Source organism: Entelurus aequoreus, linkage group LG27, assembly GCF_033978785.1.
Source record: "Entelurus aequoreus isolate RoL-2023_Sb linkage group LG27, RoL_Eaeq_v1.1, whole genome shotgun sequence".
NCBI classification, from domain to species: domain Eukaryota; kingdom Metazoa; phylum Chordata; class Actinopteri; order Syngnathiformes; family Syngnathidae; genus Entelurus; species Entelurus aequoreus.
The window spans coordinates 11,242,300-11,304,799 of NC_084757.1; the positions used below are offsets into that span (position 1 = coordinate 11,242,300).

Here is a 62,500-nt window from a genome sequence, read left to right on the forward strand (position 1 = left end):
ATCACATACTTTTCACACAAAAATATTATATATATATACATACATACATATATATACACACATATATGTGTGTGTTGATCAATGGCCGATCTATTGATATATCTCTTATCAAATTGCTATAAAAAAATTCCAAAACCTGGAAACACTAACCACTCAACTAACCATGAACAGACAACCTCCAACTCCACCACTCCTCTTGACAAAATTGGTGCAGTTCAGCTAAATTTGTTGGTTTTCTGACATGGACTTGTTTCTTCAGCATTGTCCACACGATTAAGTCAGGACTTTGGGAAGGCCATTCTAAAACCTTCATTCTAGCCTGATTTAGCCATTCCTTTTTGACGTGTGTTTGGGGTCATTGTCCTGTTGGAACACCCAACTGCGCCCAAGACCCAGCCTCCGGGCTGATGATTTTAGGTTGTCCTGAAGAATTTGGAGGTAATCCTCCTTTTTCATTGTCCCATTTACTCTCTGTAAAGCACCAGTTCCATTGGCAGCAAAACGGGCCCAGAGCATAATACTACCACCACCATGCTTGACGGTAGGCATGGTGTTCCTGGGATTAAAGGCTTCACTTTTTCTCCACCAAACATATTGCTGGGTATTGTGGCCAAACAGCTCCATTTTTGTTTCATCTGACCACAGTACTTTCCCCCAGAAGGTTTTATCTTTGTCCATGTGATGTCAGATGAAACAAAAATTGAGCTGTTTGGCCACAACAGAAACTCGAGACAGCCATGACATTATGTTCTTCACAAGTGTATGTCAACTTTTGACCACGACTGTAGATTACTACAAAAAAAGTAACATCGTTATTCATGGCCACATTTCTAGTAGTCAAAGAGCGTGGAGAAAAAAGGGAGCTGGCAGTCATTTAGGAAACTTTTCATCATGTTTCCTGGTCAGTAGGCCGGCAAACACGACTGGGATGACTCAGTGTTGGTGCTCTGATAAGAAGTAGGCAGCCCGGTTAGTCCCACTCTCTCTCTAGCTATGAATCAGACGCAGGGGACACTAGCCTTTAGACTTCGCACATTGGACTTTCCACCTACAGTGAAGGGGCGGCGGCGGCGGTCGCATTGTGGCATGACCTTTTGGAAAGTATCATTTCAAAAAAGTATTGTCGAGAAGACCAGGCTGATTGACATAAATATTACTACTAAGAAGGTACTGTGATCTGACTTTAATCTAATCATAATTTGAATGCTAATTCTTGTCAGAATACAAATATCATACAGGAAGTGAAAATGTGTCCTTGCATAAACAACACATTAAGAAATGAAATCATTTTTAGCATAAAACTAAACATACTAAATACATCAATGTCCAGGCAACAGAGCACACTGGTATTTAAGCCACACCCACCAAATTTCAGAAGAAATAAAATATCTGTACATATATTAGCCGCATCGGACCATAAGCCGCAGATATTTAGCAAAACGAAAGATTTTGTAAATGTTTATTTACATGTCTTAATTGTTTCCATTTAGTGCCTGTCACACGGCAGTAAAACGGCTGATCAAACAAAACAGAGGTCATCGTCATGGAATCACTAGCTGCGGAAACTGGCTCTCCAATCAGCTAAACAAACTCAATAAGTCCACAATGAATTTGGTGAATTTACTGAACTGAAACAATACAAACGGAATAATAATACTAACAGACATACCCGTTGGCATATTCACTAATGCTACCAACGCTAGTTTGATTACATTACGATAGCACGTACAAATATGAATGAAAACACTCCCACAGACATGACACATGGGATGGTTTAGTAAGTATGAATTGTTTTAGTTCTATTGTAAAACTTACAAACATTGCTTGGAGTGATGAATGAAGAATACTTTGGAGCAGAAATGCTATGGAAGAATATTTTTCTGGAACAAGACAGGAAGTATATTGACATTTTTAGCAGGAAACTAAATAAAAACATACTAAACACATCAATTTCCAGGCGACAGAGCACACCGGTATTTAAGCCACACCCACCAAATTTCAGAATAAATAAATATGTCTACATATATATGCCACACCGGACCGTATGCTGCAGTTATTTAGCAGAACGACAGATTTTGTAAATGTTAACTTTTTTATTTATTTTCTATTTATTATCTTTTTTTTTTTTTTCTTTTTTTTTTTTCAATACACTGTAGCACTTTGAGGTTGTTTGCTCAATGTAAAGTGCTTTTTTTTTCAAATAAAATCTATTATTACTATTATTAATATTATTTACATATCTTAATTGTTTCCAAACGGTGCCTGTCACACGGCAGTAAAACGGCTGATCAAACAAAACAGAGGTCATGGTCATGGACCCACTAGCTGCGGAAAGTAGCTCTCCAATCAGCTAAACACACTCAATAAGTCCACGGTGAATTTGGGGAATTTACGGAACTGAAACAATACAAACGGAATAATAATACTAACACAGACACACGTGTTGGCATATTCACTAATGCTACCAACGCTAGTTTGATTACACTACGATAGCACGTACAAATATGTATGAAAACACTCCTACAGACATCACACATGAGATGGTTTAGTAAGTATGAATTGTTTTAGTTCTATTGTAAAACTTACAAACATTGCTTGGCGTGATGAATGAAGAATACTTTTGAGCATAAATGCTATGGAAGAATATTTTTCTGGAACAAGACAGGAAGTATATTGTCAACTCGCAGCACCTGCAGTGAGCAAACTTGTCCAAAAGATGCCGCGAGAGCATAAACAACAACACACCTTTTCAGTGTCTCTGTCAGCGTAATATGACAACTATTTCTTAATACAAAACATTACTGCCGTTAACTAAGAAACGCACTGTTTTATAAGCCGCAGGGTTCAAAGCGTTGAAAAAAATGTGCGGCTTATGGTCCGGAAAGCACGATATCTGTGTTAGCTAGCTAGTTCGCATACCTACTGCATCTTTGCTAGTATAGTCACGAGAGTTGTGACACTCTGGTTCAGATCTAAGCTGTCCCGATAGTCACAAGGGTTGTGACTCTCTGGTTCAGATCTAAGCTGTCTTGAGAGTAGAGCGCAGTCAGAAATGTTTTTTTTCATATTCAGAAGCATATCTTTCTGGCCGTGCACGAGGGATTGGAACAGCACATTAAGGTCTTTGCGCACACGTCAAACCGAGCGCTAACCAACAGAGCGAGCGTCTGCGTTACGCAATACGTGGAGATGTGTCGCCACTCCCCTTCAACACTCAGCGCTATGTCCAAACAGAAACCAAGATAAAACAACACAGCACAATCAGCTGCGAAAGCACCCAAAAAATACATTTCATTATTTTTTTACTTTATTCTAACTTTTTGAAATTTTTTGTTGTTTAAAAACATCACATGGACAAAGATAAAACCTTCTGGAGGAAAGTTGTGTGGGCAGATGAAACAAAAATGGAGCTGTTTGGCCACAGTACCCAGCAATATGTTTGGAGGAGAAAAGGTGAGGCCTTTAATCCCAGGAACACCAACTCTACCGTCAAGCATGGTGGTGGTAGTATTATGCTCTGGACCTGTTTTGCTGCCAATGAAACTCATACTTGCCAACCCTCCCGATTTTCCCTGGAGACTCTCGAATTTCAGTGCCCCCCCGAAAATCTCCCGGGGAAACCATTCTCCCGAATTTCTCCCGATTTCCACCCGGACAACAAACTATTCAGCCTATTCGGGAATTGCGGGCTTTCCCTTGACAAATTCCCAGATTTCCCAGGACATTTTTCCCATTCAAAATGAATTGGTCATTTTTCAAAACTTCCACCACTTCCACATTTTTCAACCTATTCAAACCATTCTACCTTCAACATACTCCACTCATCCTGGACATTCAAACTATTATTTTTCCAAGTTAAAAAAAAATTCCATGAATTGCCGTTTTTCCAAACCCTTTTCCCCCCCTTTTTCTGTCGACTACTCCTCCCACATTTTTCAACCCACTTCAACCGTGCCACCGTCCAAACATTTCTCTTGAACAGTTCAAAAAACAAAGTTGATTTTTGAACTGTTACTATGGTCATCTAATGAGTTACTATGCTCATCTAATGAGTTACTATGCTCATCTAATGAGTTACTATGGTCATCTAATGAGTTACTATGCTCATCTAATGAGTTACTATGCTCATCTAATGAGTTACTATGGTCATCTAATGAGTTACTATGGTCATCTAATGGGTTACTTTGCTCATCTAATGAGTTACTATGCTCATCTAATGAGTTACTATGGTCATCTAATGAGTTACTATGCTCATCTAATGAGGTACTATGCTCATCTAATGAGTTACTATGCTCATCTAATGAGTTACTATGGTCATCTAATGAGTTACTATGCTCATCTAATGAGGTACTATGCTCATCTAATGAGTTACTATGGTCATCTAATGGGTTACTTTGCTCATCTAATGAGTTACTATGCTCATCTAATGAGTTACTATGCTCATCTAATGAGTTACTATGGTCATCTAATGAGTTACTATGGTCATCTAATGAGGGACTATGGTCATCTAATGAGGGACTATGCTCATCTAATGAGTTACTATGCTCATCTAATGAGTTACTATGCTCATCTAATGAGTTACTATGGTCATCTAATGAGTTACTATGGTCATCTAATGAGTTACTATGGTCATCTAATGAGGGACTATGCTCATCTAATGAGGTACTATGCTCATCTACCGAGGTACTATGCTCATCTAATGAGTTACTATGGTCATCTAATGAGTTACTATGGTCATCTAATGAGGGACTATGCTCATCTAATGAGTTACTATGGTCATCTAATGAGTTACTATGGTAATCCTCCAAGTCTGAGTCCATGGTTCTCGCCCGGAAAAGGCTGGAGTGCCATCTCCGGGTTGGGGAGGAGATCTTGCCCCAAGTGGAGGAGTTCAAGTACCTCTGAGTCTTGTTCACGAGTGAGGGAAGAGTGGATCGTGAGATCGACAGGCGGATCGGTGCGGCGTCTTCAGTAATGCGGACGCTGTATCGATCCGTTGTGGTGAAGAAGGAGCTGAGCCGGAAGGCAAAGCTCTCAATTTCCTGGTCGATCTACATTCCCATTCTCACCTATGGTCATGAGCTTTGGGTTATGACCGAAAGGACACGATCACGGGTACAAGCGGCCGAAATTAGTTTACTCCGCCGGGTGGCGGGGCTCTCCCTTAGAGATAGGGTGAGAAGCTCTGCCATCCGGGGGGAGCTCAAAGTAAAGCCGCTGCTCCTCCACATGGAGAGGAGCCAGATGAGGTGGTTCGGGCATCTGGTCAGGATGCCACCCGAACGCCTCCCTAGGGAGGTGTTTAGGGCACGGCCGACCGGTAGGAGGCCACGGGGAAGACCCAGGACACGTTGGGAAGACTATGTCTCCCGGCTGGCCTGGGAACGCCTCGGGATCCCCCGGGAAGAGCTGGATGAAGTGGCTGGGGAGAGGGAAGTCTGGGTTTCCCTGCTTAGGCTGCTGCCCCTGCGACCCGACCTCGCGTAAGCGGAAGAAGATGGATGGATGGATGGAAATCTAATTAGTTACTATGTTAATCTAAGTCACAGCAGCTCAGACGCGCAGTGTGGGTGGGCAGCGTTTCCACAGAGTGTTTCCAGAGCGGCCAGCCTGAAATGCGGTCGTCAGGTACAGACGCGGAAGGAGATTATTACACACGGACTGCGGATCCCTTCGCACAGCGCGTGTTCTGGGTGTAGAGCGGGGCGGCACCTGACTGACATGACAACGGTATTACACAGACAGCGTTTAACATCGATTTCATTCCGGTGAAACTAACATTAGTGACGCCAGTTTGTTGACAGCTCATTTCGTATCGGATAATGTTTAAAGTAAAAGTGGACTTCATTGCGTTACATTGTTGTCTGGAGTTGTAGCATGACCAAAGATCGTGTATTGAGAGAGGATGATGTACCGCGCACATGATGTCCTTCACAAAGTATATTTGCAGATCTTTTTTTGTCACTTAATAAATACAGAGGACATGACCTCGGTGTGCTCAATGGCGACTTTATGTTCCTAAACTTAGTAGTAGCAAAGGCCATCAGAAACGACACACATTAAAATCCCTAAAAGTCCATTTCTGTGTTTTCAGCAGGCGCCTGGAGACGACGTGCACATCCAGTTTGACGTCATCTCAGGTGAGGAAGCCTTCTGGAATTGTTACTGCTTATGATGCAACATTGACTTGGTGAATGTTTTGAAACTGGTGTTTTTGTGTGTTACCCTAATATTTCCAAATCTGCACATACACTATATTGCCAAAAGTATTTGGCCAGCCATCCAAATGATGAGAATCAGGTGTCCTAATGACTTGGCCCGCCACAGGTGTATAAAATCAAGCACTTAGGCATGGAGACTGCTTCTACAAACATTTGTGAAAGAATGGGCCGCTCTCAGTGATTTCCAGAGTGGAACTGTCATAGGATGCCACCCATGCAACAAATCCAGTCGTGAAATTTCCTCGCTCCTAAATATTCCAAAGTCAACTGTCGGCTTTATCATATATTATTATTGGGAACAACAGCAACTCAGCCACCAAGTGGTAGGCCACGTAAACTGACAGAGAGGGGTCAGCGGATGCTGAAGCGCATAGTGCAAAGACTTTCTGCACAGTCAGTTGCTACAGAGCTCCAAACTTTATGTGACCTTCCAATTAGCCCACGTACAGTACGCAGAGAGCTTCATGGAATGGGTTTCCATGGCTGAGCAGCTGCATCTAAACCATACATCACCAAGTCCAATGCAAAGCGTGGGATGCAGTGGTGTAAAGCACGTCGCCACTGGACTCTAGAGCAGTGGAGACGCCTTCTCTGGCGTGATGAATCACGCTTTTCCATCTGGCAATCTGATGGACTGGTCTGGGTTTGGAGGTTGCCAGGAGAACGCTACATTTCGGACTGCATTGTGCCGAGTGTGAAATTTGGTGGAGTAGGAATCATGGTGTGGGGTTGTTTTTCAGGAGTTGGCTTGGCCCCTAAGTTCCAGTGAAAGGAACTTTGAATGCTCCAGGATACCAAAACATTTTGGACAATTCCATGCTCCCAACCTTGTGGGAACAGTTTGGAGCGGGCCCCTTCCTCTTTCAACATGACTGTGCACCAGTGCCTAAAGCAAGGTCCATAAACACATGGATGACAGAGTCTGGTTTGGATGAACTTGACTGGCCTGCACAGAGTCCTGACCTGAACCCAATAGAACACCTTTGGGGTGAATTAGAATGGAGACAGAGCCAGGCCTTCTCGACCAACATCAGTGTGTGACCTCACCAATGCGCTTTTGGAAGAATGCTGGAAAATTCCTATAAACACACTCCGCAACCTTGTGGACAGCCTTCCCAGAAGAGTTGAAGCTGTAATAGCTGCAAAAGGTGGACCGACCTCATATTGAACCCTATTGGTTAGGAATGGGATGGCACTTCAAGTTTATATGTGAGTCAAGGCAGGTGGCCAAATACTTTTGGCAATATAGTGTATGTGGCCTTTAAAACTGACTTTGAAACAATGTTGCAAATTAGTTGCATTTGTAAATTGAGACAACGTTGATGTCCAACGTTGGATCCACGTAGTTGCTTGGGAAATTACCAAATTTCAAAGTCACAACCTGACATTGAAAAAACATTGTCAAAAAGCATGTTGTTTCAGCGTTCTATTTGTGTTGTAAAATATTGGTTGGAAAATGACCAAAATTTAATGGTTAAATCAAAGGCACAACCCAACATTGATTAAACGTCAAAAATAATAAATAAATGATGAACGGGTTATACTTGTATAGCGCTTTTCTACCTTCAAGGTACTAAAAGCGCTTTGACAGTATTTCCACATTCACCCATTCACACACACATTCACACACTGATGGTGGGAGCTGCCATGCAAGGCGCTAACCAGCAGCCATCAGGAGCAAGGGTGAAGTGTCTTGCCCAAGGACACAACGGACGTGACTAGGATGGTAGAAGGTGGGGATTGAACCCCAGTAACCAGCAACACTCCGATTGCTGACACGGCCACTCTACCAACTTCCCCACGCCGTCCCATGTTGTTTCAACGTTACGTCTGAGTTGCTCAACATCAGGACCTGATTCAACAAGTTCTCAACGTTGTTTTAATGCCAGGTTGTGACATTGAAATTTGGTAATTTCCCAAGCAACTACGTGGATCCAACGTTGGACATCAACGTTGTCTCAATTTACAAATGCAACTAATTTGCAACATTGTTTCAAAGTCAGTTTTAAAGGCCACATACACTATATTGCCAAAAGTATTTGGCCACCTGCCTTGACTCACATATAAACTTGAAGTGCCATCCCATTCCTAACCCATAGGGTTCAATATGATGTTGGTCCACCTTTAGCAGCTATTACAGCTTCAACTCTTCTGGGAAGGCTGTCCACAAGGTTGCGGAGTGTGTTTATAGTAATTTTCCACCATTCTTCCAAAAGCGCATTGGTGAGGTCACACACTGATGTTGGTTGAGAAGGCCTGGCTCTCTGTCTCCATTCTAATTCACCCCAAAGATGTTCTATTGGGTTCAGGTCAGGACTCTGTGCAGGCCAGTCAAGTTCATCCACACCAGACTCTGTCATCCATGTGTACCACTTGGTGACTGAGTTACTGCTGTTCCCAAACTCTTCTATTTTCTTATAATAAAGCCGACAGTTGACTTTGGAATATTTAGGAGCGAGGAAATTTCACGACGGGATTTGTTGCACTGGTGGCATCCTATGACAGTTCCACGCTGGAAATCACTGAGAGCGGCCCATTCTTCCACGAATGTTTGTAGAAACAGTCTCCATGCCTAAGTGCTTGATTTTATACACATGTGGCCGGGCCAAGTGATTAGGACACCTGATTCTCATCATTTGGATGGGTAGCCAAATACTTTTGGCAATATAGTGTATGTATAATCAACGTCTTGTGCCTGCTGGGAAGCCCTGTAAATGACTTACAAGATGGACTTTTAATACCAAGATCTTACTCACTTGTCTCACTCTAATTGTCGGTGGTCCGCCCGCAGACATCTGGGGTAACACCACCTTGCACTTCAAGAACATCCGCAGCAGTAACATGATGGACCTGGCCGACAAACACAAAAGCAAGATTTCGGTCAACTGCACGGGGCCCTACGTCCTCTACATGGACGTGTGCTACAGGAGCCTGGACAAGGAGGCCAGCGGGAAGCTGCAGCTGAGGGTGGTGGGGATGGCAGCCCCCCTCCACACCTTCATCCTAGAGGAGTCACGCGAAGCCTGCAGAGGGCTCCACGCCATCGCCTACCTGCAGGCCGGCCAGGAAGCGGCACTGGACTTGCGCTCCACGGGACGCTTCAAGATCAAGAACGTGACTGTGGGCCTGAGCTCCCTGCTGGGGAGCCGCTGTGAGTACTGAAGACTAGAACCTCCAGCATCCGAGAGACTGAGATCAGTGGTCTATGAAGTGAACTTTGTTGTCTCCATGGTGTCTAAATGAGTCATGTGACACAGTGAGCGCCTTCAAATCCAACAAATCCAACTTGCTCACCCTGGACTTACATTATTGATTTACTGCACTGTTTTATTGTTTGGAGAATGTTTTTATGTAAACATGATGCCTTTATAAAGTCCTTTATGAATGTTTTTACTATTTATGATAGCTAGTTAGCATATATATTTTCTAGTATGTTCTTTCGTTTATTTCCTTTTACTAGCCTGGATGGACAGGTAGCATTTCAACCGTTATTTTGCTACTCAAATGACACTTTCTCTTCTTACTTTTGCTGAGCGTCAATAGGTGCGCCACCAGCTGTAGAACTCCTGACAGGCGATATAGATGCACATTATTTTATTTTTCAAAATAAAGCATCAAGGAACTGTTTTATATTTGAGATGTTTTTCAAACTTGTTAAGGCCAACAGTATGTAAATAATAGACCATATACAGTATATGCATTCATACAATATACAGTCTTAGTAACATTTGTTTTCTTGTAAAAAATTTTTTTCATGTAAATAAACTATTTATTTTGAAGATGTGGTGGCATCTATCTTGCTCTTGCCGTGCGCTACATGAAATACATATAGGGGAAACTCTGTGTATAATACATATATATACATATATATATATATATATATATATATATATATATATATATATATATATATATATATATATATATATATATATATATATATATATATATATATATATATATATATATATATATATATATGTCTTAATTAGATTATCCAAAAAATAGTGCTCGATACCGTGGTAGAGCGTAATATGTATGTGTCCCACACACACACATATATATATATATATATATATATATATATATATATATATATATATATACACATACATATGTATATATTAGGGCTGCAACAACTAATCGATTAAAATAGATTATAAAAATAGTTGCCGATTAATTTAGTCATCGATTCGTTGGATCTATGCTATGCACATAAATCAACATAAAAAACACAAGATACACTTACAATTAGTGCACCAACACAAAAAACCTCCTACCCCCATTTACACTCATTCACACTCAATCACACAAAAGGGTTGTTTCTTTCTGTTATTATTTCTGGTTCCTACATTATATATCAATATAGATCAATACAGTCTGCAGGGATACAGTCCGTAAGCACGCATGATTGTATTTTTTAATGACAAAAAATATATATATATATTTTTTTTTTATTTTTTTTAATGCCCAAAGAACAAGCAGGAAGTGGAGACAGCTGCAGCAGAGGCCTGGCAGAGCATCACCATGGACCAACACGTTGAGTTCTGTCAGATAAATAACTCTCAAACCAAGAGACGGCCATAGAACCCAAACCGTAACATTTAAATTTATCAATCAATCAATGTATGGTCTCTATAAGATCAAAAGCAGAAGTCAAATCTAATAAAATTGCACCTAATAACAAACCTTTATCAATTCCCATTAGACAATCACCAGTCATCTTAACTAGTGCTGTACATGTGGAATGTCCATTTCTATAGCCATGTTGAGCATTATCTATTAAATTATTTATCGTAAAGTAATCTTGAATCTGTTTAGATACAATCTTCTCGAGCTGTTTACTAAGAATTGATAAGATTGTAATTGGTCTACTATTGACCATTCAGAAGGAGTTTGGGGTCTTTTATTGTTGGTATAATGTTTCCTTCCTTCCAAAGCTTTGGACAGATCCCACTAGACAGACAGGCATTGAATAAATGACATTGAATAAATGACATACAGTTGTTAATATTTACATAGCCGCTGTTCTTAATCATTTTCTATTTTTTATTCCGTTTATATCAAACTATCGTTGATTTAACAGGATCCCTGCAAGTGTGTGCACGCCATGTGTATATTTATGCACTGTACTTTGCTATAATAATACAGATGTGTCTCTAAATAAATGTATAACATGTTTTTAGCCTTTTTAAAAGAATGCACACGTAATAGCCCCTCCCTGAAGGATTTACACAACTCCCGCTGTCTCAATAGAGCAAAAAGCATCAATAAGGACAGCACACACCCTGGCTTCCACCTGTTCGACCTACTACCATCGGGCAGGCGTTACAGGTGCATCAGAGCCAGAACAAACAGGCTCAGAGACAGCTTCTTTCCCAGAGCTGTCACCATCCTGAACTCTAACTTATAATAATAATTCACCCCTATAAAATATCCTACCCTAATACCCTACTGTGCAATATTACCCTTCGAGTGCAATACATCCGACACTGATTGTTATTTTTTACTCCGGTACTCTTGTCTTGTACGGTATATTGTACAGTATTTTGTATTTCTATAGTGTTTTGTATATTGTACAGGATTGCTTATTATTTTTATTGGATAGTAGTCTGTTTATTTCAATTGTTAGTTGTTTTTTTTCTTTATTACCTCTTGTGTAATTTATTTTTACCCCATATTTGTTCCCACTACCACACCTTAAATTGGAGTCCTTAATCTCGTTATATGCAAATATAATGACAATAAAGTCTATTCTATTCTATTCTACAATTACATCATATTGACACCTCCCTGGTTGCCAATCTGTGGGAAACACTGCTTTATTGTTAGTGTGCTGTAATGATCCAGGTGCAAGAAAATGCAGTGTTGCAGCAAAAGTGGTCAAAAGTGTACATATACTTGTGAAGAACATATAGTCATGGCTGTCTTGAGTTTCCAATCATTTCTACAACTCTTATTTTCTTAATCCACAGAACTTTCCTCCAGAAGGTCTTATCTTTGTCCCTGTGATGACAGATGAAACAAAAATGTAGCTGTTTGGCCACAATACCCAGCAATATGTTTGGAGGAATAAAGGTAAGAAAGGCCTTTAATCCCAGGAACACCAATCCTATTGTCAAGCATGGTGGCGGTAGTATTATGCTCTGGGCCTGTTTTGCTGCCAATGGAACTGGTGCTTTACAGAGAGTAAATGGGACGATGAAAAAGGAGGATTACCTCCAAATTCTTCAGGACAACCTAAAATCATCAGCCCGGAGGTTGGGTCTTGGGCGCAGTTGGGTGTTCCAACAGGACAATGACCCCAAACACACGTCAAAAGTGGTAAAGGAATGGCTAAATCAGGCTAGAATTAAGGTTTTAGAATGGCCTTCCCAAAGTCCTGACTTAAACGTGTGGACAATGCTGAAGCAACAAATCCATGTCAGAAAACCAATAAATTTAGTTCGACTGCACCAATTTTGTCAAGAGGAGTGGTCAAACATTCAACCAGAAGCTTGCCAGAAGCTACCAAAAGCGCCTTATTGCAGTGAAACTTACCAAGGGACATGTTAGCAAATATTAACATTGCTGTATGTATACTTTTGACCCAGCAGATTTGCTCACATTTTCAGTAGACCCATAATAAATTCATAAAAGAACCAAACTTCATGAATGTTTTTGTGACCAACAAGTATGTGCTCCAATCACTCTATCACAAAAACATAAGAGTTGTATAAATTATTGGAAACTCAAGACAGCCATGACATTATGTTTTTTATGTTTTGACCACGACTGTACATATCATATATTCTAATGTGATATTAAAATCCAACTAGCTGACAGGACCCATGCAGCATGTTTACAACTTACCCATGCAGATAAACAGCAATCTCACATGCTGGCAAACGGCACATGGAATTTTTCCAGTCTTGTTTTGTTGTTCGCGTGCATGAAACCTGCAACAAGTTTCAGGGTTGCTCTTAATTCTCAGTTTTTGTCCTCTGTGTTGTATCGTGTCTCTACCGTTTCGTCATCACCGGAAGCATGTTAAACATTACTCAATCAAAAGTGAAAGTGGCTTATCTTGCATCATGCGCTCACATATCAGGCAGCAGCGAATCACGGGGCAAACTTTCCGCCTTCGGCGTCGATAAGAAAACATTGGAAACATTCAAAAACGAGATTAAGTACAGTGGGAAAGTCCTGACACGAATGGAGAGGGGGGAAAAACAGCTGTTGGCTTTTAAATGCACACATTAGTTTACTTTTACTAGCAAGTACAACAGAGTTTCTTCAATTTAAAGCCAAACAAATGTTCATGCAAACTAGCAAAGCAAAAAAACTTATTCAGGTGAAAGTCAAACAATTTGAATATCGTGTAAAAGTCCATTCATTTCATCATTTTAACCCCAAATGTGAAAGTAATATGTGAGATACACTATATTGCCAAAAGTATTTGGCCACCTGCCTTGACTCACATATGAACTTGAAGTGCCATCCCATTCCTAACCCATAGGGTTCAATATGAGGTCGGTCCACCTTTTGCAGCTATTACAGCTTCAACTCTTCTGGGAAGGCTGTCCACAAGGTTGCGGAGTGTGTTTATAAGAATTTTCCACCATTCTTCCAAAAGCGCATTGGTGAGGTCACACACTGATGTTGGTCGAGAAGGCCTGGCTGTCAGTCTCCGGTGTTCTACCGGGTTCAGGTCAGGACTCTGTGCAGGCCAGTCAAGTTCATTCACACCAGACTCTGTCATCCATGTTTTTATGGACCTTGCTTTGAGCACTGGTGCAGAGTCATGTTGGAAGAGGAAGTGGCCCGCTCCAAACTGTTCCCACAAGGTTGGGAGCATGGAATTGTCCAAAAATGTTTTGGTATCCTGGAGCATTCAAAGTTCCTTTCACTGGAACTAAGGGGCCAAGCCCAACTCCTGAAAAAAAACAACCACACCAGAATTCCTCCTCCACCAAATTTCACACTCGGCACAATGCAGAAATGCACCATTCTCCTGGCAACCTCCAAACCCATACAAGTCCATCAGATTGCCAGATGCAAAAGCGTGATTCATCACTCTACAGAAAGCGTCTCCACTGCTCTAGAGTCCAGTGGCAACGTGCTTTACACCACTGCATCCCACACTTTGCATTGGACTTGGTGATGTATGGCTTAGATGCAGCTGCTCGGCCATGGAAACCCATTCTATGAAGCTCTCTGCGTACTGTACGTGGGCTAATTGGGAGGTCACATTGGTCCATTCTTTCACTAATGTTTGTAGAAACAGTCTCCATGCTTGATTTTATACACCTGTGACCGGGCCAAGTGATTAGGACACCTGATTCTCATTTGGATGGGTGGCCAAATACTTTTGGCAGTATAGTGTATGTCATACCTTTTTTTCTTCTAATTTTGATGATCACGGCTCACAGTTTGTGAAAATCCCACATTTTCTGATATTTTCAATTCAAGGTTTTCCTAAGCTGCAAGCCATATGCATATGTCATATATTAGTTTCACCTTGTAAATGTAACTGCTGGAATAAACAAACCTTGGCATGATATCAAAGAGTTCAGAGTTTCAGCTGTAGATACGCGCAAACTATGACAGCCCTAAATTTATTTCAGTAGATTTAGTTGATGTATTTTTTTGGTTTGTTTGCAAGCTTAGACAGCATTTTCCATTAATCTAAGAAATACGAGAAATTTTATATGGTTAGTGGTTTGAGTTCATTTCGAACATGCATACATTTACAACATGATCAGTCACAGTTTCTATATTCAACATGTTCGAAAAGGAGTAGGAAGATGCAAAGTTTATTTAATCCTATTTCATAGCAATTACTAACACTTTTGTTCACTTCCTGTTCTCAATTTGTTCACAATTTACTCCTTATATAATCCAATTATAAAAACATAATAAATAGCAAAGTAAGTTGTAATTCATATAGTGAGATAAATAAGATTATCAATAAATTCTAAATGTTTATCATGAGTATTCTTCTTTGTATTTTGCACAGTTTCTTCACTTGTATCATAATTGGTACATTGTTTGATTTCTTTACTTTGTCGTGGTCAAAAGTTTACATACACTTGACATCACATGGACAAAGATAAGACATTCTGGAGGAAAGTTCTGTGGTCAGATGAAACAAAAATTGAGCTGTTTGGCCACAACATACAGCAATATGTTTGGAGGAGAAAAGGTGAGGCCTTTAAATCCCAGGAACACCAGGTCTACAGTCAAGCATGGTGGTGGTAGTATTATGCTCTGGGCCTGTTTTGCTGCCAATGGAACTGGTGCTTTACAGAGAGTAAATGGGACAATGAAAAAGGAGGATTACCTCCAAATTCTTCAGGATAAGCTAAAATCATCAGCCCTGAGGTTGGGTCCTGACTTAAACGTGTGGACAATGCTGAAGAAACAAGTCCATGTCAGGAAACTAACTCATTTAGCTGAACTGCACCAATTTTGTCAAGAGGAGTGGTCCAAAATTCAAGCAGAAACTTGTGGATGGCTACCAAAAGCGCCTTATTGCAGTGAAACTTGCCAAGGGACATGTAAGCAAATATTAACATTGCTGTATGTATACTTTTGACCCAGCACATTTGCTCACATTTTCAGTAGACCCATAATAAATTCATAAAAGAACCAAACTTCATGAATGTTTTTTGTGACCAACAAGTATGTGCTCCAATCACTCTATCACAAAAAAATAAGAGTTGTAGAAAGTATTTTAAACTTAAGACAGCCATGACATTATGTTCTTTACAAGTGTATGTCAACTTTTGACCACGACTGTAGGTAAAAACACAAATGTAAAAAAAAATCAGTTTGTCTTCAACTACTTTTCAGAGTAATTTTATTTCAGGTCAAAACAGTTCAATCATTTGTTTCTAGTCAGATTTTTGACAAAGACACTTATTCGCGGAACTTTAGCTAAATACTCCAATGAAGAGCTGCATTAAGATTTTTATTACAGTCTTTTCTTTTTCTTTGTCAACCTACATTCCATACAAAAAATAAATCTCTTCAATTAGATAACAAATGTAAATAACTTAAGGTAACAGTTAGCGGAGGAAGGAAGCGCCTCTGTTTTGAGTGTTGCCATCAGTAATGGCAGCACGCCAAACAGTAAATCATCCCGTTTTGATCGCTATCATGCCAAAATAAACACAGTAGCGCCAAAATTCCCTTGGCTGTCATTCAATCCAAGTAGCTTTCCACTCTCAGACTAACAGGATTCCACCACATTGCTAAAGCGGATTAGATCATGTCTGAATTTGTTTAACAAGCCACAAATTGATTGCAGACACACTGATTTGGAAGATAATTTCACCATCCTTACAGGAATAATATTCTATATTTCCAAAAGTATTTGGCCACCCATTCAAATGATGAGAATCAGGTGTCCTAATCACAGGTGTATAAAATCAAGCACTTAGGCATGGAGACTGTTTTTACAAACATTTGTGAAAGAATGGGCCGCTCTCAGTGATTTCCAGCGCGGAACTGTCATAGGATGCCACCTGTACAACAAATCCAGCCGTGAAATTTCCTCGCTCCTAAATATTCCAAAGTCAACTGTGGGCTTTACTATAAGAAAAGTGAAGAGTTGGGGAACAACAGCAACTCAGTCACCAAGTGGTAGGCCACGTAAACTGACAGAGAGGATGCTGAAGCGCATAGTGCAACGACTTTCTGCACAGTCAATTGCTACAGAGCTCCAAACTTCCAATTAGCCCACGTACAGTACGCAGAGAGCTTCATGGAATGGGTTTCCATGGGCGAGCAGCTGCATCTAAGCCATACATCACCAAGTCCAATGCAAAGCGTGGGATGCAGTGGTGTAAAGCACGTCCCCACTGGACTCTAGAGCAGTGGAGACGCCTTCTCTGGAGTGATGAATCACGCTTTTCCATCTGGCAAACTGATGGAGGAGTCTGGGTTTGGAGGTTGCCAGGGGAACGGTACATTTCGGACTGCATTGTGCCGAGTGTGAAATTTGGTGGAGGAGGAATTATGGTGTGGGGTTGTTTTTCAGGAGTTGGGCTTTGCCCCTTAGTTCCAGCGAAAGGAACATTGAACGCTCCAGGATACCAAAACATTTTGGACAATTCCATGCTCCCAACCTTGTGGGAACAGTTTGGAGCGAGCCCCTTCCTCTTCCAAAATTACTGGGCACCAGTGCAGAAAGCAAGGTTTATAAAGACATGGATGACAGAGTCTGGTGTGGATGAACTTGACTGGCCTGCACAGAGTCATGACCTGAACCCGATAGAACACCTTTGGGATGAATTAGAACGGAGACTAAAAGCCAGGCCTGGTGTGTGACCTCACCAATGCACTTTTGGAAGAATGGTGGAAAATTCCTATAAACAGTTAGTTAGTTAATTATTTCTTCGGTCGATGGTCAACAAAATAAACAAACAGTTTTACATAAACAAACAGATGTACATTAATAAACAAACTGTTGTACATTCATAAATTTAAAAAAAAATGTTGCAGACCGAAAGGGTTTAGGCTGAAGTTGAACACTTATTGCGCCTAACCCTATAAACAAAGTCAAGTATGAGATGAGCTTCCAAAAAATATGAAATTTCCTTTTCACAACATATTATAAATACACATTGTACACAACATAAATACTGTTCAATTATATAGACCAGGGGTCCTCAAGTACAAATCTTGAAGGTCCACAAGTGTTATTTTGAAACAGGCTGAGTCCGTTTATTATCGGTCAAACTTATATAGTAGCAGGAGGTAGGTAGTAGTTTAACATTTTCTTAAAATTAACAAAAATAAAATAAATATCCAATAAAATACATGAAAGATTTTCTTTGAAAGAAAAATAAATAAGAAATTAAATAAAATAAATATTTCAGTACGTCTGGTAGCTGTGGCATCAGAGAGTGGGATTTGATTTATTTTAGCTGTCATTTCTTCCTTTTCTTTGCCTTCAAACATGGCACCCATCACTTCAGTCAAGCATTATTTAATAATTTCTGCACCAGAGAATGGCTTCTTGTGTTTACCCAAAACCCATGCCACTCTGAGTGAGCACTCTGTTGCTATTTGTTGTTGTGTCATAGATTTAACAAAAATCTTGCTTGATGTTTCATATGACTTTTTCAGCCTCGTGATTTCTTTTTTTTTTAGCTCTGAATCATGAGGAAATGTCTCTTCAAATTCGCGGTGCTCTTTCAGATAGTGACGTTTCAGATTTTCACTTTTCACCAGAGCAACAGTACTGTTGCATATTAGACACATTGGTCTGGTACTTGCAGTAGGTAGGATGAAAACATATTGCTCTGTCCATTCTTCCTTGAAACGTCGGTTTTCCTTGTCCACCTTTCTTTTACCAGCCTGAGCCAACTTGGAGCATGCCGTTGTGATTTGATTCACATTCAGTGACTGACGAGTGAACAGTTAGCGAAGTAGCGATACTAGACAACTGTGTGTCTGCAGCGAAAGGTTCCATGCATGTGGCATGAGCTCTGTATGACCCAGGTGGTAACGGACTATCAGCGCGTTGATAGAGATGACAACCCATACTCTGATTGGCTGATTCCGCAGCCAATCAGAGTGGCGTTCTCTCGCTCTCACCCCGTCTCTCTCTCTTTCTCTCTCTGAGAGAGAGAGAGACACGGAGAAGTGTAAACGAAACGTGGAGATATTTGATATTTGACTAAAAACAACAAATAATATTGACTTGCGCTAGCGATACCTCAAAGATAAATACAATTATTATAGTTTTTTATAATAATTATAATTATTATTATTATTATTTTTTATTTTTTTTATTTTCTTCTATAATTCGTGCTGGGTCCGGACGGACACGTCGCTGGGTCCGGACATGGACCCAACATCCGCCTGTTGAGGATCCCTGATATAGACAGTAAAGGCATGTGAAATATCCTTGTACACATGTTAAACCTTTGCACCAATTATATACTATATACAAACAATTATACTTCCTTTATATTTATATCCCACATTTAGTTTTTAATTAACATTGATCATAGTATTAACTACTGTGTTGATTCAAGAGTGATATATTTGTCCAAGACATTGGTCTTAAAGTTTTATTTAAATGTGTGAATGGAACTGGAACATTTTAAGGAATCATCCAAGCTGTTCCACAGTTGACACACTCCGCAACCTTGTGGACAGCCTTCCCAGAAGAGTTGAAGCTGTAGTAGCTGCAAAAGGTGGACCGACATCATATTGAACCCTATGGGTTAGGAATGGGATGGTACTTTAAGTTCATATGTGAGTCAAGGCAGGTGGCCAAATACTTTTGGCAATATAGTGTACGTAAAATCAATAAATATCCTGCATGTGTAAACAAAAAGACCAATATATGCATGTTTTTTCTGCATCTATTATTTGTGCTTTTAGAGCTGGAAGTGCAAAACAATGTTACAAACTGCCTGTGAATATCCACATTCATCCAGCCAATTGACAGGATGCTGCTGCGATGAGAGGAAAAACACCTTCTAAGACAACAGTCCAGTTCTATGCCTTCCAATTCGGCGAAACACTTTTCCACTGCATGAAACCAATTTGCATTTCAGGTAAAAAAATTGTTTTAAAAAGGAACAAAAGACGGAAAATTGACAGTCACACAAACTGAAAACGGAATGTAGCAAATTCAGAACTAACAGTGAGGAAAACTCATCTTCAGTCGTCATTTCCTCATACCGCTTCATCGAAATGCAACTACTGTAGGGATGCAACGTTATGAAATTTTCATATGACTTGTATTGTTTATTTTTGTATTATTAAATTAACATAAAAAACGCAAGTTACAGTTAGTGCACCAACCCAAAAACCCTCCCTCCCCCATTTACACTCATTCTCACGCGTTCACACAAATGGGTTGTTTCCTTCTGTTATTAATATTCTGGTTCCTAAAATATATATCAATGCAGTCTGCAAGGGATACAGTCCATGAAGCACATGCTGGTCCACTAATAGTACTAACCTTTAACAGTTAATTTGACTCATTTTCATTAATTACAAGTTTCTATGTAACTTTTTATTTTAGTTTCTTCTTTGTTTAAGAAAATTTTGTTTTTAAATAAAGGACATTATCTTCACCAGACCAGGCTGTCAATGAAATTAGATTGTTTAAAGCAGTGGTCCCCAACCACCGGGCCGCGCCCCGGTAACGGTCTGTGGATTGCACAAGAAATAAAAAAAATAAAAAAATAAATTTTCCTTTACTTTTTATTAAATCAACATAAAAAAAACACAAGATACACTTACAATTAGTGCACCAACCCAAAAAAACTCCCTCCCCCATTTACACTCATTCGCACAAAAGGGTTGTTTCTTTCTGTTATCAATATTTCTGGTTCCTACATTATATATCAATATATATCAATACAGTCTGCAGGGATACAGTCCGTAAGCACACGATTGTATTTTTTTATGACAAAAAACAAAAACTTGTATAGCGCTTTTCTACCTTCAAGATACTCAAAGCGCTTTGACAGTATTTCCACATTCACCCATTCACACACACATTCACACACTGATGGCGGGAGCTGCCATGCAAGGCGCTAACCAGCAGCGATCAGAGGCAAAGGTCGAAGTGTCTTGCCCAAGGACACAACGGACGTGACTAGGAAGGTAGAAGGTGGGAATTGAACCCCAGTAACCAGCAACACTCCGATTGCTGGCACAGCCACTCTACCAACTTCGCCACGCCGAAGTAAGGGAACTTGTCACACTTAAGAACAAATAGGCCACCCTAAGTGCTCCAGAGCACTCGTAGATTTTGTTCTTACCTACAAACAAATCCCAGCTAAGAAAAACATTGGTCAATACAAAAATCTCCTTAGAAACTTCGTAAGTGGGCCTAAGAACAAAATTTGTTCTTAAGAGTAGGCCACGTAAACTGACAGAGAGGGGTCAGCGGATGCTGAAGCGCATAGTGCAAAGACTTTCTGCACAGTCAGTTGCTACAGAGCTCCAAACTTCATGTGACCTTCCAATTAACCCACGTACAGTACGCAGAGAGCTTCATGGAATGGGTTTCCATGGGCGAGCAGCTGCATCTAAGCCATACATCACCAAGTCCAATGCAAAGCGTGGGATGCAGTGGTGTAAAGCATGTCGCCACTGGACTCTAGAGCAGTGGAGACGCCTTCTCTGGAGTGATGAATCACGCTTTTCCATCTGGAAATCTGATGGACGAGTCTGGGTTTAGAGGTTGCCAGGGGAACGCTACATTTCGGACTGCATTGTGCCGAGTGTGAAATTTGGTGGAGGAGTTATGGTGTGGGGTTGTTTTTCAGGAGTTGGGCTTTGCCCCTTAGTTCCAGTGAAAGGAACATCGAATGCTCCAGGATACCAAAACATTTTGGACAATTCCATGCTCCCAACCTTGTGGGAACAGTTTGGAGCGAGCCCCTTCCTCTTCCAACATGACTGTGCACCAGTGCACAAAGCAAGGTCCATAAAGACATGGATGACAGAGTCTGGTGTGGATGAAGTTGACTGGCCTGCAAAGAGTCCTGACCTGAACCCGATAGAACACCTTTGGGATGAATTAGAACGGAGACTGAGAGCCAGGCCTGGCGTTTGACCTCACCAATGCGCTTTTGGATGAATGGTGGAAAATTCCTATAAACACACTCTGCGACCTTGTGGACAGCCTTCCCAGAAGAGTTGAACCTGTAATAGCTGCAAAAGGTGGACCGACATCATATTGAACCCTATGGGTTAGGAATGGGATGGCACTTCAAGTTCATATGTGGAAAAAAAGCGCCTTATTGCAGTGAAACTTGCCAAGGGACATGTAACCAAATATTAACATTGCTGTATGTATACTTTTGACCCAGCAGATTTGGTAACATTTTCAGTAGACCCATAATAAATTCGTAAAAGAACCAAACTTCATGCACTTTTTTTGTGACCAACAAGTATGTGCTCCAATCACTCTATCACAAAAAAATAAGTTGTAGAAATTATTGGAAACTCAAGACAGCCATGACATTATGTTCTTTACAAGTGTATGTAAACTTTTGACCGCGACTGCATCAAGGCTTCATATTGTTATGAAAGGAAGACCATGGTGGTGCATTGTTACATAAAGCTGCCTTTTGAACAGACAGGTTTGATTCCTGGTCAGGGCCCCGACCTTTTCAAGGAAGTTCCTTGTCGATTGCAAGCGTGCATAAATTGGAGAGTTGCTTCAGGAAGGGCATGCCGTGTAAAAATGTGGCCAAACAAATCAGGTTAATGAAATGCAGCGAGCAACCTTTGAACGTACACTACAGGCTAAGAATAGGTGAGCCCGATGATGTGTGGGCAAAAGGCAAGGTGCCAAGTCATTAAACCGAGCAAGTGTCGTCACTGAAAGACTGCTTGTCTAGGCAGCCCGTGATGATGAAACTCTTGAGAGTGTGTGGCGATACAATAACATTGATGAGAAACTGCTAAGATTATCACTCAAAGTAAACAGTGAGAGTGAGAGTTTGTTTCAGTAAACTTTTTAGGAAGAGCTCAAAGATCGTTCTACAGGACATAAACAAACTAGCTTTCTCACATACAGTCGTGCTCAAAAGTTTACATACACTTGTAAAGAACATAATGTCATGGCTGTCTTGAGTTTCCAAAAATGTCTACAACTTTTCTTTTTTTGGTGAAAGAGTGATTGGAGCACATACTTGTTGGTCACAAAAAACATTCATGAAGTTTGGTTCTTTTATGAATTTATTATGGGTCTACTGAAAATGTGAGCAAATCTGCTGGGTCAAAAGTATACATACAGCAATGTTAATATTTGCTTACATGTCCCTTGGCAAGTTTCACTGTAATAAGGCGCTTTTGGTAGCCATCCACAAGCTTCTGGTTGAATTTTTGACCACTCCTCTTGACAAAATTGGTGCAGTCAAGCTAAATTTGTTGGTTTTCTGACATGGACTTGTTTCTTCAGCATTGTCCACACGTTTAAGTCAGGACTTTGGCCATTCGAAAACCTTTTAATTCTAGCCTGATTTAGCCATTCCTTTACCACTTTTGACGTGTGTTTAGGGTCAATGGGCCCCATATACACACACACACACACACACACACACACACACACACACACACACACACACACATATATATATATATATATATATATATATATATATATATATATATATATATATATATATATATATACATATATATATATATATATATATATTATATATATATATATATATATATTATATATATATATATATATATATATATATATATATATATATATATATATATATATATATATATATATATATATATATATATATATATATATATATATATATATATATATATATATAAATAAAAAAACATTGTCATTGTCCTGTTGGAACACCCAACTGCGCCCAAGACCCAAACTCCGGGCTGATGATTTTAGGTTTTTTTTTTCAATTGTCCCATTTACTCTCTGTAAAGCACCAGTTCCATTGGCAGCGAAACAGGCCCAGAGCATAATACTACCATCACCATGTTTGACGGTAGGGATGGTGATCCTGGGATTAAAAGGCCTCACCTTTTCTCCTCCAAACATATTGCTGGGTATTGTGGCCAAACAGTACTTTTTTTTTTTTTTTTAATCTGACCACAGAACTTTCCTCCAGGAGGTCTTATCTTTGTCAATGTGATGTCAGATGAGAAACAAATTGAGTATGTGCTGCAATCACTCTATCACAAAAAAATTTGAGTTGTAGAAAGTATTGGAAACTCAAGACAGCCATGACATTATGTCCTTCACAAGTGCATGTAAACTTTTGACCACGACTGTAAATGCGCTAATAGACTTACTCGCTTTATATGCTTTGTCGCTTATAACACACATTTTAGACAAAAATGTAGAGCGTGTGTTTTAAGCATTTTTTTTTATAAAATAAAAAAATAGATATCATGATGGCTGATGTATGTTTTGACTTTTCAGTATTCGGCCCTCGGTGGAAAAAGTTTGGACACCCCTGACTTATCCAATCAATACAATTCTTGCATAAAAAAAAAACAATCAATATGATATGTCATCATTTCCAAGGTTCATTTTTAGGAAAGTGAACTTAATAGTTAATTTATCTTAAACTTAGACAAACTTTAATGATATCCACAAGGGAAATTGTTCCACAGTACCTTATGTTTAGGAATGTCCGTTTTTTTATTGGCTGAAGCGCAGCTTCAATAGTTTGTCAGGATTGTCCAAATTTTTCCGCTGACAATCACTTTGTTTATTGCACAGGTGCACTTTGATATTTAAATACTTTTTAAAAAGTTGTGTTATTTTTTAGTTGTTAGATCAACATTTCAGCTTTTTATTTGTTTACTTATTCTTTTCTTTCTATTAAATATGTACAATGTGGAACAGGGCCCATTAAAAAAAAAAAAAAGAGCCATGGTTCCAAATTGGACTTTGACACTCTTGGTTAACATCATTTTCACCGTTGTGTACATTTCTGGATTGCCGCTTCTGCGACAAACACATCACCTTTTGTGACTGCTTGTATTTGATTACCAAGTAAATGCATGACTAAAGAAACACTTCCTGGCTTTTGGAATGTATCGTAAAGCCTCGCTTGTTTGTATAGCTGCTGATGCACTGTCAACACGCGGTAACACAAAAGACGTTCATCCAAGAGCTTCTATCGGACACAATTTACACAAAACCACAATACGAATATATGTGCTGTTCTTTCATTACGCCACTACTTAATTGTGTGAATGCTCCAAAGCATTCACACATGGTTTTCTACACCAAAATTTATCAATTTAAACTTCTTCTTCTTCTTCTCTAGAGTTTGGCGCATTCTACCTTCCACATTTTTCACCCGGTTCAAACTGTTACAACTTCAAACTGTTTAGCCTATTCGGGAATTGCGGGCTTTCCCTTGACAAATTCCAAAAATTCCCAGAATTCCAGTTTTTTCAGGGACATTTTTCCCATTCAAAATGAATTGGCCATTTTTCAAACTTCCACCATTTTCACATTTTTTTCAACCAATTCAAACCATTCCACCTTCAACATATTCCACCATTCTGGAAATTCAAACTTCCCCTTTTCCAAGTTCAAAAAATTCCAGGATTTTACAGACTTCCTGGTTTTCCAAAGCCCTATTTCCCCCCTTTTTTCTGGAGACTACTCCTTCCACATTTTTCCAACCCATTTCAACCATTCCACCGTCAAAACATTCCTCTTAATCAGGACAAAAAACGAAGTTTTTTTAACCGGAAAAATTCCAGATTTTCCCGAAATTCCAGGAATTCCGTAATACCATTTCTCAATTCAACATGCTACTATATCAACACCAACCATTTCAACTCATTTAGACCATTCAAGTTTGCCATATTCAAAAAAATTCCCGCTTTTCCCGGAATTCCCATTTTTTCTGATATTCCCATTGAAATCAATGGGACATGCTTCAAAGTTCCACAACTTCCACATTTTTTTATCTGATTCAAATTGTTCCAACTTCTAAATATTCAGCCTGTTCAGGAATTGTGTGCTCTACTTCAAAAATTATAGAAAAAAATTCCCGGATTTCCCATAATTCCTTCTTTTATTTATTTTTTGGCATTTTCCCCATTCAAAATGAATTGGCCATTTTTCAAACTTTCACACATATTCAACATATTCCACCATTCTGGCAATTTAAACTACTCTTTTTCCAAGTCCAAAAAAATTCCAGATTTTTTCCCGAAATTCCCTAGTACCATTTACTACTTCAACATTTCTTGTTGATCAACCTCTTCTTTGTCAGATTGTTAAAAGTTTAGTCTTGTGTCATCTGGACTATTGTTCTACAGTCTGGGCGTCTGCTGCAAGTGGTGAGACCAGTAAACTCCAGATTGTCCAGAATAGGGCACTAAGGCTGTTTCTGGGTTGTTCACTATGAATCAATGTTAACCAAATGCATGCTTCTCTTTCCTGGCTAACAGTGCAGAACAGGTTGTCTGCTAATACTCCAACATTGTTCAAATCAGTAACCAGTAGTAAAACTCCTGCTTTTCTCATGGCCCAAATAGTTTACAGTAGCACTATAAATAATCATGATACCAGGGCGTCTAGTGAGTGGCATTGTACTCAGTCGTCCCAGGAAGAATGCTTTGCGGAAATCTTATTTATAGAACTGTATCGCTCTGGAATAACCTGCCTCAAAGTCTCACCGGCATTAACAGTAAACAGGTTTTTAAAAGGATAGGATAGGTCTTTATAATATTGCAACAAGTACAACGAAACTATGTTTTCAGCACAAACCCGTTCAAGATTAGACAAACAAAGTGTACAGGGTTACATAACAGGAACGCTGATGACGCTAAAAGGAAAGTAATATTTTATCTGAGTCTGTAAATTAGTTTGCTTGTTGATTTTTATTTGGTTTTGTATTGTGTAGTTATATTTATATGGTAATTATTATGTGACTGTAAATTCTTTGCTTGTTGATGGTTTTATTTTTTTCTGTATTGTGTAGTTATAATTATATGCTTTTACTTGTAATTGTATTGAGTTTGTGGACCCCAGGAAGACTAGTGGGTTGTTGTGGCAACCAGCTAATGGGGATCCTTAATACAAATAAAAATCAAATCTTGCCTGATTTAAACAATTCTAACACCAACCAATTCAGCTCATTTAGGACATTCATGTTAATCATTTTCAAAAAATCCCGTTTCTCCCAAAATTCCCAAATTTCCAGGAAGTTCCCATTGAAATGAATGGGACATATTTCCATGTTGCACAATTCCCACATTAATATATATAAAGGTTTATTTGAAATAGGGACAGATACAGAAACATAGATATCTGAAACAGTTATCCAATGTATGCATCATAGTGTTTGTAGCCAAAGCTAATTTACAACACTTGTACCCAACAACAACAACACAGATCTAACATCGACAACATTATCAACATATTCAAACCATTCCGTGTGGCGAAGTTAGTAGAGTGGCTGTGCCAGCAATCGGAGTGTTGCTGGTTACTGGGGTTCATTTCCCACCTTCTACCTTCCTAGTCACGTCCGCTGTGTCCTTGGGCAAGACACTTCACCCTTTGCCTCTGATGGCTGCTGGTTAGCGCCTTGCATGGCAGCTCCCGCCATCAGTGTGTGAATGTGTGTGTGAATGGGTAAATGTGGAAATACTGTCAAAGCGCTTTGAGTACCTTGAAGGTAGAAAAGCGCTATACAAGTATAACCCATTTATCATTTATCATTCCAACATCAACACATTCCACTCATCCTGGACATTCAAACTAAGACTTTCCCAAGTTCCAAACCAAATTCCGGTTTTCCTGGAAATTCAAACTCTTCAACATTCAAACCATTTCAGCGTTTTAACATTTAAACCATTGATACATTCACCCTACATTCCATTCGCATTACAGTTCAGAGTCAGGTCTTCAACATCCAAACCATTCAAACTATTCTTACAATCATACTACAATCTGTCAGCATTTCACTTCAACTTCAGCATTTCAGAATTCACACGCAATTCCTTCAGGAATTACCTTTCTAGTTACCTTTATCAGTTAGTTACTAGTTAGAACAGCTAAATAAATACACAAACTAAGACACTAGTGAACTAGCCAAAACAAATAGTGGTTCCCAGTCAAAGGATATTCTATTATTATTGTGGGCCTCCACACCATCACTGCTGCACCAAACTATGTCTTGTAATTCAGCTGATGAAAATAGCACCCCACTGTCCTTGAGTCAATTAGTTAAAAGTAAATATGGGTCAGTCCCTTTGTAGTATTGTTGAAGTTTATGAGGCTCGTTTCGCGTGGGTGGACTGCTTCTTCCTCTCAGTTTTATTGCTCAAGGAGCAAAAGTGGGTGTGACTATAGCTTTATAATGAGCATGAGCACATGTGCCAAACACAACAAGGACTCTTTGCTGACACTAATGGAGAGACCACACGGAAGAGAAGAGCAGCAGACCCTGGTCAAGGTGGTTGTGGCCCCAGAGGTTCCTGGCTCTACAGGGGTCAGACAGGGACGTGCCCTCAAATATGCAGCAGCTGTGATGGGAGGACTGGTGCTGGGAGGCACATTAGTCGTCCTCATCCATCATATGTGCAAGGTGAGACCTTTTTCCATGGCAATGCAAATGCAAACCTAAAACACTTTTACTAAAATTGTTTTGTAATATTGCAATACAACATACAGTATATGATATAAACTTTGAGCTTTGTTAAGTTTTACAATTGGGAATTTTTGTTTACTTTTGTCGTTTGGACTCAAATTAGTGTTGTGTGACATGGAATGGGAGAACGACATCGACCCGACAGTTTTTCAGCTTCTGCGCAATATGTATAGGGATTAGTGTTGTAACAATACCAATATTTTGGTACCGGTACTAAAATTATTTTGGTACTTTTCTAAATAAAGGGGACCACAAAAAATTGCATTATTGGCTTTATTTTAACAAATCTTAGGGTACATTAAACATATGTTTTTCTTATTGCAGTTAAGTCCTTAAAAAAAATAGTAAAAATACTAGACAATTTGTCTTTTAGTATTAAGTAAACAAAAGCTCCTAATTAGTCTGCTGACGTATGCAATAACATATTGTGTCATTTATCATTATTTTGTCAACATTATTTAGGACAAGTGGTAGAAAATGAATTTTTACTTGTTCATTTACTGTTAAGATCTGCTTACTTTCTCTTTTAACATGTTCTGTCTACACTTCTGTTAAAATGTAATAGTCACTCAGGCGTGGCGAAGTTGGTAGAGTGGCCGTGCCAGCAATCGGAGGGTTGCTGGTTACTGGGGTTCAATCCCCACCTTCTACCATCATAGTCACGTCCGTTGTGTCCTTGGGCAAGACACTTCACCCTTGCTCCTGATGGCTGCTGGTTAGCGCCTTGCATGGCAGCTCCCGCCATCAGTGTGTGAATGTGTGTGTGAATGGGTGAATGTGGAAGTACTGTCAAAGCGCTTTGAGTACCTTGAAGGTAGAAAAGCGCTATACAAGTATAACCCATTTATCATTATCATTTATTCTTCTGTTGTTTGATACTTTACATTAGTTTTGGATGACACCACAAATTTGGATAACAATCCGATACATTGGTCATATTCAAAGTCTTAATGTGTCCAGGGACATATTTCCTGAGTTTATAAACATAATATACATTTTTTTTTAAACAAAAGATGTGATGCCAAAAAATATCGACATAATCATAGTAGTATCGACTAGATACGTGCCTGTACTTGATATCATTACAGTGGATGTTAGGTGTAGATCCACCTATGGCGTTTGTTTACATTGTGACACCAGTGAGCTACGGTGTGTACTGAAGCATGTTTAGCAATTCCTCGTCCTGCAGGGATGATACCTGTAAGAAACTTACTTTATTTGTGGCCATGGAGGCCAGGATTAGTGATTTAGATGTAGCCAAAACACTGCCGATGGCGGATGGACGTTAGCCGCTAGCTAGCTAGCCATGTCTTAAAGCGCCTCTTCCGGAGGGCGTTTCAGTGTTATAACTTCACCTTTGTCGTTAGTTTTTAAGCCAAAAGGCGCCTGTTCTCCCTTTTGTGTCTACACACTGTGTCAGCTTGTAAGCACTCCGTGATTGTGTGCCGCCGAACATGCTCCTCTGCTCGTAAAACCAGCAATGTCCAGTGTTTCCCATAAACTTCCAAGATACCTGTGGCGGTGGGGGCGTGGCCATGGGCGTGACTATGGGCGGGGTCATCGTGACGTCATCAAGTAATTTGCATAATTTACTACAATGATATGATTTTCTCTAAAAAGGCTAAAAAAATCTATACTTACTAATTAATAATAACAGTTTTGTTTTAAACGTCCATCCATCTTACAATATAATTACAACACTTTATGTACATATTTATATACAGATTTGAACAATAAGTTATTCACTGAAATATATTTATTAATTGTGGTTCTTACAAAAAATATATCTTAAAAAATATAAAAGCTAAAATGTCTCTTAAAGCTCTGCCCCTTTAATTAGTGCATACTAAATAATTTAACTTTAGCCTACTACTACAACCATATTATTTACCAGCAACATAAAGTGAAACAGAGGCAGAGGTGTCCTGCCACAGTCAGTAACAAATAAATAGAAAACAGTAGTGGTCAAATACAAATAAGGCAACAAGAGAAGTATCCTACACTTCTCTTTTGTAAAGTAAATCTGAACAGCCTATATGGGCATCTACATCAACTATATGATTTGCCTGAGAAGCTTGACAGGCCTAAAAAAAAAATTAAAAAATAAATAAATAAATAAATATATATATATATTTTTTTTATTTATTTATATATATTTGTGGCGGACGTAATTATTTCGTGGGGGGGAGGGGATGGTGCAGGGACTGGTACGTTTCAGAGACGAAATGATTAGTTTCGCAGTACTATACTAATACTAGTATACCGTACAGCCCTAATAGGGATTGAAAGTGTGACGTGGAAACGCAATGCATTGTGGTTCTTGCTGGCCTCAGAATAGCTTATATACATGGCTGAAGGCACGCCTCTGTCCTAAAGTTGAGTTTTTTCTTTAGCAAGTTCAAAACATGGCGCAAACATGCATCATCAATTCAGGGGAAAAGGGATTGGGAAAAAAAAAGTGTGCTTTCCAGCGTAGAAACAAAGCTCGGGAAGTTGTGTTAGTGCGCTCATAATGAGACAATATAGTCTGGATCGCAGCCGTGAGATGATCAAACATCACTTTTAACTTAATGTTGGTGTGTCCACAGCATTTTCATCTTGGTAAGTTTGAATCAAAGCCTGTCTTATTCAGTTGCAAACATAGTATTTAGTAGGATGCTAGCGTTAGCTAAGCTACGCTATCTGCGAGTTACGAACAACGTACAGTATTGGGGGGAAAAAAGCAAAACCACTATTCAAAGACCAATAACTGAGAATACTTCAAATATTTCCCACATAAATGTAGAGTGTGTTTCAGACTTGAAATTGATTTAGTTTTAGAAATAAAAACGGCTTCTATCTTGCCCGTAATTGATTATGGAGACGTGCTTTATTTAAATGTGTCCAGTCTTTGGACACTGTTTTTCACTCAGCACTAAGATTTGTTACTGGCTGTCGTAGTCTCACCCACCACTGTCTATTGTACATGAAATCAGACTTATCTTTATTGAGTGCAGGCAGATTGAAAAAAATTTGCTGACTATCATTCATAAGTCTCTTTTAGGTTTAATGCCTCTATACTTGTGTACCTTGTTACAAAGAATAACCAGCTCTTATGCATTACCTTGTAACAATTTGTATGTTTTCACTGATACTCATGTACGGACTGAATTTGGCAAAAGAGCTTTTGGCATTGCTGCCTCTCTGACAAGGAATGCCTTGCAGACAAAACTGAAACTCTTTGAACTACTTCCATTTGCAGCTTTCCGTTATATCCTGAGGGACAGACAGCGAGAGAAGTTTGCACAATGCCTGTGTTTTTAAAAAAGGTGTAAATCTTTGTTTTACAGTTCTTTTATGCATTTTAAAATTGATGTCTTAACGCAGTGTTTTTTTACCACTGCGCCGCGACCGTGAGATATTGTCTGGTGTGCCGCGGGAGATTATGTAATTTCACCTAATAGGGTTAAAAATATTTTTTGCAAACCAGTAATTATACTTCGCAAATGTGCCGTTGTTGAGTGTCTGCACTGTCTAGAGCTCGGCAGCGTAACCATGTAATACTCTTACATATCAGTAGGTGGCAGCAGGTATATAATTGCTTTGTAGATATTTGTTGTGATCACAATATGCAGACGACAGCGGGAGGCAGCGTGCAGGTAAAAAGGTATCTAACGCTTAAACCAAAAGTGCCGCTAAGAAAAGCCATTGAAGCTTAGGGATGATTATGCAAAATGAAACTAAAACTGAACTGGCTGCAAAGTACACAAAAACAGAATGCTGGACGACAGCAAAGACTTACAGCGTGTGGAGCAGACGGCGTCCACAAAGTACTACCTGCTGCCACCTACTGATAAGGAAGAGTATAACATGATTACGCTGCCGAGCTCTAGACAGTGCAGACACTCAACGACACATTTGCGGATTATAAATTACTGGTTTGCAAAAAATATTTTTAACCCAATTAGGTGAAATTACATAATCTCCCACGGCACACCAGACTGTATTTCACGGCACAGTGGTTGAAAAACACGGATATAGAGACAGAAAATAGAATAGAGGGGTTTAGGGACCGCGGGTGGGATGAGAGAACAATGGGCACACAACTAGCTAGCTAAAACGAATATTTTGTGACTTAGCTGTCTTCATAAGTGCCACGGAGATGATGTTTTTGTAACCAAGTGTGTCTCTAGGACGAAGGACCACCAAGCAGCCAGGCAAAAGTCAACTTAACGTGCACGCTACAAAGTAAGTGTCCCTCTCATTTTTAGCTTCCCTCATGATCGATGTCTTGTGAGTTGCTGAAGATTTGTTCTTCCTCCCTCAGAGAGCAACGAACCAGGACAATACCACATCTTCAGCGTGAAAAAAGCGGCCACCTACTTAATCTACGGCTGGCTGAGATTCCCGGATGACAACTCCGAGAGGACTGTCGTTCTCAAGCAGATGCACAACGGGAACGAGTTGAAGGTCCAAGACAAGCCGTGCGAGCCCGAGGTCTTCTTTTTTGAGAAAATCAAACTGGTAAACAACAGCACAGTAAGAGTCGAATTCAGGCCTGTGTACACCGATGCCTTATTTCACATCTATGAACTTTGACAAGTTATACCTGATGTATACATGGATGGCTTGGGCCAACGTTCTCACCACTCAATAATGGACAGGTGCATGGTGGTGATAACATGATGTAGTAATACAATGTATATAGTGGTTATTCAATAATGGACAGGTGCATGGTGGTGATAACATGATGTAGTAATACAATGTATATAGTGGTTATTCAATAATGGACAGGTGCATGGTGGTGATAACATGATGTAGTAATACAATGTATATAGTTGTTATTTTAATAATCGAGTAATCTATTGATTAGGTTGTTCGATTAATCGGATAAAACACACTTTATAGCCTCAATGTATATTTAAAGAAAATATTTGAAATAAACAAGTTTTCTCCTAGCATTAACTTTCAGTCTTTTTTCCAATAAATGCACACCATCAACATTAAAATTGCAAGGTTGACGTGTGCATTAATAAAAAATATATATATATATTTTTAAATTGTCCCCTGCTTGCTGCCACACAGATCAAGACATCGACACACCATCGCTTTCTCCTGCACTCTTGTCTTTTGATATTGCTTACATTGAAGGCTCACCTTAGGTGGAGATGGGTTATTGATGAGGCAGGAGATGAAGGTGAACTCCATCAAAAATTGGTCATCATGATTGTCGCAGTGAAGATACAGGAGTGCCAAGATTAGCCGCCTGTTTTTGTTAACAGTGTTCAACCTTTACCTGGAAACAGGAGTCCTCCTTGGTGAAAGAAAGAAAATGAGACAAATACTGCACTGTAATACATATGATATACAGTATATACCTATATTTTTTCAACTGATGTATTGAAGCTGCAATGTTTGAAGCGCGATATAGCAAAACACGACTGGAGTAAGTCCTCAGGACCCTGGGAAATTTGATTGCTGCCTACTTAAAAACATTTATTTCTATTACTTATTTTCTTCTTTGCCTTAAATTGAACGTTGAACTCCTTTGATCGTGGCATTGTTATACTTAAAGTATATATTTATTTATGTTCAAGTTGGATCTGAAATAAAACAAATACAATTACAAATTCTGCGTTTTTCTTTTCCATCTTACTCAAGAAATTCAGGATATTGTAGGAACTGGCATCTACTGTATGCGCAGATGCCGTCTGACCATAACAAAATGGCGAACGCCATTAAAATAATGTTTCATGACCGCCACAGCAGTATGTTTTTAACATTTTCTTTACAGCACTTCCCCTAAACATTAAAACACCATAAACATGAATGAGCACGGCATCAAGCAGTGGAAACATGGGTTTGACGTTTGAATCTTTAATTATTGAAATGTAATCTGTGGTGACTAAATACTTATTTTGGTAGCGGCTCAACTAGCATGTCGCCATACTGTGTACAGGCAATCATGTCTATAATTAATCCCAGGAACACCAATCCTAGTCAAGCATTGTGGTGGTAGTATTATGCTCTGGGCCAATTTTGCTGCCAATGGAACTGGTGCTTTAAATGGGACAATGAAAAAGGAGGATTACCTCCAAATTCTTCAGGACAACCTAAAACCATCAGCCCGGAGGTTGGGTCTTGGGCACAGTTGGGTGTTCCAACAGGACAATGACCCCAAACACACGTCAAAAGTGGTAAAGAAATGGCTAAATCAGGCTAGAATAATTAAGCTTTTAGAATGGCCTTCCCAAAGTCAAAGTTGTGTGGACAATGCTGAAGAAACAAGTCCATGTCAGAAAACCAACAAATTTAGCTGAACTGTACCAATTTTGTCAAGATGAGTAGTCAAAAATTCAAGCAGAAGCTTGTGGATGGCTACCAAAAGCGCCTTATTGCAGTGAAACTTGCCAAGGGACATGTAAGCAAATATTAACATTGCTGTATGTATACTTTTGACCCAGCAGATTTGGTCACATTTTCAGTAGACCCATAATAAATTCATAAAAGAACCAAACTTCATGAATGTTTTTTGTGACCAACAAGTAAGTATGTGCTCCAATCACTCTATCACAAAAAATAAAAGTTGTAGAAATGTTTGGAAACTCAAGACAGCCATGACATTATGTTCTTTACAAGTGTATGTAAACTTTTGATCGCGACTGTACGTCGTTATTGTATCATCCTTATGCTGATCATATACAAATATATGTGCCTCTAAAATAGAAAACTGACACATTTAAAAATCACTTTTAAGATGCCTTGAGGACATAAAAGCATGGTTGGTTTCCTAAATTTAAATGAGAACAAGATGGATATCATTTTATTTGACTCAAAAGTAAACCAGAATGCTCACCCCAGTGACCTGGACCCCCTGATGATTTATTTTAAACCCACAGTCACAAATCTTGGTAATAAATTTGACAATGGATTTTAAACTAGCAGATTAAACTCTGTTATTCGATCCAAATTTGATCAGCTAAGACTTTTAGCAAAAATTAAAATAGACTACTTTTAGCAGGTAATCCATGCTTTTTTTTCATCCCGTTCGGACTACTGCAACTCACTTTGCTTTGAAATTAACCAGGCCTCAATCGCTCGATTGCAGCTGCTGCTTGCCTTTTAACTGGCACAAAGAAACATTAGCACGTTACCCCCATTTTAGCATCCCTTTACTGGCTCCCAGTTCATTTTAGAATTTCATTTTAAAATATTGACGTTTTTAAATTAGCGCCAAAATATATGTCAGACCTTTTAAAAATCTACACCCCTCCCAAAGTCTCTGAGGTCATCTGATTAATTTATTGTTGTTCCAAAAACCCGCTTAAAATCTAGAGGGGATCGTGCCTTTTTGTTTGCTGTGGATCCAAAACTTAGGAACAATATCCCCCTTGCTGTTCGGAAGGCCTCTTTAATGAGTTTATTTCACGACTGGATTTGTTGCACAAGTGGCATCCTATGACAGTTCCACGCTGGAAATCACAGAGCGGCCCATTCTTTCACAAATGTTTGTATAAACAGTCTCCATGCCTAAGTGCTTGATTTTATACACCGGGCCAAGTGATCAGGACACCTGATTCTCATCATTTGGATGGGTGGCCAAATACTTTTGGCAATATAGTGTATGTTATGCCTGCGTAAAATATCACAACAAATGGCAATCATATGGTTATTGCCAGTGCTATCAGAAAACAAAGACTAAAACTGGTGAAAATAAGTAGGAGCATGCTTAGCAGCCTAATGTACGCCCAAAACTAAAGAGGAAACACTTTACCAATATATGCCTATCGGCTACACAAATGAGGAATTATATTATCATGTGATTTGGCTGTCTCCATGTTTCACATTGCCATGATGACAGCCGTATCAGCATATTGAGAACGAAATAGGCAGTGACACTATCCATATCCACATTGGTGTTATTGATTTTGATTTACTGTCATAAGTGGTTACTTTCTAATAAATGGAACTTCGGAATCCTCACTTACTGAGAAAATACACTTCAGTCGATCTCATAACGCCCTCGGGGTTTAGCCTCACCTCGTGGTGGCATCAGTGATTTTCCATCCTTTGCTCTCCTTGCACAGATTCTGGTATGGTACTTTCCAATCATGCATGCGCCAGGACTTGACATAGAGGATGATGACGAAAGAGCTGATCTATAAATAGAAAACCCAAAACAACTTAGTTATGGTGGGATAAATCCAATTATTTTACCACAAACAGACACAAGAGGGAGGATACAAACAAATCAGTCTGAACTCAATTATAATTTGTGCTTCTTTTTTAATGCAGTTCTCATACATTCCTTTATAATTAGTGCTTCACTATTAATGCAGTTCTTATACATTCCTTTATTTGTGGCCACAGATAGATTTGGCACCACCCTCGCTCATTAACGTTCGACTGAAAATGTCTGCGAATGTGGTTTATCGAAAATTCAACATAATTATGTAACAAAAAGAAGTGGGTGATGTATGCATCATTACCAGAGCTGGCTAGTAACATGCTCCATTTACTTAAAGGGTCATATTGTGATTTTTTTCTACATTTAAAACACCTCCTTGTGGTCTACATAACATGTAATGGTGGTTATTTGGTCAACATTTTGCATATATTATGCATAGACATAGCGATGTCTCCATTTACTAAAGAATAGATTAAATTTGGCATATGTATTAAATATAGCAACCTAGAAATTATTATTACTATATTGCAAGCTACATTTTCATACACAAAAGTTGCTTTCTTAAAGTAAAACCCAAATTCTCACATTTGGTTTAATGATTTCAAGCTATGAATTCAATCTTGGAAGATGGTAAAAAGTAGAAAAGCCCTTAAATTCTTATCTGCATTGGAGGAATTTGTTACGATGTGGTAAGAAGAATGATTTGTTGAAGAATGATTTTTTCTTAAATGCACACAAAAATATGCTGCGCGGTGCCTACGGCACGGAACACAGGAATGGCTCAGCCAAAAGGATGCTAGACAAAAACACAGACTGGGAGCAGCAACAAGAACGTAACTTCAGGTAAGCAAACAAAAGCACCAGACCGAGTGAGGCGAGAGGGTGGAATAAATAGCTCTCTGATTAGTGCCCAGGAGCAGGTGAGCGTCCCGAACACTAATCAGAGGCAGGTGAAAGCAATCTGCAGTCATGGCAACTGAAACACAAAAAAGGGGTGCCGAAAACAGAACTTAAACAAGTGAATTAAAAACGTAAACAAACTATGATACCGGCAACGGATCATCACAGAATTGAAAGTAAGTTGTTTTAAACAAGCCTAGTTTTGTATTTATTGTATTTATCTATATATATATATATATATTATTGTAATCTCATTTGCATGATCTCTTATAGTTACATTTAATTTCTAAAGGGACAAGCGGTAGTAAATGGATGGATGTTTTTCTTGTAGGACTGTATTTAATTTGATGTATTTTATATTTAATGTTATACTGTCAATTGCTCAACGTGGTGTAAAATATATTTAATATTTTATTTTATACTGTCAATTGCTCAACGTGGTGTAAAATATTGAATCGTATTGTATTGAGAGTGGTGTAAAATATTGAATTGTATTGTATTGAGAGTAGGGCCGGGACGATAAAACAATACCAATATACACCACGCTAGTCACGAAATCAATATAAATTAAAATGTGTTCGATAAAATAATATGTATGTATATATATATATACATATATATACACACATATATATACACATATATATATACACACATATATATATATACATATATACATATATATATATATATATATACACATATATATATATATATATATATATACACATATATATACACATATATATATATATATATATATATATATATATATATATATATATATATATATATATATATATATATATATATATATATATATATATATATATATATATATATATATATACTAAGGCTGGGAATCTTTGGGTGTCCCACGATTCGATTCAAAATCGATTCTTGGGGTCACGATTCGATTCAGAATCGATTTTTTTTTTTCAATTCAACACGATTCTCGATTCAAAAACGATTTTTTTTTTTGTGTGAAAACAATACACAACAATACCATAATAATGCAATACAATTTCAAAACAAAACCCGACCCAGCAACATTCACAATAGCAATAAACAGAGCAATTGAGAGGAGACACAAACATGACACGGAACAATCTAAAAGTAGTGAGACAAAAATGAATATTATCAACAACAGTATCAATATTAGTAACAATTTCAACATAGCAGTGATTAAAAATCCCTCATTGATATTATCATTACAAACATTAATAAAAAATAAAAAAATTAACAATAGTGTCACAGTGGCTTACAGTTGCATCGCATCTCATAAACTAAATGTCTAATGATAATGTCAATGAGGGATTTTTAATCACTGCTATGTTGAAATTGTAACTAATATTGATACTGCTGTTGATAATATTCATTTTTGTTTCACTACTTTTGGTTTGCTCTGTGTCGTGTTTGTGTCTCCTCTCAATTGCTCTGTTTAGAGCAGTTCTGAGTGTTGCTGGGTCGGGTTTGGTTTTGGAATTGGATTGCATTGTTATGGTATTGCTTTGTATCGTTTTGTTGGATTGATTAATTAAAAAAAAAAAAAATTTTTTTTAAATAATCGATTTTTTAAAAATGAGAATCGATTCTGAATCGCACAACGTGAGAATCGCGATTCGAATTCGAATCGATTTTCCCCCACACCCCTAATACATACATACATACATATATACACATATATATAATTTAAACTTTTTAAGGTCAAGGCAAGTGTTGCCTTAAAGGAGGGCTCATATTTTAAGGCACCAAGGCAAACATTATTTTCTTTCGAGGAAACTTGAAGTGAAACAGACAAAGCGATGGGAGAAGCCTATCCATCATCCGTGGGGGAAGTTTATTGATTTCTATTTTAGTTTTGGCCTAACATATAAAGACATAATCTGTAAATGTTGCAAACAGCCCCTTTAAGTCATTTACTGCTATAAGCCGGCAAAAACAGCAACACGCTATTAATGACATTGATTTTGGCTGCGTGTGAACTGTATCACATTGTAACGACTTAACAGAGTTTGTGTGATCTTGGAGTTGTCCGACTCTTTTTGTGACCATGAACGCCTCCCTAGCTGTGTGCGTCTTTTGGTGCAAATGAAGGAGAATAGAAAATATAGTTTGTTTTGGTGGGATTGCGACAGAGAGTGAACAGTTTTGCTAGAGTGTTTTGTTGCTGGTGTTGTTTTGGTGTGTTTACAGCCCACAGTACCGGTAATCGGTTTTGCTCAATAAAATTATTATTGATGCAGACAAAAAAAAAATCGCCGAGCACCCATATGGAATTGATGGCTAATTTCAACCTTTGAAAGAGTTTTTGAATATTCAATCTTGTTATTGTTAATTTTGTGGTGAGATTAGACCGCTGTACATAATTTTAAAAATCACATACCGTATAGTCTGTAATTATGAAAGCCTTTACAATATTTGATTGTACCGGATAATGAACTAATGTCACAATCATCTTGACTTTGAACACACTGCACATGAGTGAATGAAGGGCATTCTTACTCAACAGCCATACATGTCACACTAAGGGTGGCAGTATGAAGAACGCCAACACTGTCATAAACATGTGCCATATAGTGAAACTACACTAAACAACAAAACAAACACATTTTGGAAGAATATTTGCACCACAACACAACATAAACACTACAGAACAAATTCACAGAATTCCCTGCAGCACCAACTCTTCCGGGACGCTACAATATACGTAAACAAACGCCATGGATGGAGGATCTACACCTGACATCGACTGTAATGATAACGTGCAATAGCGTATCTAGTCGATACTACTATAATTAGATCGATATAATTTAACATCACAAAATCTTCTTTAGTTTTTTTCAAATTTATATTATGTTTATAAACTCAGGAAATATGTCCCTGGACACATGAGAACTTTGAATATGACCAATGTATGATCCTGTAACTACTTGGTATCGGATTGATACCCAAATTTGTGGTATCGTCCAAAACTAATGTAAAGTATCAAACACCAGAAGAATAAGTGATTATTACATTTTAACATAAGTGTAGATAGAACATAAAATAAGCAGATATTAACAGTAAATGAACAATTTGATTAATAATTCATTTTCTACCACTTGTCCTTAATAATTTTGACAAAATAATAGAATGATAAATGACAATATGTTACTGCATATGTCAGCAGCTAAATTAGGAGCCTTTGTTTGTTTACTTACTACTAAAAGACAAGTTGTCTAGTACAGTGGTTCTCAAATGGGGGTACGCGTACCCCTGGGGGTACTTGAAGGTATGCCAAGGGGTACGTGAGATTTTTTTTAAATATTCTAAAAATAGCAACAATTCAAAAATCCTTTATAAATATATTTATTGAATAATACTTCAACAAAATATGAATGTAAGTTCATAAACTGAACATCAAATCAAGTAGGCTATTCCATTCATTATCATAAAGCCAGAGTTTCCCCCATGCCATGATGGTTTGACCCTCACTAAAAATGTCTGTCAAAAAGAACTGTGAAAAGAAATGCAACAATGCAATATTCAATGTTGACAGCTAGATTTTTTTTGGACAAGTTCCATAAATATTGATGTAAAAGATTTATTTTTTTGTGAAGAAATGTTTAGAATTAAGTTCATGAATCCAGATGGATCTCTATTACAATCCCCAAAGAGGGCACTTTAAGTTGAAATGTGTAGAAATCTTTATTTATAATTGAATCACTTGTTTATTTTTCAACAAGTTTTTAGTTATTTTTACAGATAAATGCGTTAAAATGTAATATCGGAAATTATCGGTATCGTTTTTTTTTTATTATCAGTATCGTGTTGTTTTTTTTTGTTTTTTTTTATTAAATCCACATAAAAAACACAAGATACACTTACAATTAGTGCACCAACCCAAAAAACCTCCCTCCCCCATTTACACTCATTCACACAAAAGGGTTGTTTCTTTCTGTTATTAATATTCTGGTTCCTACATTATATATCAATATACATCAATACAGTCTGCAAGGGATACAGTCCGTAAGCACACATGATTGTGCGTGCTGCTGGTCCACTAATAATACTAACCTTTAACAGTTAATTTTACAAATTTTCATTAATTACTAGTTTCTATGTAACTGTTTTTATATTGTTATACTTTCTTTTTTATTCAAGAAAATGTTTTTAATTTATTTATCTTATTTTATTTGATTCATTTTTTTAAAAAGGACCTTATCTTCACCATACCTGGTTGTCCAAATTAGGCATAATAATGTGTTAATTCCACGACTGTATATATCGGTTGATATCGGTATCGGTTGATATCGGTAATTAAAGATTTGGACAATATCGGCATATCGGATATCGGCAAAAAGCCATTATCGGACATCCCTAGTTATTTTTATATCTTTTTTTTCCCAAATACTTCAAGAAAGACCACTACAAATGAGCAATATTTTGCACTGTTACACAATTTAATAAATCAGAAACTGATGACATAGTGCTGTATTTTACTTCTTTATCTCTTTTTTTCAACCAAAAATGCTTTGCTCTGATTAGGGGGTACTTGAATTAAAAAAAAAATTCACAGGGGGTACATCACTGAAAAAAGGTTGAGAACCACTGGTCTAGTATGTTCACTATTTTATTTAAGGACAAACTTGCAATAAGAAACATATGTTTAATGTACCCTAAGATTTTTGTGTTAAAATAAAGCCAATAATGACTTTTTTTGTGGTCCCCTTTATTTAGAAAAGTACCAAAATTTGGTACGGGTACCAAAATACTTTTGGTACGGGTACCAAAATATTGGTATCGGGACATCACTAATACACACACACAAAATGTCGATCGGCGCCTATGCGTGGAGGCACCACCTGTGTCTTCCGCGTTATTTTCATCAGGAAACACAGAATTTTTATCAAAATATACAGGAACCGCACCGAAATCTCATAGAAAGCATAGACCAAAAGAGAAATATAAAAACGTATTTTATTTTATTACTTCGTTTTTTTGAACACCTCATGGTTAAGCCTTTTACCCCCCCCTGGTGGCAAGGTGAGGTACTGCCTCACTTACCTCCCCTGACAGCACGTCACCGCATGGCAGCCAAAATGGCGACTCGGTGACATCGAGTGGCGACGGCGAAAATGGCAACCAAATCGCTAAATACATCAAATCATGACTCGCCTTTGACTAAAAGTTGGAAGTAGGATGAATTGTGTGTTTTTAAACGTTGTACCAATATTTCACTTTGGGAGTACATTGTAGCTTATTGGTTGAGTTCGCTAGCAGCTGAATGAGGAACAAGCTAGCTTGTTAGCTCGCTAACAGCGTGTCAAATATTGTAGCTAACTCGACTTTCAACATGGAAATATACTAAAGCGGTTTGTTAACACAGTTCACTACTTTTTCTTCAATGTACTTACGTAATTAAAATCGTTTTTGTTCCAGAACGTCCTGCTAGATAGACGTGCCATATGACGTTCTGGCCCCGCCCCCTTCTCGCCAACCAATGGCGCGCTCCGAAACGAGTCGGTTGTAAAATCATCCAGCCAATCACGTGACGTCTATATGACGTACCAAAGGCAAAATGAATCCGTGATTATTTTGATTGAAATTGATCCCCCCACGATCTGTCGACAGACAAGCCTCGCCGGATGACACCAACTAAACTCATTCCAACTACATTTGCCGCCATGGAGCCAGACTGGGACTTGATCCTCGAACTGATCGACGAGGACTTAGGTCCCAAAATCTCGCCGGAAATTGGCCCCCGTGGTCGGTTCGAAGACTGCATCTACCACGGGGAACAGGTACGTTCAAAAATGCACGTTTTTTGTCAAAGTAACGATGCAAAGTCTTTATTAGGAACGTACATCATATTAATAGTCAAATAAGCACTTATTACACTGCTTATTTTTCGAGTTGTTCACTTTTAAGCATTTTTTCAAGATTCCCTGTACAGTTGAAGAGTACACCATCCATCCATCCATCCATTTTGTAAAGATATGTACTATGATTAAATATGTGGCAAACGTTAAAAAAGGGATGTGATAGTAGAGTTGTGCCCAGAATAAATTGGCATACATCACCAAACTCAAGAATGTGCATCAATAAAGTACTTCATCTTGGGACAAGCGCTAGGAAATGGATGGATGGATACCATGAGGAGATTATACATTATATATATATATATATATATTCACTGTAACAATCGGCCCTCTGAGAGCAGCCATAACTGCGATGTGGCCCTCAATGAAAACGAGTTTGACACCCCTGGCCTACATAGAGTACTAAACTGCAGAGAGTACAGGGTGTTGAGCAGATTACAAAAAAAACATGTAAAATAGTATATATAATGTTTTATAAGACTAATATATTGCTGCTGTTTGTTTGTGCTAACCTCCACTCCTTCAGATAATGGCGCCTTTCAATCATCTGGCCCCTCCCCAAACAGTAAGACCCCCAATGGCGCCCGTCAATCATCTAGTCCCTCAGCCACAAACAGTGAGACCCTCAGTGGCGCCCGTCAATCAGCTGCCGCCACCTCCACCGACAGTAAGACCCTCACTCACAACTACAAATGCATGTAAAGGAGCTTAAAAATGGCGTTTGTCATGACTGAAATGTTGACACCTGGTGGACATGTGGCGACTTAACGATGTGTCAACAGGTCAGCTGTGTTCCTGTGGCGATGCAGCCGGAGGTCATGGGCCAAAATCCAGTTGGAGTCATGTAAGTAACACTGAATTACCATATTTTCCGGACTGTAGAGTGCAATGTAAACCGGACCCACTACATTTTTGGAAAAGAAAAAATGTTTCCTGCAGATACATATGTTGTGAAATGAGTTATTTACACATAAATATTCCGTACATTTTTATTTACATACCTTAATTGTTTCCAAATAATGTCAGCAACCTGGCAGTAAAACGGCTGATCAAACAAAACGGAAGTCAGTTGTCATGGACCCACTAGCTGCGGAAGCTAGGACTCCAATCAGCTAAACGTTTTGGTGAATTTACTGAGGAATTTGTGAAACTGAAACAATACAAAAAAATGCATGAAAACACTACTATCAAATATGTGATGGTTTAGTAAGTATGAATAGTTTTAGTTTTATTGTAAAACTAACAACCGTTGCTTGGACTGATGAATAAAGAAACCATGCGAGTAGAAATTCTATGGAAAACTAGAGGACGGAACGGCACTTGTGCTTCCGGTTTAAGGCGCTAAACAGACGTTCAATCTGCAGTGAGCGAACTCGTCCAAAATATGGCGCCAGAGCACAAACAAAAACACACCTTTTTCAGTGTCTCTCTGTTATATGAAAACTACAGTATTTGTTGAGTACAAACAGTGTTGCCACAGTTACCTTGAAAAACTAATCTGATTAATGACTACTGATTACTCCTTTAGAAAGTAACTTAGTTACTTTACTGATTAGTTGATTTTAAAAGTAACTAAGATTACAAGTTACTTTATTAGTTACATTCAGTAATGCAGCTACCGACATTACCCCCGCCGCCTCAACATAAAAATGACAAGCGGTTTTGCCAATAATCACTTTATTTAACATCAACAACTGCACTTAAAGGCCTACTGAAATGAGATGTTTTATTTAAACGGGGATAGCAGATCCATTCTATGTGTCATACTTGATCATTTCGCGATATTGCCATATTTTTGCTGAAAGGATTTAGTACAGAACATCGACGATAAAGTTCGCAACTTCTGGTCACTGATAAAAAAAGCCTTGCCTGTACCGGAAGTAGCGTGACGTCACAGGTTGAAGAACTCCTCACATCTGCACATTGTTTACAATGCAGTGTGTGTGTAGGTGTAGCAACGGTCAGCTGCTGTTCAAGATGGAACCTGGAGAGGAACCTGACACCTTCTTCACCAACCCTCCTCCAAACTCATCCAAGTAATTGTGGTGCACTACCTCACACGTCCACACGGAGGCGACTCACGCTCACGCTGTTTTTCCCGTGTGTTGCAGGAGAAAGAGGAGGACAGGGAACAACGACGACAGGCCTTACATCAAGAAGCCTCCAAACGCCTTCATGCTGTTCATGAAGGAGCAGCGTCCCAACGTCAAGGCCAAGTTCCTCAACAAGGACAGCGCCACCGTCAACAAAGCCCTCGACTAGAGAGAGTAGAATACTAGTTAATAATAATGATAAATGATAAATGGGTTATACTTGTATACTGCTTTTCTACCTTCAAGGTACTCAAAGCGCTTTGACAGTATTTCCACATTCACCCATTCACACACACATTCACACTGATGGCGGGAGCATATGTTACAAACATGAGACTAGACAACTTGTTAATAATGTTAGAAACATGGGACTAGACTACTAGTTAATAATGTTAGAAACATGATACTAGACTACTAATTAATAATGCTAGAAACATGGGACTAGACTACTAGCTAATAATGTTAGAAACATGAGACTAGACTACTAGTTAATAATGTTAGTAACATGATAGACTACTAGTTAATAATTTTAGACACATGAGACTAGACTACTAGTTAATAATGTTAGAAACATGAGACTAGACTACAAGTTAATACTGCTAGAAACATGAGACTAGACTACTAGTTAATAATGTTAGTGACATGAGACTAGACTACTGGTTAATGTTAGTGACATGAGACTAGACTTCTAGTTAATATTGTTAGAAACATGAGACTAGACTACTAGTTAATGTTATAAATATGATACTAGACTACAAGTAATGCTAGACACACAAGACTTGACTACTAGTTAATAATGCTAGAAACATGAGACTAGACTACTTGTTAATAATGTTATAAACACGGGACTAGACTACTAGCTAATAATGTTAGAAACATGAAAATAGACTACTAGTTAATGTTAGTAACATTATAGACTACTAGTTAATAATAGAAACATTATACTAGACTACTAGTTAATACTGTTAGAAATATTAGACCATACGACTAGTTAATAATGCTAGAAACATGAGACTAGACTACTAGTTAATGTTATAAACATGAGACTAGACTACTAGTTAATAATGTTAGTGCCATGGGACTAGACTTCTAGTTAATACTGTTAGTGACATGAGACTAGACTAGTAGTTAATAATGTTAGTAAAATTTAGTTAGTATTGTTAGAAACATGTTAATATTGTTAGAAACATGAGACTAGACTACTAGTTAATGTTATAAATATGATACTAGACTACAAGTTAATGCTAGACACACAAGAATGGACTACTAGTTAATAATGCTAGAAACATGAGACTAGACTACTTGTTAATAATGTTATAAACACTGGACTAGACTACTAGCTAATGTTAGAAACATGAAACTAGACTACTAGTTAATGTTCGTAACATAGACTACTGGTTAATAATAAAAACATACTAGGCTACTAGTTAATAATGTTAGAAATATTACACCATACGACTAGTTAATAATGCTAGAAACATGAGACTAGACTACTAGTTAATAACGTTATAACATGAGAATAGACTAATAGTTAATAATGTTAGTGCCATGGGACTAGACTGCTAGTTAATACTGTTAGTGACATGAGACTAGACTACTAGTTAATAATGTTGGTGAAATTAGACTAGACTAGTTAATGTTAGAAATATGATACTAAACTACAAGTTAATAATTTTAGAAACATGAGACTAGACTAGTTAATAATGTTTGAAACATGGGACTATATCACTAGTTAATAATGTTAGAAACATGAGACTAGATGACTAGTTAACAATGTTATAAACATGAGACTAGACTACTAGTTAATAATGTAAGAAACATGAGACTTGATGACTAGTTAATAATGTTACAACCATGAGACTAGACTACTAGTTAATAATGTTAGAAACATGATACTAGACGACTAGTTAATAATGTTAGGAAGATGAGACTAGATGACTAGTTAATAATGTTAGAAACATGAGACCAGACGACTTGTTGATAATGTTAGAAACATGGGACTAGACTACTAGTTAATGTTGGAAACATACTAGACTACACGTTAATAATGCTAGAAACATACTAGACTACAAGTTAATAATGCTAGAAACATGAGAATGGACTACTAGTTAATAATGTTAGTAACATGGGACTAGATTACTAGTTATTGTTAGAAACATGAGACTAGACTACAAGTTAATAATGTTAGAAACATGAGACTAGACTACTAGTTAATCATGTTAGAAACATGGGACTAAACTACTAGTTAATAATGTTAGAAACATGGGACTAGATGACTACTTAATAATGTTAGAAACATGAGACTAGACTACTAGTTAATAATGTTTGTAAACTAATAAAATAAATAACAAAATATGAACGATCTGCTATTTTAAAATAATAATTTGGTCCAATAATATTCAAATAGCAACTACTGCATAACATAAATGTATTTCCATGCTTAAATAAGAATACTAGACCAAATTAAATGTTACACAGCCGTAACTTCCTGCCTCTTAGTTTGCAGAAAATAGACATTCTCAGGTTTCTCTATGTTTACATTTTCACACTTAGCACAACTTTGTTACACTCTAGTAAGCAATTGTTATGTATTCCTTATTTTTTGCACCTTCATTTTAAGATGGTTTTGGTAAATGTTTATTGTTATTTTAGAATGTTGTTTACATTGAGTGTTTTCAATGTTTGTGTTGGCATTTCCCTTTCTTTCTGCCTGGGTAGCTGAGGGGATTATAACCAAAGGAAGGTTATATTTGAAATAAAAATGTTAACATTCATATGTTTTTCTCATTGTCCATATTGTCCATAAGTCATAAAAATATTAATAATTATCTATATTGACGAATATAAAACATTTACATCGAGATAGTTTTCGGCCATATCGCCCAGCTCTAATTGAAAGTGCCTTAATGTGTTTGTACATTGTATGTATTGTCAATTGTTCAATAAAAAAATAAATAAAAAATAACTTGTACTGTGTAGCCCAGGCCTGGGCAATCATTTTGACTCGGGGGGCCACATTTTGAGAAAAAAATTGTGTCTGGGGGCCGGTATATCTATTTTTAGGAACACTAATACAAACCTCACAATAATGTCTGATTGAATGCTAAAAACGGAATGGAATTTTAAATTTTTTTACAGAATGAGACACCCAGAATGTACAGAAAAATAAATAATGTGGGATTTACAAAATTAACTATGAAGGATAAAACACTGAATATTGACATGTGAACGTCAAAACAAAAATGCAAAAAACAGCGAAATATGAACGCGAAAGGTAAAAAAATACCCCACCTACAATCTGATATATCTGGTATATCACTAAGCTTTAGAACTTTGTTGTAAAAATATCTGTCCCTGACACCCGCATTTCAGACTGACACTCTGTGGAAACGCTCCCCACCCACACTGCTTGGTGCCTCGTCTGAGCTGCTGTGACTTTGATTAGCATAGTAACTAATTAGATTACCATAGTAACTAGTATATCATGCAAAAGCGCAGATTCCAACCATTGGAAATACTTTGTATAGTTCAAGACTTACAGTCATTAGAAAACATCACTGCACATCATAATGGCGGCTACAGTTTCCATCTTAAAGATATAAAAACATTATTTGGGAATGTCCGGCGGGCCAGATTGAAAAGCTTAACGGGCCGCATGTGGCCTTAATTTGCCTAGGTCTGGTGTAGCCGTTATGGGAACAACTTTTCTATTTCTTTGGACAAAGCAAATCAGATATCAGTGTGAAGCCCACGGTGTGCTCTCCACATTATAACAAGACTTATTCGTGTTAAGTGTTTTATATTTGAAATAAAGCTGTTAAAAATGTGTTTAGCATAAAACACTTGTTAGGCTGTCCTAACAGGTGTCCCTTACATAAGAGGTCCTAAGAGGTGTTACACCTTTCCTGCCTCTGCCAAAAAAGGATTTCCTTCACAGGAGCGCACACGGCTTGCTAAACCTTGGTCTGTCCACAGTGGATTACTAGGTGTAAAACAAATACTTTATCTTAGTGGTTATTGTAACGCTACGTGATTGACATTATTCAACACGTTATCGTGTCGGGGAAATGACAGTTTTCCTTTTCTGTGGTATTAATGAGATTTAACGGACTGTTGTTAGGTTTCATCACATCAACATGGGACTATTTTTTGTTTGGAAGATACATACAATTGTAACTTATTTCTTCCTGCACATAATACATATGTATAAAGTGTTTAAATGTATTCATTTATGTAAAATTGTCATTATTGCCTGACAGAAAGTGATTCAAGGAAATATTTTGATATTTACACACGCGTATTTTACTAGAATACTCTTATGGGCATTACATATATCAACATCAAGTACCTACTGTACTGTTTACTCGTTGAAATACCCTTTACAAAGCTAAAATCTACCCAAACGACCACTTCGCTGCTTCCAAAAATTGATTTCAAGTAATATTTTGATACTGACACATACTAGAGTACCCTTGTGAGCATTACATATATCAAAATCAAGTACCTACTATTCTTTTTCTTTGTTGAAATACCTTTTACAAAGCTAAAATATACCCAAACAACCACTTTGCTGCTGCTAAAAATTGATTTCAAGTAATATTTTGATATTGACACATCTCATCTCTGCATATTCCACTAGAACACCCTTATGGGCAGGGGCGCCGCTAGGGATTTTGGGCCCCATGAAAAGAATCTTTACAGGGCCCCCTGTATTATAATGTCATCATCATTAGGGGCCTCTCTGGGCCCCCCTCCATCATGGGCCCCTAGAATCCGTCTCCTTTACCCCCCCTTTTCGGCGCCCCTGCTTATGGGCATTACATATATCAAAATCAAGTACCTACTGTACTGTTTACTTGTTGAAATACCCTTTTTAGAGCAAATCTCTACCCATATAATTTATATGTATATATAATATAATATATATAATATACATATTATGTATAAGCATGTATAGAGCTAAAAACAACCCAAATGGCCACTTTGCTGCTGCCAAAAATTGTTTCCGGACAATATTAACAATAATAACAAAATGTCAAGGCATTTCTCTAAAAAACAATATTATATATTCAGGAAATGAAAACGATAGCAAGAATATACCTACAAATTTCAGAAAATTTCACTAGCAAACGCTTTGTTTAAAAGGTTTTTACTGTACCAAAATTGGAAATAACTAGAGAAAAATTACTGATAAACACTGGAAAACTGTCACTGAATGTCTTAGTGTGATGTCATTCTGTGACAGACAAATGGTACACAGCTCCAGTATATGTGCTGAGAAAAAATATTGTTTGTTTTTTCAAATTGGTCAACTTACAACTGTTTACAGTTTGATATATATATATATATATATATATATATATATATATATATATATATATATATATATATATATATATATATATATATATATATATATATATCCATCCATCCATCCATCCATTTTCTACCGCTTGTCCCGTTCGGGGTTGCGGGGGGTGCTGGAGCCTATCTCAGCTGCATTCGGGCGGAAGGCGGGGTACACCCTGGACAAGTCGCCACCTCATGACAGGGCCAACACAGATAGACAGACAACATTCACACTCACATTCACACACTAGGGCCAACTTAGTATATATATACAAATATATTTATCTACATATTTTACAATCAAGCGAAACTCAACAAAATTGCAAAAAACACAGCGAAGGGTTAAATTGTATATATATATATATATTAGTTGTAAGTTGACCAATTTGAAAAAGCAACCAATATTTTTTCTCTTTATATATATATATATATATATATATATATATATATATATATATATATATATATATATATATATATATATATATATATATATATACCGGTATATATATATATATATATATATATATATATATATATATATATATATATATATATATATATATATATATATATATACACACACACATATATACAGTATACATATATACACACAAACAATCAATTTCACATACAAAATAACTACTATTTTTAAGAACAAGTTACAGTAATATATAATACATACAAGATATATCTTATTTATATATATATATATATATATATATATATATATATATATATATATATATATATATATATATATATATATATATATATATATATATATATATATATATATATATATATATATATATATATCTTATATATATATATATATATATGTATGTATGTATGTATGTATGTATGTATGTATGTATGTATGTATGTATGTATGTATGTATGTATGTATGTATGTATGTATGTATGTATATATATATATATATATATATATATATATATATATATATATATATATATATATATATATATATATATATATATATATATATATATACATGCTTATACATGATATGTATATTATATATATTACATATACATATATAGTAAATTATATGGGTAGATATTTGCTCTACAAAGGGTTTTTCAAGAAGTAAACAGTACAGTAGGTTCTTGATTTTGATATATTAAATGCTCATTAGGGTATTTTAATAGAATAGGCAGAGATAAGATGTGTCAGTATCAAAATATTACTTGAAATCAATTTTTGGCAGCTACAAAGTGGCCGTTTGGGTAGATTTTAGCTTCGTAAAGGGTATTTCAACAAGTAAACAGTACAGTAGGTACTTGATGTTGACATATGTAATGCTCATAAGGGTATTCTAGTAGAATATACGATGTGTAAATATCAAAATATTACGTTGAATCACTTTTTGTCAGAGAATATTAAAATTTAATGAACATTTTACGTAAATGAATACATCCAAACACTTTATAAATAGTTATTATGTGCAGGAAGAAATAACAGTTACAATTGTATGTCCTCCAAACAAGAAATAGGTTTTATCACAACAACAGTCCGTTAAATCTCATTAATACCACAGGAACGGCAAACAGTAATTTTCCGGACACGATTAAAATCTTAAATAATGTCAAACACGTAGCGTTACAATAACCACTAAGATAAAGTGTTTGTCTAAGTCACACCTAGTAATCCACTGTGAACGGACCAAGCCAAAAATGCAGGTTTAGCAGGTGCGCGCTCCCGCGAAGGAAATACATTTTTCGGGGGTAAAACCCTCCACTTTATCCGGCAGTGGGTCTTTACAGCTCCGGACTCGAGGGTGAATGACGATTTGTTGCAACCCTTGTCACTTTTTATTGGCATTTTGCACACACAGCCTGTCAACCATACACAAAGCTCTCCCTCACTTTCTCTCGCCCACTCACTCACCTCACCTGCGACTCTCATAACAGAATAATAATGAATAATTAAAAGTATTTTTAGTCCGGTTTGAAACACTAACATGTGAAATATAGGTTATTTAATGAGCATATTGCCGCCATTTATTCAGCAAATATGACTTTTATGACGATGGCGCGATATGGCAACGGGCATCGTTAACCCAAAATGGCGACTCGGTGACATCGAGTGGCGACGGCGAAAATTACACCAAATCGCTAATTAATCCAATAATGACTCGCCTTTAACTAAAAGTGGGAAGTGGGAGAAATTGTGTGTTTTTAAAAATTGTACCATTATTTCACATTTGGAGTAGCTTATTGGTTGAGTTAGCTAGCAGCCAAAATGAGGAACAAGCTAGCTTGTTAGCTCGCTAACAGCGTGTCAAACATTGTAGTTAACTCGACTTTCGACATGGAAATATACTAAATGGGTTTGTTAACACAGTTTACTACTTTTTCTTCAACGTACTTACGTAATTAAAATCGTTTTGTTTCCCCCAGAACGTCCTGCGACGTGCGAGCTCCGCCCCCTGCTGGCCAACCAATGGCGTGCTCCGAAATCAGTCGGTTTGGAAAATCAAAAAATCCAGTCAATCACGTGACGTCTATGTGACGTATCAAAGGCTAAATAAATCCGTTACTTTTGGGTGTCCGTTAAAACCCTCCTCCCCCCACGATCTGTCGCCAGACCAGTGGAAAGACGAGCCTCGTCGGACATCATTTCAACTAACTCGAACTACATTTGCCGCCATGGAGCCAGACTGGGACTTGATCCTCGAACTGATCGACGAGGACTTAGGTCGCAAAATCTCGCCGGAAATTGACTCTTATCGTCGGTTCGAAGACTGCATCTACCACGGGGAACAGGTACGTTCGTTCAAACATGCACGTTTTGTCAAAGTAACGATGCAAAGTCTTTATTAGGAACGTACATCGTATTAATAGTCAAGTAAGCACTTATTACACTGCTTATTTGTCGAGTTGTTCACTTTTAAGTCTTTTTCAAGATTCCCTGTACAGTTGAAGGGTAATCCATTTTTTTAAAGATATGCGACCCCGAAAGGGACAATCGATAGAAAATGGATGGATGTATGGATGTACTTTGATTAAATATGTGGGAAACGTTAAAAAGGCGATGTGAATGTTCAATAGTAGAGTTGTACCCAGAATCAATCGGCCTCCATCACCTGTGTCAAACTCGACAATGTGCATCAATAAAGTACCTCGTCCATTTTAATTAAAAATGTCAATTCTTTCAATTTTGACAGAAAAAATGCATGTTTTCTAAGTTTGAGAATCATCCGACCGACCAAAAAAACCCACTATCTTAACACAGGGGTGTCCAAAGTGTTGCCCGCAGCTCCGGTTTTGTGCATATTGTTGGACAACAGTATGAATATTTAAAAAAAGAGCGATGATTTATGATGTTTTGAGGGGAAAAAAGCTCAATTTGATACTAATAACTCGGGGGTGTCCAAACCTTTTCCACCAACAGTCGCACAGTGAAAAGTCAAAGTATGGGGGTGGGGTGAAAAATGGTGTAATAATAGTATTCACTGTTAGAAGCGCACCTGTGGCGCTAAACAAAACTGCGATGTGGCCCTCATTTTATAAAGATCTGTACTACGATTAAATATGTGGCAAACGTTAAAAAGGCGATGTGAATGTTTAGTAGTAGAGTTGTACCCAGAATCAATCAGCCTACATCACCTGTGTCAAACTCCACAATGTGCATCAATAAAGTACCTCGTCCATTTTAATTAAAAATATTCATCCTTTCAATTTTGACAGAAAAAAATGCATGTTTTCTAAGCTTGAGAATCATCCGACCGACCAAAAAAACCCACTATCTTAACACAGGGGCGTCCAAAGTGTTGCCCGCAGCTCCGGTTTTGTGCATATTGTTAGACAACAGTATGAATATTTAAAAAAAGAGCGATGATTTATGATGTTCTGAGGGGAAAAAAGCTCAATTTGATACTAATAACTCGGGGGTGTCCAAACCTTTTCCACCAACAGTCGCACAGTGAAAAGTCAAAGTATGGGGGATGGGGTGAAAAATGGTGTAATAATAGTATTCACTGTTAGAAGCGCACCTGTGGCGCTAAACAAAACTGCGATGTGGCCCTCATTTTATAAAGATCTGTACTACGATTAAATATGTGGCAAACGTTAAAAAGGCGATGTGAATGTTTAGTAGTAGAGTTGTACCCAGAATCAATCGGCCTACATCACCTGTGTCAAACTCCACAATGTGCATCAATAAAGTACTTTGTCTTTTTTAATAAAAAATATTCATCCTTTCAATTTTGACAGAAAAAAATGCATGTTTTCTAAGCTTGAGAATCATCCGACCGACCAAAAAAAACACTATCTTAACACAGGGGCGTCCAAAGTGTGGCTCGCAGCTCTGGTTTTGTGCATATTGTTAGACAACAGTATGAATATTTAAAAAAGAGCGATGATTTATGATGTTCTGAGGGGAAAAAAAGCTGACAATTTGATACTAATAACTCGGGGGTGTCCAAACCTTTTCCACCAACAGTTGCACAGTGAAAAGTCAAAGTATGGGGGATGGGGTGAAAAATGGTGTAATAATAGTATTCACTGTTAGAAGCGCACCTGTGGCGCTAAACAAAACTGCGATGTGGCCCTCATTTTATAAAGATCTGTACTACGATTAAATATGTGGCAAACGTTAAAAAGGCGATGTGAATGTTTAATAGCAGAGTTGTACCCAGAATCAATCGGCCTACATCACCTGTGTCAAACTCCACAATGTGCATCAATAAAGTACCTCCTCTTTTTAAATTAAAAATATTAATTCTTTAAATTTTGACAGAAAAAAATGCATTTTTTCTAAGCTTGAGAATCATCCGACCGACCAAAAAAAACACTATCTTAACACAGGGGCGTCCAAAGTGTGGCTCGCAGCTCTGGTTTTGTGCATATTGTTGGACAACAGTATGAATATTTAAAAAAGAGCGATGATTTATGATGTTCTGAGGGGAAAAAAGCTCAATTTGATACTAATAACTCGGGGGTGTCCAAACCTTTTCCACCAACAGTCGCACAGTGAAAAGTCAAAGCATGAGGGTGGGGTGAAAAATGGTGTAATAATAGTATTCACTGTTAGAAGCGCACCTGTGGCGCTAAACAAAACTGCGATGTGGCCCTCATTTTATAAAGATCTGTACTACGATTAAATATGTGGCAAACGTTAAAAAGGCGATGTGAATGTTTAGTAGTAGAGTTGTACCCAGAATCAATCGGCCTACATCACCTGTGTCAAACTCCACAATGTGCATCAATAAAGTACCTCATCTTTTTTAATAAAAAATATTCATCTTTTCAATTTTGACTGAAAAAAATGCATGTTTTCTAAGCTTGAGAATCATCCGACCGACCAAAAAAACCCACTATCTTAACACAGGGGTGTCCAAAGTGTTGCCCGCAGCTCCGGTTTTGTGCACATTGTTAGACAACAGTATGAATATTTAAAAAAGAGCGATGATTTATGACGTTCTGAGGGGAAAAAAAGCTGACAATTTGATACTAATAACTCGGGGGTGTCCAAACCTTTTCCACCAACAGTCGCACAGTGAAAAGTCAAAGTATGAGGGTGGGGTGAAAAATGGTGTAATAATAGTATTCACTGTTAGAAGCGCACCTGTGGCGCTAAACAAAACTGCGATGTGGCCCTCATTTTATAAAGATCTGTACTACGATTAAATATGTGGCAAACGTTAAAAAGGCGATGTGAATGTTTAGTAGTAGAGTTGAACCCAGAATCAATCGGCCTACATCACCTGTGTCAAACTCCACAATGTGCATCAATAAGGTACCTCATCTTTTAAAAAAAAAAAAATTCATCTTTTCAATTTTGACTGAAAAAAATGCATGTTTTCTAAGCTTGAGAATCATCCGACCGACCAAAAAAACCCACTATCTTAACACGGGTGTCCAAAGTGTGGCTCGCAGCTCCGGTTTTGTGCATATTGTTGGACAACAGTATGAATATTTAAAAAAGAGCGATGATTTATGACGTTCTGAGGGGAAAAAAAGCTGACAATTTGATACTAATAACTCGGGGGTGTCCAAACCTTTTCCACCAACAGTCGCACAGTGAAAAGTCAAAGTATGGGGGTGGGGGATGGGGTGAAAAATGGTGTAATAATAGTATTCACTGTTAGAAGCGCACCTGTGGCGCTAAACAAAACTGCGATGTGGCCCTCATTTTATAAAGATCTGTACTACGATTAAATATGTGGCAGACGTTAAAAAGGCGATGTGAATGTTTAGTAGTAGAGTTGTACCCAGAATCAATCGGCCTACATCACCTGTGTCAAACTCCACAATGTGCATCAATAAAGTACCTCATCTTTTTTAATTAAAAATATTCATTCTTTAAATTTTGACAGAAAAAAATGCATGTTTTCTAAGTTTGAGAATCATCCGACCGACCAAAAAAACCCACTATCTTAACACAGGGGTGTCCAAAGTGTTGCCCGTAACTCCGGTTTTGTGCATATTGTTGGACAACAGTATGAATATTTAAAAAAAGAGCGATGATTTATGATGTTCTGAGGGGAAAAAAGCTCAATTTGATACTAATAACTCGGGGGTGTCCAAACCTTTTCCACCAACAGTCGCACAGTGAAAAGTCAAAGTATGGGGGATGGGGTGAAAAATGGTGTAATAATAGTATTCACTGTTAGAAGCGCACCTGTGGCGCTAAACAAAACTGCGATGTGGCCCTCATTTTATAAAGATCTGTACTACGATTAAATATGTGGCAAACGTTAAAAAGGCGATGTGAATGTTTAGTAGTAGAGTTGTACCCAGAATCAATCGGCCTACATCACCTGTGTCAAACTCCACAATGTGCATCAATAAAGTACCTCGTCCATTTTAATTAAAAATATTAATTCTTTCAATTTTGACAGAAAAAAATGCATGTTTTCTAAGCTTGAGAATGGTCCGATTGACCAAAAAAAACACTATCTTAACACAGGGGTGTCCAAAGTGTGGCTCGCAGCTCCGGTTTTGTGCATATTGTTGGACAACAGCAACAATATTTAAAAAAGAGCGATGATTTATGATGTTCTGAGGGGAAAAAAGCTCAATTTGATACTAATAACTCGGGGGTGTCCAAACCTTTTCCACCAACAGTCGCACAGTGAAAAGTCAAAGTATGGGGGATGGGGTGAAAAATGGTGTAATAATAGTATTCACTGTTAGAAGCGCACCTGTGGCGCTAAACAAAACTGCGATGTGGCCCTCATTTTATAAAGATCTGTACTACGATTAAATATGTGGCAAACGTTAAAAAGGCGATGTGAATGTTTAGTAGCAGAGTTGTACCCAGAATCAATCGGCCTCCATCACCTGTGTCAAACTCGACAATGTGCATCAATAAAGTACCTCGTCCATTGTAATTAAAAATGTCAATTCTTTCAATTTTGACAGAAAAAATGCATGTTTTCTAAGTTTGAGAATCATCCGACCGACCAAAAAACCCCACTATCTTAACACAGGGGTGTCCAAAGTGTTGCCCGCAGCTCCGGTTTTGTGCATATTGTTAGACAACAGTATGAATATTTAAAAAAAGAGCGATGATTTATGATGTTCTGAGGGGAAAAAAAGCTGACAATTTGATACTAATAACTCGGGGGTGTCCAAACCTTTTCCACCAACAGTCGCACAGTGAAAAGTCAAAGTATGGGGGATGGGGTGAAAAATGGTGTAATAATAGTATTCACTGTTAGAAGCGCACCTGTGGCGCTAAACAAAACTGCGATGTGGCCCTCATTTTATAAAGATCTGTACTACGATTAAATATGTGGCAAACGTTAAAAAGGCGATGTGAATGTTTAGTAGTAGAGTTGTACCCAGAATCAATCGGCCTACATCACCTGTGTCAAACTCCACAATGTGCATCAATAAAGTACTTTGTCTTTTTTAATAAAAAATATTCATCCTTTCAATTTTGACAGAAAAAAATGCATATTTTCTAAGTTTGAGAATCATCCGACCGACCAAAAAAACCCACTATCTTAACACAGGGGTGTCCAAAGTGTTGCCCGCAGCTCCGGTTTTGTGCATATTGTTGGACAACAGTATGAATATTTAAAAAAGAGCGATGATTTATGATGTTCTGAGGGGAAAAAAGCTCAATTTGATACTAATAACTCGGGGGTGTCCAAACCTTTTCCACCAACAGTTGCACAGTGAAAAGTCAAAGTATGGGGGTGGGGGATGGGGTGAAAAATGGTGTAATAATAGTATTCACTGTTAGAAGCGCACCTGTGGCGCTAAACAAAACTGCGATGTGGCCCTCATTTTATAAAGATCTGTACTACGATTAAATATGTGGCAAACGTTAAAAAGGCGATGTGAATGTTTAGTAGTAGAGTTGTACCCAGAATCAATCGGCCTACATCACCTGTGTCAAACTCCACAATGTGCATCAATAAAGTACCTCGTCCATTTTAATAAAAAATATTAATTCTTTCAATTTTGACAGAAAAAATGCATGTTTTCTAAGCTTGAGAATCATCCGACCGACCAAAAAAAACACTATCTTAACAAAGGGGTGTCCAAAGTGTGGCTCGCAGCTCCGGTTTTGTGCATATTGTTGGACAACAGCAAGAATATTTAAAAAAGAGCGATGATTTATGATGTTCTGAGGGGAAAAAAAGCTGACAATTTGATACTAATAACTCGGGGGTGTCCAAACCTTTTCCACCAACAGTCGCACAGTGAAAAGTCAAAGTATGGGGGTGGGGGATGGGGTGAAAAATGGTGTAATAATAGTATTCACTGTTAGAAGCGGCCCTCTGGGGCCAAACAGAACTGCAATGTAAAATAGTATATATAATGTTTTATAAGACTAATATATTGCTGCTGTTTGTTTGTGCTAACCTCCACTCGTTCAGATAATGGCGCCTTTCAGTCATCTGGCCCCTCCGCCACAAACAGTAAGACCCCCGATGGCGCCCGTCAGTCATCTGGTCCCTCCGCCACAAACAGTGAGACCCTCAATGGCGCCCGTCAATCAGCTGCCGCCACCTCCACCGACAGTAAGACCCTCACTCACAACTACAAATGCATGTAAAGGAGCTTAAAAATGGAGTTTGTCATCAGTGAAATGCTGACACCTGGTGGACATGTGGCGACTTAACGATGTGTCAACAGGTCAGCTGTGTTCCTGTGGCGATGCAGCCGGAGGTCATGGGCCAAAATCCTGTTGGAGTCATGTAAGTAACACTGAATTACCATATTTTCCGTAATGTAGAGTGCAGATACATACGTTGTGAAATGAGTTATTTACCCAAAAAGATTCTGTAAATGTTTATTTACGTACTTTAATTGTTTCCAAACAATGTCAGTAACACGGCAGTAAAACGGCTGATCAAACAAAACAGAAGTCACTAGCTGCAGAAGCTAAGTCTTCAATCAGCTAAACAGACTCAATAACTCCACGGTGACGTTTTGGTGAATTTACTGAAGAATTAGTGAAACTGAAACAATACAAAAAAATGCATAAAAAAACACTACTATCAAGTATGTAAAGGTTTAGTAAGTATGAATAGTTTTAGTTTCATTGTAAAAATAACAAATGTTGCTTGGACTGATGATTAACGAAACCATACGAGTAGAAAAACTATGAACAAATTTCCCTTGTAGATCAATGAAGTTTGTCTAAGTCTATGGAAAACTAGAGGACGGAACGGCACTTGTGCTTCCGGTTTAAGGCGCTAAACAGACGCGAGCGAACTCGTCCAAAATATGGCGCCAGAGCACAGACAAAAACACACCTTTTTCAGTGTCTCTATGTGTTATATGAAAACTATTTGTTGAGTACAAAACATTATGGCCAATAGCAAAAAAAAATAAGAAATTGCGGTAGAAAATGGATGGGATAGATAGCTAAAAATGCTAAAAACGTGTTAAAAAGCGCACAAAGTAGCAATTAGCACGGTAGCTAACGACTGATCAGCACGCCCAAAATGGACGTGTTGCCGGGCACAAAATGGGTGGCTTAAACACTTGTACACAGAAACATGGAATATTTCTATTCCATCCACGCTTCGTAAAGCAAAACGTTTGCACAGTGAGGGGTTGGTAAATCAATAATAATAATAATAATAATCCTGTAGGCTACAACTTTATTTGGTGGCTTTTTTTGCAGCTGTAGTCAGTTAAAAAAAATTTTAAAAACTAAAATGGAGATATTGTGTGAAAACTGAGACACATTTTTGGAGAAGAAGTTTGGCTAAAATTGAATCATGAATCAGTATTTAACCGAGCCGTATAAAAAAACAACACGTGTTATAATGAGTGTGTGTATATATATATAAATATGTATGTATATATATACGTATATATTTATATATATATATATATATGTATATACCATATTTTTCGGACTATAAGTCGCAGTTTTTTTCATAGTTTGGCCGGGGGTGCGACTTATACTCAGGAGCGACTTATGTGTGAAATGATTAACACATTAGCGTAAAATATCAAATAATATTATTTAGCTCATTCACGTAAGAGACTAGACGTATAAGATTTCATGGGATTTAGCGATTAGGAGTGACAGATTGTTTGGTAAACGTATAGCATGTTCTATATGTTATAGTTATTTGAATGACTCTTACCATAATATGTTACGTTAACATACCAGGCACGTTCTCAGTTGGTTATTTATGCCTCATATAACGTACACTTATTCAGCCTGTTGTTCACTATTCTTTATTTATTTGAAATTGCCTTTCAAATGTCTATTCTTGGTGTTGGCTTTTATCAAATACATTTCCCCCAAAAAATACGACTTATACTCCAGTGCGACTTATATATGTTTTTTTCCTTATTTATTATGCATTTTCGGCCGGTGCGGCTTATACTCCGAAAAATACGGTATACATATATACGTGTATATATGTATGTACCGTATTTTTCGGATTATAAATCGCTGTTTTTTTTCATAGTTTGGTCGGGGGTGCGATTTGTACTCAGGAGCGATTTATGTGTGAAATTATTAACACATTACCGTAAAATATCAAATAATATTATTTATCTCGTTCACGTAAGAGACTAGACGTATATCAGCAATCGTCACACACACACACACACACACACACACACACACACACACACACACACACACACACACACACACACACACACACACACACGTCAACCAATAAAAATTTGGCGGGGGCGGGTCATGGCAGAAGTGCATTGTGAAAAAAAAGATGCTACCTGCTACTACTTCCGTACCCATGAAAATTGATAATTTTAACATTGGCAGTAACTTATAAAAACTGAGAAGGGCTGAACAAAAATGGCACCGAAAAGGAAGTCATATACTGCAGGTTACAAGCTGGAAGTAGTGAAACATGCAGCAGAAAACGGCAATCGAGCAGCAAAAAGAAAGTTTGGACTATCAAATAAATTTCCCCAAAAATGCGACTTATACTCTAGTGCGACTTATATGTTTTTTTCCTTCTTTATTATGCATTTTTGTCCGGTGTGACTTATAATCCGAAAAATGCGGTATATATATATACATATATATGTATACATATATACACTATGACACCTGTGAAGTGAAAACCATTTCAGGTGACTACCTCTTGAAGCTCATGGAGGGAATGCCAAGAGTGTGCTAAGCAGTAATCAGAGCAAAGGGTGGCTATTTTGAAGAAACTAGTATATAAAACATGTTTTCAGTTATTTCACCTTTTTTGTTAAGTACATAACTCCTCATGTGTTCATTCATAGTTTTGATGCCTTCAGCGACAATCTACAATGTAAATAGTCATGAAAATAAAGA

General features: G+C 37.7%; 2 protein-coding genes and 1 long non-coding RNA gene across 7 annotated transcripts in view; 2 read left to right on the forward strand and 1 right to left on the reverse strand.

Annotated features, from left to right (window-relative positions):
* Window positions 1–5,478: 5,478 nt before the first annotated feature.
* On the reverse strand, window positions 5,479–42,904 carry LOC133644374 (uncharacterized). The gene is made up of 5 exons (XR_009824762.1): window positions 42,827–42,904; window positions 36,380–36,498; window positions 33,497–33,635; window positions 8,978–9,071; window positions 5,479–6,153 (listed from the first exon to the last, which is right to left on the reverse strand). It is a non-coding gene; the product is annotated as an uncharacterized LOC133644374 (long non-coding RNA).
* Window positions 42,472–47,977, forward strand: LOC133644371 (transcription factor 7-like 1-B). Of its 5 annotated transcripts, XM_062038793.1 has the most exons (7): window positions 42,661–42,784; window positions 42,852–42,931; window positions 43,044–43,213; window positions 43,818–43,958; window positions 44,074–44,135; window positions 45,241–45,327; window positions 45,403–47,977. In XM_062038793.1, exons 2-7 carry the CDS (start codon window positions 42,913–42,915, stop codon window positions 45,551–45,553), a joined length of 630 nt encoding a protein of 209 aa, XP_061894777.1. In that variant the 5' UTR covers window positions 42,661–42,784; window positions 42,852–42,912; the 3' UTR covers window positions 45,554–47,977. The 5 variants fall into 5 exon arrangements, with proteins under 5 accessions (XP_061894780.1, XP_061894778.1, XP_061894779.1 ...); XM_062038796.1 differs by lacking the exons at window positions 42,661–42,784; window positions 42,852–42,931 and adding an exon at window positions 42,472–42,606; XM_062038794.1 differs by lacking the exons at window positions 42,661–42,784; window positions 42,852–42,931 and adding an exon at window positions 42,531–42,618.
* Window positions 47,978–52,804: 4,827 nt separating this feature from the next.
* Window positions 52,805–62,500, forward strand: part of LOC133644214 (transcription factor 7-like 1-B) — a 17,917-nt gene continuing 8,221 nt past the window's right edge. The window contains exons 1-4 of the mRNA XM_062038557.1: window positions 52,805–53,087; window positions 53,158–53,523; window positions 59,595–59,738; window positions 59,854–59,915. Coding sequence (XP_061894541.1) covers window positions 53,407–53,523; window positions 59,595–59,738; window positions 59,854–59,915 — 323 coding nt within the window. The 5' untranslated portion in view covers window positions 52,805–53,087; window positions 53,158–53,406. The remainder of the gene's footprint in view (window positions 53,088–53,157; window positions 53,524–59,594; window positions 59,739–59,853; window positions 59,916–62,500) is intronic.

Excerpts from the sequence above, each read along its gene's own strand:
- LOC133644371 (XM_062038792.1), top strand. Across the intron at positions 43,959-44,073 it reads TGCCGCCACCTCCACCGACA|GTCAGCTGTGTTCCTGTGGC; the intron begins GTAAGACCCTCA and ends ATGTGTCAACAG. Across the intron at positions 44,136-45,240 it reads CAAAATCCAGTTGGAGTCAT|GTGTAGCAACGGTCAGCTGC; the intron begins GTAAGTAACACT and ends GTGTGTGTGTAG.